Here is a 71,296-nt window from a genome sequence, read left to right on the forward strand (position 1 = left end):
CAACAAAGAGAGCCCTAAGATCTAATCTACATGGGAAGTAGAAAAAGACAAGATCACCTGAGTAAATTGGGAGCATGGGGACCATGGGAGAGGGTAGAAGGGGAAGGGAGGGAAAGGGTGGGGAACGGAGACAAATATTTAGCTCAATAAACCATAAAAAAATAAAGAAAAAGAAAAATGTGCTTGTGTGGCTGCCAGATTGTTCCCCTGTGAACGGATAAAACTCAGAGCTCTGAATTTCTCTGGAGTGTAAATGAGTATCCAAAAATACCAGCGTTCCCCTGGCTTTTGATCTCACCGGAGTCCCCATTAGCTGGCAGCTACAGGCAGAGTCAGAGAACTAAAGGGCATTCAGAACGAAGCAGCTACCGCGTGCAATGGTCGCAGCTCCGAAAGGTTAGCGGTTCGTTTCCTTCCTGGGAAATCATATGGATGCTCTGAGTGGGACATAAAAATTAAGTAGCAACGTTTAATTAAGGCTTTGTAGTGAAAGGAGTTTTGTGCAAAAGGCGCACGCCTTTAATCCCAGCACTCGGGAGGCAGAGGTAGGCGGATCTCTGTGAGTTAGAGACCAGCCTGGTCTATAGAGCTAGTTCCAGGACAGGCTCCAAAGCCACAGAGAAACCCTATCTCGAAAAACAAAAACAAAAAAAAAAAAAAAAAAAAAAAACAAAAAAAAAACAAACAAACAAAAAAAAAAATAACTAGCTTCTAAACTGCCCTTTCAGCCTAAGTTCGTCATCCGGGGAAACTGAACAATGGTTAATTTTAGCAGCTTTGCTCTCCCGTGACGCACAGGACTCAGTTCCTTCTTGCAAACGAACGCTTTACACGAGCTGTAGGAATTTGCTGACGTTGCCAGTACTTCTCACCTCGGGGAGATAATGGCTTTTGCTATTTTTCTCGTGGCTGTGACAAAATATTTGAAAGAAACAACTTACAGAAATTTCTGCGCTCACCGGTTAGGGATTTCGGCCATTGCGGAGAGGAACACGTGCTGGCAAAGAGCAGCTCCAGCTCTCATGACAGGAGCCTGAGGCAGCTGCTCCGTCAGAACGCCAAGGGATGAAGGCTGGTCCTCAGAGCGTTTCTCCTTTTTCCCTTCTTAATTAGTCCATCCCATGGAGTGGTGTCACCTACATTGGGGTGCATCTCTTCCCAGTTAAGACTTTCCCATCGACAAACTCAGAAGAGTGTCTCCTAGGTGATTCTAAACTCAAGCAGACTGACAATGTAGATCAACCATCTGTTCTACACACCTCTCTTAATTTTATAGCTGATAAAGTTTAAGAGGGTTATCTGGATTTAATGACGCACCCTACCTATCCATATAGTGAAGTCTTAGCCCCAATTCGTACAATGTGATTATTTGGAAGGAGTCGTAGATGTTGAGACAAGATCGTAATAGACTACAATGAGCTTCTACCCCGAGGTAACTACAAGGGGAACTCTCGGTGGTTCTGAGGGCAGAGACTGGAGTGTTGCATCAGAGTTAAGGAACACTAATGTAAAACGAAATTGGTGTGGAACAGATTGTCCCCTGTAGCCTTCCTTAGCAACCATCTCTAAGGATCCGTTAATTCTAGACCTCCAGATTCTATAATTACAATATAATAAATTTATGTTGTTTGAATTTCTTAATCTGTGGTGCATTGTCATGCCAACCCTAGTCAAGTATTATGGGGTGCATGCTTGTGTCGCTCTGAAATCAATCTGTTGATATTCCAACAAGGTGATGGTACTTGGAGGTAGGGCCTTCGAGCGGAATTAGATTTAGACCCTATGTGGGGTGACTCTTCTTTTAAGGTGCATCATCCCTCTACCAGTGAGGGTATAGCAAGAAATCCATTATGGCAAGCAAGGGAAAGAGCCCCTACCATGGCCGAATCACGTTGGCATCCTGCTCTTTAACTTCCCAGCTTCCAAAGCTGTGAGTGATGCATGTTGCTGTTCAGGTTGCCCAGGATACGGTTTGTTGTCATAGCAACGTGAGGGAAGAAAACAGTTAGGAGACTGTGTACCTCTAAGGGAATTCAATGACGAACAACGGGCACAAAGAGCTCTCTTCTGGTTGCTGAAGTTAAATTTACCAAAAAAAAATGTATTTCAAATATTCAAGATAATTTTGATTACGTCTAATTTGCAAGCATTCTAAAGCTGATCATAAAATGTTTTTGCGGGCAGATGAATAGATTAAGAACGACTGCGGTAGTTTGAATGACAAATGTCCCCATAGGCTCTGGCTTTTGAATACTTGATCCCCAGTCAGTGATATTTAGGAAAGTTTAGGCAACAAAACCTTGCTGGGGGAAGTATGCCCCGGAGGTGGGCCTTGAGAGTACATAGCCTCACCGTGATGGAGTCTTGTCCCCCTGGAACCGTAAGCCAAAACAAGCTCTTTCTTCCAGAAGATGCTTTGAGTCGTGATGTTTTATCAGAACAACAGAAAGCAATTAGTACAACTGCTAAATATGCACTGTCTGCCCAGCGAGCTGGATCACCAGGTCAAGCTGCTCGCCACTAAGACGGATGATCTGATTCAGTCCCTGGGACCTGCTGTCCTCTGGCCTCCACATATGTGCATGCCCTCTCCCACACACAAAATAAAAAATAACATCAAGCCCAAGAATGTCTCAGTTTTGCTGGGCATGGTTGCTCGGGCTTATAATCCCAGCACTCAGGGTTCTACAGGTTTATATAGTTGTGTTGAGGCTAATAAGGGCTACTTGGTAAAACCTTATCTCAAACAGGGGAAGGGTCTGGAATGTGTTAGCATCATGACTGATGCACTTAGATCTATTTTAACTATTTGCCATATTTAAAAGATAATAATCAAATAAATACACAGATTTCTGTATAACTTGGCAGATACGATTTTCATTTCAGCAACTATTCTTAATTTTCTCTGGCAAACAAAAGCAATACAATCTTTTAATTGTAAATATGAGCTTGTAGAGCAAGCAATAATTGGACTTCACTGCTAGCAGTGCTCCTGGCAGAGCCGAGTCTCTCATGTTTTATCAGTAACAAGTCACAGAAGTCTCCAGTGCCCTTAATCAAAGCACATAACTTCAGTACAAATTCTAAGCTTGTTTGTCATAAAATAATATTGTTTCAATATTTTTAAAATATTTTAGTATCTGTGTGTATGTGTGTGTGTGTGTGTGTGTGTAGATCTATTCATCTGTCTCCAAGACAAGTTGTGGGCCCAAGGATTGAATTCAGGTCATCTAGCCTGGCTCCTCTACCTGTTTAACCATTTCTCTAGGCCTAGCAAAATGTTTTAAAACGAATGTCCTTGGAATTTACTACCACTGAATGTTAACTCTGCTTTGTATGTGACTATACTAAAGTACACTTAAATATGTTAGTTCAGTGGTATTTTTTTTCTTAAGTAGATAATTAAAGACAAAATATGAACTCAGTAGAAATTTTGTTTCCTTGGGCGTGTAAACAAACTAATTAAGATCTGTCTCCGAATTTTCTATCTAGTATTTGGCAAATTATATTAATTGTAATTATTAACATGTTTTACAAAGTATAGATTAGTACTGATTATGGCGATTCAGTAGACTCTTGATGCTGAGACTGAAGCCTGTAATCTTGTGTTAGGTTGGAACTCTGTCTTTCCCTACCAATTTCATTGGAACATGTTCTCCCCCTTTCAAGAAAGATGTATTTTAAAAATCGTATGTAAGTGCGTACATCTGTGTAGGAGTGGGTGCATGTGTAGAGTCGAGAAGAGAGCATCTGATCCCCCGGAGCCGGAGTTGCAGGGGTTTGGAAGCCACCTGACTTGGGTGCTAGGACCAGACTCTGAAGAGGAAAATGAGCATCTTCTTAACCACTGAGTCATCTCTCCAGCTCTCTTCTGCTCTGATGAATCTTAAATACAACTTTCCACAGTCCTTACTTTTCTGTAAATGTTCCCAGAGCCTCTGTGGTGGTTTGAATAGGAATGGCTGCCATAAAGTAATATTTGAATTTTTATGGAGGGCATGGGAGGTGTGGCCTTGTTGGAGTAGGTCTGTCCTTGATGGAGAAAGTGTGTCACTAGGGGGTGGGCTTTGGGGTTTCAAATGCCCAAGCCAGGACAGTCTCTCTTCTCTTCTCTTCTCTTCTCTTCTCTTCTCTTCTCTTCTCTTCTCTTCTCTTCTCCTCTCCTCTCCTCTTCTCTCTCTCTCTCTCTCTCTCTCTCTCTCTCTCTCTCTCTCCCCCTGCTACCTTTGGATCTGGATATAGAATTCTCAGCTATTTCTCTGGCACCATGTCTGCCTGCATGCTACCAGGCTTCCCACCATTAAGTTAAGGCACTAAATCTCTGAACTGTAAATCAGCCCCAATTAAATGTTTTCCTTTAATGAGAATTGTCATGGTCATGGAGTCTCTTCACAACAATAAAACCCTACCTAAGACTTTTACTGTATAAAGTCTTCATTAAAAACTCATTAATTTCTCATAGGGTTGTTGGCACAGTTCAATGGGATGGTTAAAGTTACTTCAAAGAATAGGTTATCTCTTGTGCATATACAACTTACTTGGCCTCTCTGTAGGGCTCTTCCTGAACCACAATGCTGGTCTCTGTGGTGAATGACTCTTTGGGTAGACCACCCTGAAACTGCTTGCTGTGAAATAATTGCTAAATGACTTCATTTCACTAATGGTGGGTCGTACCTGGAAGCCTGGACATAGAGGCAGTAGTGGGAGGATTGTTGTAGGTGTGTACATAGCGAATCTCAAAACCGTAAAAGAAACACAAACAACAAAGGCCATGGTATTACAACTAGTAGGCCCTCAGACCTTAGCACAACTAGATACTGTGATGAACAGACCTTGGAACCCACCACATAGGCAGGAACCCTGCTAAAATGAGAGCAAAGACCTAGTCCATCAAAGTCCATAGCTCTAGGAAAGTTCCAAGACGTACTAACCTGACCCTTTGGCTCTGTAGTTACATTTCTGGCTAACTGTTCCTGTAAACTGAAGTATGTCAACCCAAGACACAGTTTCTGTGCTTAAGAGCTCACCCTGAGAAAGGCTTGGGACTGCACATGGGTCCTAACACCCAGTGTAGTTGTCAACTAGTAAAGTCATTTTATTGACTTGGTCCTGAGTCTGAGTGGTCTTCCTTGGTGGGTACTTCACAACAATATTCAATGTCTGGATGGATGAGCATTATAAATGTTTCCTCGGCATGAGTCTTTCTCATGTTTGTAGCACTGTTTGGGAACTCTAGAGCCTAGTTAACCATGCCAGTGTCAAAAGGCTGTACCCAGAGATGCAGGCAACCTGTCTGTCCTGCTCCTCTCCTCTGGGTACTGTGGTTTCACTACTCTTTCATTGACTGCCTTAAACAGTTGTTTGTTGACTGTGCTGGAAATCAAACTGAAGACTTTGTAGGTGCTTTATCTGTGGCTTGTGCACCTAACCACAGATAATTTTTATTGGTATCTCCGTGGCTGAATGTTGTGAGGGAACTGCCGGCTGTGTTCCTGCTGCCCCAGCTCCTGGTCGCCTGGCTAGCTTATGCCCCGAAATAACAACACACAAATTGTATTCTTTTAAACACTGCTTGGCCCATTATATCTAGCCTCTTCTCTGCTAACTCTCACACCTGGACTAGCCCATTTCTAATAATGTGTGTAGCACCCCAAGGTGCGCTTACCGGGAAGATTCTAGCCTACGTCCATCCTGGGTCAGAGCTTCATCGCGTGTGCCCGGGAGAGGGGAGCATGGCCTCTGCCCCAGAGAGGAGAGCTAGGCGTCTGAGCTCACTTTCTCTTCCTTCCAGCATTCTGTTCTGTTTACTCCATCCACCTATGTTTTAATCTATCAGGGCCAAGCAGTTTCTTTATTACTTAACCAATGAAATCAACAGATTGATATATGACACTCCCACATCATTTCCCCTTTTTCTGTTTAAACAAAAAAGAAGGCTTTAACTTTAACATAGCAAAATTACATATAACAAAACAGTTATCAAGTAAAAATTACAATATTTACATCTATTTTATCTTATCATAACTAAGGAAAACTATAACTATTCTTTAACTCCATCAAAGACTCCAGAAAGATACAATATTACCTAAGCAAACAAGAAATAAGCAACTTCCAAACTCTAGAAATGACAGAGACATCTTGCTGCCTGGACAGTCACCCAAAATTTCTCTGTACCATTGTGGCATCCATCTTCGGCCTACAGGCCCATGGTATCCAGCAGACATTTCCATGAAGCAGGAAAATTCAAAGGCAGTTCAGTTACTATCTGCTGTGTCCTGCAGAATGTCTCGCAGACTCTTTCATGAATCAGGAACCCTGAAAGATTATCTCACCTTTAGGCAAGTTCAGTAGTCCTCTCTCTGTGGGTTCTCTGTGTCCACTTTATGCAACAGTCCAGGCAAGAGCAGTTTCTTGCCCAAATGGCTAACCAACTCCATAAGGATCCTCTTCGATGCCCATCTTTTTCTTAAAGTAGATTAGTGCTGCCAGGAGCAGAGTGTCTCATTGTCATGAAAAGTCCTAAGTTATTAAAACATTTAAAATGCCATATTCTATAATCTTTAAAAGATATGAAGAATGCCTATCTAAAATATATCTATGTACATCTAGAAAATCTTAAGTAACATGACTACAAACTTGACTATTATTGATAATTATCCATTAACAACCTATATACATCCCATTTTTAAATGAACTGCACAATCACAATACCTTAATCAAGGTCAGAAATACCTTTTATTAATTGTCCAAAACAAAACAAAAACATTGCCACAAGTATAAGAGGTTACTCAACAATCAAGAATGGATTGCTCTTTGGTTTGTTTTGTTGGTTTTTTGAGACAGAGCATATATATATATATATATATAATATATATATATATATTATATATTATATATTATATATATATATATAATTAATTTAGAAATGAGTGTATGATGTGCAGTAACTATTGCTCAGATTGTGAAGCTATACAAGGACCTGGGGACTGAACAGAAGGTTTCCAGTGCTAGAAATCTAAGGTTTACTCGTGTTAATGATTGACTTTTATTGTTACCCAGTAAATTGAAGTTTCCTTTGGTAGGTCCTTAGTTTAATTAATAAAAGGTATTAAAACAGATTCAGAAGGTAACTTGAGGACAATGTTATTAGCGTTCGAGAGAAATACAGCTGGGCAGGCAACTTATCAGTCTCAGTAACTGCTGAGAGGAGGGAGATGGAAAGAAAGAGAGGAAACCTTAGGGGGGCGCTTGGTAGTTCCTGGCTGCTCAGCCCCGAAATAATCACACAGAAACTATATTACAATATTTACATCTATTTTATCTTATCATAACTAAGGAAAACTATAACTATAACTATTCTTTAACTCCATCAAAGACTCCAGAAAGATACAATATTACCTAAGCAAACAAGAAATAAGCAACTTCCAAACTCTAGAAATGACTATATTATTTTTATAGTTATGCCAATCACTTAAGCGTATTGGTCGCTAGCTCTTACATCTTTGGTTAACCCATTTCTATTAACCTGTATATCATCACGTGGCTATGGCTAACTAGCAAGTTTCAGGCGCATCTCTCTCAGATGGCAGGCTACATGGCTTCTCGTTGACTCCAGCTTCTTTCTCCCAGCAGTCAGTTTAGTTTTCCCCACCTTGCTCTATTCTGCCCTGTCTATAGCTCAAAGCATCTTCTTTATTAACCAATGGTATTCACAGCATACATAGGGAAATCCCACATCAGAAACTATGCCTTTGAGTTAGCATTCAAGAAAGCAAGCATGTTCAGCAATGGAGGTCAGCCATTCCACTGTATAATGAGAAAGGGGGGGCGGGTGTGTTTGGAGAAAGAGAGAGCCCAGCCAGTGTGATAAGGAAAGTGTGCTTAGGTATTTGACCATTATCTGAAAGAAAAAGAGATGGAAAGAAGGAAAAAGCAACTTTAAACTTTGTGAGTTAATCAAGCAGGCTTCTCACTGCTGGACTGTGGAATCTACGAGGAGCTTCACTGGGGGACGGGCTTCTGAAAGGATAAACACGTTATCTAATTAAAGAGATAATTATTCTTCTCATCTCCTTAGTATGTCTTCTGGTGAATTTTATTTGCTGTGGGATGTTCTATTGGCTAGGTGATTGACAGACCAAGATGGATTAACTCTCATTTTGTACTTTTTAAGAGTTAATTCTTTTATGTTTACTAGTGTTATGTCTTCATGTTTGTATGTGCATCCTGCGTGTGCTTGGAACTGAATCTGGACCATTTGCAACAGCAACAAGAGCTCTTACCTGCTGAGCCACCTTTCTAGCCCCTGGGTTAACTCTGAAGGGAAGAGACAACAAAGATCAGAATGCCATTTCTGTACCAAGAGCGAGATGTATTTCATCCGTTTAATCAGGAGACCCAAGGAAGGGCAGTTGTGATACTTGGCTTTCTAGCGTTAAATGGAATGTGAGGTCTACATCTGAGCTTGAAGAAATGTGCTATCCTCAATGTCCTCCAAGGCTACCTTACAAACATTCTCTCCTCCAGAGCTGAGACTGCAAAATCATTTAGGTGATGTGCTAAAATCGGATCATAGCAGGGCTTAGGATTTCCATCACTGTTGACACTCAGCCTTAAAAAGGACAATCACAAGGACCCAGATAGAAAGAATTAGATCAAAGAAAGGCACATTCTACAGAGGCTAGCCCCAGAAAGAGATCAGGAGGGCGTGGCCTGTCCCCTCCTCCATCACTGTCTGGTCTTGCAAAGAAGCTATTTCCTACTGGGTGGGCTCCCAAGGCTTTTCAAGGGCAACCAGTCAAAACTAAAGCTAAAGAATTTAGGATTAGTCTTTAATCAGTAAATTAGCAACTCAAAGGTCAAAGATAGTAGTCTTCTCAGAAGGCTCCTCTGGTCTCCAGCTGTAGTAGCTCAGGTTTCACTTTCTGGTTCTTTCTTTCCCACCTTTCAGCCCTGGTAACTCTACCTACCTCTGGACCCCTACAGATTTAAGAACGCGTTGTTTCTTTGTCTTGGGGATCATTCTGGGATTGCCTTTTCCCATTTTCTCTGCCAGTTCACCCACCCTGCCTTCTGGTACTCCCTATAAACAAACATTTATTTAATTTTTAGTTTGTTTGGCTCTGTGACAAGTCCTGGATCTCAAACAGAAAATAAAATAAGTATGATCCTTAGACCCATGCATACCCGTAACGTGGCTGAATTTCCTGTCCTCACCAGTCTGTCTGGTTCTTCTCTTTCACTTTCTTTTTACCTGTTTGATCTCTGCTAAGTGGGAATAATATTGAATTAAATTTCTAAAAAGATCTCTCTCACACATATGTATGAATGCTAAGTTTAACTCAAACCATTCTCCTCACATTTCAATGATTTTTTTTTCTTTGGAATTCTAACCAAGACAATAACCCAGCTAACTAGTAGGTGAATGTGCAGATCGTCAAAGCTTCCAGTATTGAGATAATCAGCCGTCCTCATCACCTCCACGAAACCCAGTATGGACAAGTTCAACAGAACCACCGTCTACGGGCTGCCCATGCGTGCTTCGGCATTGCCAGGGCATAAAGTTCATTCAGATTTCATCGTGAAGTGACCTATGGCAGTACATTCTTAGGTCTGGGAAGAGCCAGCTTCACGTGTTGACGTATGTGCTTGGGGTCTTACCACTAGAACACTGGCATGATGCTTCAAATGAAAAATCTCCACAGCCACCGGCTCTGATGTGTTTCTTTTTCTCCTTGGCTTTTGCTATTGACTTAGAACATTTCTTTTTTCTCCTTTCCCAGATTCTTAAAGGACGGTTGCCCATCTTCAATCTCTGACTCATGTAACAATATTCAAGAGTTAAAAATATTACTTTCATGAGTGACACCTAACAAATGCCCGGAACCAGTAGCAAATCTGGGGCAAGATGCCCAACATATTACCTGACACAGACAAAACCCATCTAATATAGCAGCAAGACAGTATTAGTGTGTAAGCACAACCATGAAAGAGTTAATTTACCATGGACAGAAAACTAACATGAGCCAAACAAAGTATGCTAGGGGGGGAATTAGCACCGGCTGGGTGTTATCTTTGGAGCGTGGTTGATATTACACATTGTGTGTTGTTGTGGAAACAGATTTTAAAATAAAATCTTCTCTGCAATCTCCGCAAAGGTAACAGGCAAAGGGAGGAAACTGCTGAGAAAGAATTGTCCAGAATGTAGCACAGGCCGTCCACTAAGAGAACACAAAGACAAAACCAAACTCTACTACTATATAGCCTCTCCGTGTTAACGTTGTTGTTATGATAAATACTTGAATATATGATATATTTTTATATAGATAGCTAATATAAATACTATTTTTTTCCTAGGGGATAAAGAAACTTTTTTCTCTGAGTAGGGCATCAAGCTGGCAAAATATCAATCTACTTTTCAAAAAATTATATGCATTTCCAACAGAAGAGAAAGTATTACCCATTACAAATTTAAAGTAAATGCTATTTACTTACAAATGGAGAGGAAGGAAATCACTTTCTGATTGTAGCAGAGAGTTTTTAATTGAATTTGTTCACATACAAGGCACACAGTTTGCTTTTAGAGACCAAGAAAATAATTTAAGTGAAACTTCAATCAACCAATACTTCCGAGCTGATTTACTCTTTAAACAATTAATTGATTGATTGATTTTATTTATTCAATTGACTGCTTATTTACTTACTTGTTTATTTTGGTTTTTCAAGACAGTGTTTCCCTGTGTAACAGCTCTGGCTATCCAGGAACTCACAGAGATCCGCCTGCCTCTGCCTTCTGAGCGCAGGGATTAAAGTGCACCACCACTGCCTAGCTTGCTATGCAATTTATTAAGATGTCTTTGATGACACCTAGAACACTTGACTCAAGGGCCTTAGGAAGAGACTTGGCTCTCTGCTTCTGACAAACACGAAAGCAAACCATTCACAGTCCCAGCATGAGTAACATGGGAATTCACAGGGCCCTGGCTCTAGCTGAGTTTCATAATTCCTTCAGGCTGTTAGCAGTTGGTGACTGTTGGGGAAAGGCCAGCCAGTTTTCTTCAGGGGCGTGGCCCCTGAGAGGCTGCTCATGCTCAAGAGCATGGCCCCACAGGCGTGGGCATACAGGCAGCACCAATTAGACTCAGTGAGTTATGATTTATTTTTGAGGACATGAAATTGAGTGTGATAGTGCATGCCTTTAATCCCAGCACCCAGGGCGCTGGGGTAGATAGGGTTCTGTGAGTTTAAGGCCTGGTGGTCTACATAGTGAGATCCAGGAGAGCCACAGTTCCACCATGAAATCTGGGGCAAACAAAAAAGGATATGAAGTTATGAAGTTGGGAGAAGAACACAGTAAATGGGAAAGAGGCCTGGAAGGAGCTGAAGTGGACAGTGGGGGTGGTTATGATCAAATATGTTATATATACATGTGAAGTCCTCAAAGAATAAGTATATGTAAAAAGAATTTAAACACAAAGACCACTACCTAAAGAAAGGGCACACATGCAACAATCTGGGACAGACAGTTATCTGTTTCTAGGGCTCTCCTCCCAGTGGCGTCCCGGTGGCATACACATAATTCTCCTAGAAATGACGTGTGGCAGCTCCTGCAAAATGCTACAACCCATAAATGTTCATCCCGGCTGTGAGAGCCAGCACTTTGCCGGAGGTCACGCATGGATCCTGGCAGCAGTAGTATGGTAACGGCAGCTGTTTAGATTCCTACCCATCCCCTTCAGCTCTCCCCAGAGCGGTAGGCATCCTCCAGAAATACAGCGTGGCCCAAGACTTCAGGTATGCAAAGCACTTCACACTTGTCTGTGTAGAGGACTCCAAAGGAGCTGGCCCACTGCCCCCGCCTCAAGACTGGCCTTCCTCTGGAATGTGTGGAGTGCAAGAGACTCAGGCCTGCTGAGACAGTGAAAGGGAGCTGGCCTGAGAATTCAGCCGCTCTGCTGGGCAGCCAGTGATAAAGATACTGAGCCCCCAGCCTCAGTTTCACCATCTTTAAAGCAGAGTTAGTAACATAAGAAACCACACCATTCCCATCAAGGAAGACTACAAAACGAGTCGTCAGTAGTCAGGGTGGGACACGCCTGTAACTCTAGCACCTGGGAAGACGAGACCAGAAGATGATCTTCATTCCATGGCCGGTCTGGGCTATTCATCAAGGCCCTGTCAAAAATGAAACACACACCCAAAACTGCTTTGGCTATAGCTCAGTGGTAGACCCCAGCATAATAAAACAGAACAAATGAAGGAAGGAAAGGAAAGGAATGCCTATAGATAACCTTTATAGTTTACTCAGATGGTTATGGTAAGCTGAAGCCGAGTGTTGTAACCACATCTGCCAATTTCAATATTGTATTTATTTGTTCATTCAGTAAACATCCATTAGCTACTTAAACCTTGATGGGGACTGGAAGGGAACAAAATGTTTAAGTGTGCAAATATAGTTTCATCCTGTGGAATTTTCTATATACTAGTAAATGGTGCAAGCCCCTGGAAGTAGGTGTGTCAGGGTGAAGAGAGATTGGTAGGTGTAGTGAGGAGGTGGGTGTGACCAGGTCATTACCCATTTTTCCAGCCAACTTGGTGTTCTTTATTTGTATGTTTTTGTTTTGTGGTGGTGGTGTTTGCTTTATCGATGCCAGGTCTCACTTTGTAACCCAGTCTTGCCTCTCACTTCCCTGTATGGGCCAGGCTGGTTTGAACTGCCCCAAGTCCTGCTAGTCCAGCTTCCTGAGGACCAGGACTACGTTTGTGCTCCCCACACTGTGTTGATCTATTTGACACATTCTAGCCAATGATCAGACGCTGCATAGATCTATTTTCTTTCCAGCGTTTAGGGTCGAACCCAGAGCCTTATAGACGTGACATAAGGACTAACCACTGAGCATACTCCAGCCCTCACAGACAGTTCTGAGCGGAGGGTTGAGAGCATGTTCCCCAGGTACACTCCACCTCCTGGTGAAATAGAAACTACTTGGGTTGCTGGCTAGCACACAGCGGACAGCTGCCCAGACTCAATGCTCCGCATGCTCTAATAAACATTCGCACTATTTCAATTATGCAACCTCAGAATCAAATTTCCTACTGAAGTATGGTTTGCCTTGTCTGCCCAGTGCGCTGCCTGCACAGACCTAAACTTTGGCAAGGATCAGATGAGAAGATATCAGGATCAAAGAGCAGCAGAAGGTCAATAGGAAGAGAATTTGAAATTTGGAAAGAGTTAGATCACAGTAAGGAACATTTAGGATGGCAAATGCTGTTGAGGATAGAACGGCAATCAGGTTGCATTTATACTTTAAAGTGGCTAGTTCTGATCCTGGACAGGGAATAGAGAGGAGGGATTAAAATCTTGCCTAAGGGTCGTAGCTACAGAGGCTGGAGGTAGAGGGCCGCTGGCAGAGTATTATAAGATAGGTCTCTTACAAGGTCTTGGAGGAATTCTACAAGTGTGTTTCCGTCGTCCAATGTTTTTGTGAAAATCTGCAAATATCAGGGTGTGTCTCTGTGTGTGTGTGTGTGTGGTGTATAAGCATGTGTGGAAGCCACAATCAGGAAGTCGAGTTCTGCTCTGTCACCCCCTGTGTCTCCTGGTTCTCACAGTCCTTTCTCCTTCCCTTCCATCTGTGCTGGCTGTTGATTGGACGATTGGGTGAGGTCTTGGAGCTCTTTAGAACACGCGATGCTGAGAAAGCAAGATATCACTTAGTGAGCTCAATACCACGGTCTCACTGAGCTGGGAGGAAGCTTCAGTCATCAAACGCCAACCTCTCCCAACTGTTTTAGCCATCCTGGTTGAGGCTTCGTGAGAATGTGAGGAAGCTGTCTTGTACGGAGAGCCACGAGAGTCAGTCTTCACGCCTCCAATCCTAGCCTCTTTGCCAGTGCTACAGTTTTAACTGTGTGGGGCTGGCTCACTAGGTAGCAATGAAGGACTGGAATAGAGTCATCGTGGAATTAATGATAGTGGCCACAAACCAGCGAGAGGTGGGTTCTTATGAGACGGTACCATAGTTGCAATGAGAGGCTGAAAAGGAAAGATCACAAGTTCAAGGTCAGGCTAGTCTATGTAACACAACCTTGTCTCAAAAAAGAGAGGGAATAGAAAATAATGAAAAGGTGGGAGTTTAAGTCGCTCTGTAGGTAAGGATTTTTGCCTGGCATGTCTATGGCCCATGTTCCAGCCTGAGCATCTGCAGTCATAAATAGTTGTGCAGTTCAGTAGGTGAGGTGAGTACTTACCCAGCACACACAGACTCTGGGTTTGATCCCTAGTACTTACTAAATAAATAACACGTCATTTTCTTTTTCTTTCTTTCTTTTTTTTTTGAAAAAAAATTTGGTCTGTCTATCCTGGAATGTGGGCATTGGGAGAGGTGGCGGGCTGTTGTAGTTTAGCGTTGCTTGAGAATGCAAGAGTTTATTGATGGGCAGGGGAGGCTGAAAGAGAAAGTCCTGCTGGTTAAGGGGGAAAAGAAAGCGAGGCGAAGAGAGCCGGAATTGGTGGAGCTCGCTTTTAAAGAAGCCTTGGCTCACAGCCTTACAGCAGCAACGCATGACGCAGGGACGTTCGGCCAGAGGCTGGCTAGACCTTTGTCTGATTACGGACAAGCGCGTGTACGGCCGTGGGATCCTGGCTCTGGCTAGGCATTTGCTTAAACACTGACAGGTGCATCTCGCGAGGAGACGGGGGCCGGCCAGTACAATGCCTGAATGCTTACACGGGGTCCACTAGAGACACAGTTCCACACTCCACAGCTGATGCCAGAGACCCCCACTCAGACCTCACCGCAGAGGAATTTCAGGATGAGGCGGTGTGAAGCAAAGCTTAGGCTTATGAAAGTGGATTTTAGCATCGACTTAAACACGAGGGTTAATAGAAAGAGAAGCGTTCAGGGAAAGATTAAGACACACCCGAGAACACGGATGTGGGCTCCCCGGTGTCATTGATTTTACTACAGCCTTGGTTAGGACTATGGGAGGCGCTGAAGTTACTGTCGTTAAAGTGTTGCTAAGAAGTTCACAGGTGATCACAAGCCAGCTCCTGAGGTGGACCAAGTAGGGTTACAGTTGGTGAGGTAATTCCTAGGTCACAAGACTTGCAGGGAAAGTTAGGCTGCTTTCATTGTAAACAAAAGCTGATAGTCTTGTTGAAGTGATCTGGAAAAAGGTGGAAGGGCACAGTGAACGTTACACATACTCAGCCTTAAGTGTGGATCATTTCCAATTTGACGTTTTTATTTGAAAGTGTCTTTATATGAAACGGATATGGTTTCTATGCAGGCAGTCCTTGCTGCAAACACTAGTTGTGCTAAAATTCTTGATCCTTGGTTGCCAAAAGGCTTCACCCAGACTTTGGAGTAAAGGGTTCCTTTTCTTTCCCTGTCCTTAGCATTTTCTGTATTTTTCCATCTTGACTCACGATGGCTCCTCTGTCAAGTAGATCACAGCGAAATCTTTACCAATCATATTTTCCATCTGGGGGCAATCCAAGCAATGGCAAATCTCCGGCTAGAAATGGAAAGCCTTCAGAGTCCTTTCTCTCCCTCTGCATTGAATACTGCATTGCAGCTCCCCCAGCCTGTAAGTGGATACTGGGCTCTGGCTCTCTCAGAGCTCACTCTGCAGGTTGTTCCCCAAACAAAGGACTGAACTGCCGGAAGTCGCCTGGTCCCTTGTTTGTTTTCCCTTTTTGCAGAGAGGTCCTGAGAATACATGGAAGACCAGAATATTGTGATGGCTTCCTCCAGGTGAGGTTGAACCCTCCAGACCAGCCTGGAGGTCACTGGAATAGTGCCCTCCTAGGAAGCAAGACAGTCACGTCTGGCTGAAAATTGAGAGCCATAATATAGTGGTTGCTGCCTGAAGCTGTGAAATTTGGAGATCATTGTAATGGATAAGTGATGGAGACTTCCCAAATGTATATGACATCGTCTATAGAGATGCGGCTCCAAATTGTAAGGGCAGAAAGACGCTAACCTAAGTTATTGATAAGAACTAAAGGGATTGGATGTATTTCAGTGGCAGAGGACATATGCAGACTCCTAGGTTTAACCACTAATACCGTAATAATAATAACAATATTAATAATTGTTAGCCACACGTGGTAGCATGTATTTGCAGTCCCAGTACGTGTGTGTGTGTGTGTGTGTGTGTGTGTGTGTGTGTGTGTACGGTGGGGGGCTGAGGCAAAAGTCCATCAAATTAGCATGTGGGTTCCAGGAAGGAATAGCAGCTCAGGCCAGGAGCCTAGCTGTTGCAACATGCAGTCCAACATGCAATGCAGGGTTGCAACAGCCAGTCAGAAAGGAAACGTTTTGATTTAAAAAACAGAAACCAACAGCAACAACGAAACACCCTGTATCACATTCTTCAGGGCTTTTGAAAATTTATAGTTTTCAATCACTCACTTGCAAAAATTTCTTGTTTGTTGTTTTTTTTTTTTTTCCATTTAAGTATTCACAGCTGTGCCTGGTCTTGTTTGGTACATCATAAAGAGTTTCTAAAAAATCCCAGTATTTCCAGTCAAAGACGAGGTTGTGAGCTTCCAATAGAGAGGACAATAAATTGACAAAACAGAGTCTCAGCCATCACAATACCTTTGAGTTGATAAACAAGAAGGCTGCCAGTTCCTAAGAGATAATTTCCAACCTAGAAGCTGGGTATACTGCAGAATTCACAGGGAAACGAGGAGGAGGCTAAACATAGTTAAAACTTCTGCCGTGCACTGGGTTTGGAGACAGTAATAAACAATGCGTTCTAGTACATTTGAGGTTTTGTAAACAGGATGTGATTGAAGGCTGATATACTTTTATTTCCAAACATGATGTCTCTTTGCCCTAGATTGTTAGACTTTGCAGGAATATCAAAAAGGCAAAACTGGCACTTTTAGCAATTACAGTCAGTATCAAACGCCGTAAGAAGTGGAATGACAATGACATCTTTTTTTTTCTTTTTCTTTTTTTTTATTGAGAAAAGGAAAAAAAAAAGTTTCCCCCTCCTCCTAGCCTCCCATTTCCCTCCCCCTCCTCCCACCCTGACAATGCCATCTTACCCACTACATTTCCTGATAAAACAAAGGTGTTGTTGTTGTTGCTGCTGCTGCTGTTTGAGACAGGCTTTCTCTATGTAGCGTTGGAGCCTGTCCTGTAGACCAGGCTGGCCTCGAACTCACAGAGATACACCTGCCTCTGCCTCCAGAGGGCTGGGATTAAAGGTGTGCACCACCACCAATGCCTATTGGGACACAGGTGGCTTTATCCCTACTTTCTTATAATAGCACTTTTACGTGATCTAAAACCAGTTTTTTTGGTACCTTAGGTTGTAGATGCCCCCTGTTGGTCCCCTCCACACACATCCATCCAGCTTTTCCGAATAAACTGCAAGGTGACAGGCTAGGTACGTCCTCATCGCCCAAGAGTGCCCTCTGGCCCTTCCTTAGACATCATTTTCACACCCCCGCCCCCAGTATGCACCACACTCCAGATTCAATGGTTATCAGCTCCTTACAGTTGTGTATAGTTTTACTATACTGATATAGATACTGACATTAACATCTAATGTGTCTAGCTTTACATGCGCAAGATCATACAATCAATACATGTTTTTGTATCTCAGGATCCTTTTACTCAACACCATGCCTTGTAAGAAAGCTGTTGAGGTCGCTGTGCTTCCTCATCCAAGTCCTGTGTAGGTTTTCTTTGGGTGGATGTTCCAGGATTTGGCTAGTGAGTTCTGCTGTTGATGGATATTTGAGCTGTTTCTAGCTTGGAAGATTACCAGCATTCCCGGAGCTGAATCAGACTGCACCGGTCTGGCTTTTAGAATGTTTCATTTGTTCAGAGATAACAGGCAGAAAGATACATTTTTAAAATTTCTTTTAAAAATGTGTCTTTCTTAAATTTTGAAAAAAATTCTTTAAGAAATTTGAAGTGTCTGTCTAATCATTTTTAACAAGTGCCAGGCTTACTTAAACAGGACCGCACATGGATCAACTTGATTGCGTTTCCCCTCATTTTCCTTTTAAAGGCAGTGAGAGTCTCATGTAGCCCAGGCTGGCCTGGGATGCACCGAGGAGTCAGGAATGATGTCTTAGCATTTCCATGGCTGTGATGAACACCATGACCAAAAAGTAAGATGGGGAGGAAAGGGTTCTTTTGGCCCACACGTCCATTTCGATGTTCATCACTGAAGCAAATCAGGACAGGAACTCCAACAGGCAGGAACCTGGAAGTGGGGGCTGATGCATGGGCCGTGGAGGGGTCTTGCTTACTGGCTTGCTCCCCATACCATGCTCTGCCTGCTTTCTTAAGAACTCAGAACCATTCCTCCAGGCACAGAACAGCTCACAAGAAGCTGGACTCTCCGCCATCAATAAGAGACCTTTAGTTTGTGTGTCAGGCTGACACAAGGCTAGTCAGCACAAATGCCTTTGAGGTTTTACACCCTTCTGCTTCGGCCTCCAGAAGGCTGGAATTACAGGCTTGCACTATGACACTTGGTTTATGTGGCGCTGAAGACTGAACTTAGGACCTTGGACATGCTAAACATACATTCTATCACAGAGCCACATACCCAATTCCAAATACTGTTTTATTTCTCTCTGATATATGTGAATGATGCCTGTGATTAAAGAATCTAGGTATTTTCTGAAATTTCTATTGGATAAAGGAATTTAATAAATATTATCCTACACATGGTACATGCCTGTAATCCTAGTACTCAGGAGACAGAATACAAGAAGATTTCTAAGAGTTTGAAGCTTGCCTGGTCTATAGAGTGAGTTCCAGGCAAGTTTTGGGGATGGAGCCAGTGGTAGAACATTTGCCTAGCATACATGAGGCCAAAGATTCAATTCCTAGAAACATAATAAGTTAGGAAAACAATCAATAAATGGAAACAAACTTAGGTCTCAGAATTCGAATGGGGTAGGTTTGTAGGAAATACTGAGAATATTTCCAGTTCACTCTAGCTAGTAACCTCATGAGTGCACTGTTGGCATGAACAGAAAAGAACTTCTCTTTGGGAAGGGACAATGCAGAGACGAGATAAAAGGAATACAAGGATTTACCCGTTTGATCTTCAAGTTACTCCCCTCATCAAAGGCTTCAGATCAGTGACCTGGCTGCCTTTGTCTGTTCATCAAGCTCCACTTGCCCACTGATCCCTCAAATTGCAAGTAATGCTTCAGCAGTTAGGATGCCACTAAAACTTCCCACCTCCAAATTCAGAAGTGAGATGTTCATGCTGACACCACACAGCAAGATGGATACATACATAATGGGTTTAGTTCCACTGGCAAAAAGAGAGCCATTTACATATGACAAATTGTGCAAGAAGAAAGAAAAAAACCTTGACATTTAATTTGTGCTTGGAAGAAAAACATTTTTAAAAACAAAGTTCTGGATCGAAGCATTCTGGCATGAATAGTGAACCATCTTGTGTAGCAGCAGGAGACAGAACACTGTTGTAGGGATGGGAATAGTCCACATTTAATTGCTGAAACTGGCACACATCAGAAAGAATAGGCTGCTGGACTGGAGAGAGAGCTCAGTGGGCAAGAGTACTCTCTGCTCTGTAGAAGACCAGAGTAAGATTCCCAGTACCCATGAGGCTGGAGAGATGGCTCAGCAGTAAGAACATGTGTTGCTCTTGCAGAGGACCTGGGTTTGAGTCCCCGCACCCACATGGTGCTCAAAACCATCTGCAGCTCCATTTCTAAGGGATCCCATGCATGGATGAGTTATATGCATTCCTACACATACAATGAAATAAAACACACTTAAATAATAGATAAGATTCCAAGTACCCACATCTGGTGGCTCATAATCTCCTGTTACACCAGCTATGGAGAATACAATGCTTTCTCCTAGATTTTTCAGTCATCGTACACAGGCACAACTATAAATAAAAATAAGACAAATCTTTAAAAAAAGAGATAGGATACCCAAAATTAGACAAGATGTGGGAGGAGGCGGCTGCTGCTGGTTAGGTTTGTGTTTCAGTGTTGGGCAAGAAAGTCCGCACTGGTGTTTCATTCAGTATGAAAGCAGTTGGGTGGTGGCACACACCTTTAATCCCAGCACTTGGGAGGCAGAGACAGACAGGTCTTTGTGAGTTCAAGGCCAGCCTGTTCTACAGGGAGAGTTCCAGAACAGTTGGGGATACCCCCCAAAAAAACAGCAATAAAATGAATGAATGAATGAATGAATAAAAGAGAGAGAGGGAGAAAGGAAGAAAGAGAAAAAGAAAGAAAGCTTGCAAAGTTTCATATTCTCTTTTGTTTGCTTAATAGGCTATCAGAGGAATAATGGCCTCTGAATTGTAATGAAGTTGTTATTAGAAATAATTTAACTATATCAATTGTACTTAAAACATTGAAAATGTAAAGATTGGTAATTGACTTATTAATAATATTTTATGGATTATGGAACTAGCACACTGGGATTAGGCTTAGCACAATAGACTTTAGGTGAAACAATCTGGAGTTACTAATGCATTGACACCTTGTGTGACTACAAACTGTGTGTGAATAATTTTATGCTTACCTAATTTTGCGTTGAGACTGAGAAGCCTAGAAAGCATTGCTGTGTCATGGGTACCACTGCAGGAGGGGTCTATGGGTACTGTTTCCTTAGCATTTATTTATTAACTAAAGTGTGTGTGTGTATGTGTGTGTGTGTGTGCGCATGTGCATGTGTGTGCGTGTGTACTTGGGTACGCACGTGGAAGTCAGGGGTCTCCCTCCATAGCGTGGGTCCTGGGGGACTGCACTCAGCTCATCACTGGAGGCAGGCACCTTTACCCACGGAGACATCTCACGGGCTCTTCCTAGGACAAACCGAGCATAACTAGATCCTGGGGCTGAATTCTTTAAAACAAACTGTGTAAAAGCTGGAGAGATGGTTCAGCCATGAAAGGCAAGGCAACCAGCCAAATGAAATGTTTACCTTAAGCTCAAATAATGATTATTAAAATATTTTGTGATCATGTCGGGCTAAATCTAAATGATGAAGAGCTTTAAGTAAGGACTATTGACATCTGAATTACCCAAGATCACGGGTTCCTTCCCTCATAGAAGCACGGTGACAAAAAGGAATGAAAGTCTGAAATGTGACCACGTTTGCAGTGTATGCACATGATAACACGACCTTATTTTTCTAGAAAATGAACTCCTTAGACCCATGGGGGTAGCCGAAGGAGATGGACCAATGCTCTCACTTGAAAGCAGCTATAGACAGCACTGTGCTGCCCCTTCAGCCAATGGCTTACTCACTCCAGAGAGGTTCATGGGATTGTGGAGACTCCTGAGTTTGGCCAAAGACATTCTCTTGGCCTTAGTAGTCATTCATTCTCTGTGCCAGTCACACGACACCATAGACTGGGTGGGTTTTAGCAGACGAGTTTACTTTGATAATTTCATGTATGTACATAAAGTATATAAGGCATTCTGGTCATCCCCTTCCCTGTACTGTCCCCCTCCCCGCCCGCCGTTCCCACTTCTCCTGCTGAGCCCCTCATTTCCTTAAATAAGTCCCCTCCTACATTCATGTCTTCTGTTGCTGATGTTATGACCTCTGAGTTCATTTTATTTATTATTAGTTACTATTATTATTATTTATTTTGTTTCAGTTGACTTTAATTTAGAGTTGCTTACACAAGCCTGAGTAGTGTGTGCATGTGTTTACTGGATCAAGGCATTTGCCTTTGAATATTATGATTTTCCCTCCCCCAGCAACTGCCAATAGCTCCTTAGGGAGCCCTCCCACCCGTGGAGGAATGTTGAAGAGGCCCCAGCTTGAGCAGGTCACAGCCGCTGTTGCGAGTGAGTGCTACAGCCGTGTTATATCCAGTTATATCCGTGTTTGCAGCACCACCCGCCATCCTCTGGCTCTTACATTCTTTCTGCCCCCTCTTCTGTGACATTCTCTGAGACTCGAAGTGGGTGACATGTTTTCCTTTAGGGCTGAGAACTCAACCGTCACTTCTTCTCACACCGTTGACCAGTTATCAATCTCTGCAGTAACTGTCAAGCGTGGCAGAAAGCAGCTTCTCTGACCAACCTTAGAGCTGCGTGCTCTATGGGTATGAACTGAGAAGGCACTGGATCTCGTGTCCACTTCACGAAGCTACAGCTGCAGGGCATCTCCCCTTTAGGGCCTATGATCTCCACAGCCTCAGGTATATAACATATTCCCTCCTATGGAGAGCGGCCCCAAATCCAAACAGAAAGCTGTTGTACACGGACCATCTTGAATGGCATATTGGTCACATAGCTCACAGGGTTCACAGTTGTGTAAGATCGCTGATGTCTTTTCTTCCCCAGGAACCAGCATAGCACTTTCTGGCTCCATGGAAGCTACCCAGCAGAAAGATTCCTGGTCCATTGAACTTGAGTTCTCTATGTCCTGCAACCAAAGGATCTCACTATTTTAATAATACCATCAAAGTACAAGCACGGGGGCTCCGCCACAACGATGCTATCTAATCCGAATCATATCCCAAAGGTGACGTCACATTATGTTTCTGTCTTCTTCATACCCCCAACAGAGAATCGGTTTAAATGCATGACATCTTGGGGAGACACGAAAGAGTATTCAAATTGCAGCTGCCTCTGCAGATCTTCAAACTGTGTCACACTCGGACGTCTTTCTTTCTCTCTGGCCTTTCTGCCCCTCCCCCTTCTCCTCTTCTCCCTGCTCTTGCACAGTCTCACTTGCCTGGGTGGTCGACTGGAATCTCCAGACTCCTCTCGCTTCCTGGGTACCACACTGAGGTTTTCTCCTCCCATGAACATCCTGCACATTTAAATCACTTGGTCCTGGCATTTAGACTCTTAGGAGGTCTGGAAAGAGTCGCAAGACTTTGTCTTTGCCATGGCTTAGAATTACATCACAAACAGCTGGGTATTGTGGCCCATGTCTGCATTTGCAACACCTGGAAGCTGAGGCAGGCTGATCCAGCATGGAGTTAGCTTGGGCAAAATGTGTATTGTGTGTTTATACACAGAGAGATAAACATACATACACATCTCTCTCCCTTTGTCTCTCTCTCTCCTCTCTATATATTCTGTTAGAAAAACAAAGAAAAATAATAACAGTAATGACAAAAACTAGACAGGAAGGAAGAACAAAGAGGAGGTAAATGACAAAGAAGAAAGTGAGGAAGGAAATGGGGCAGGAAGGAGGCCGAGGAGAGCAGAGAGAGCGTAGAAGTGAGTTTAGCAATCTCAATTGTTTGTCCTCTTTTCATGCTGTTAACAAAACGGTTATCTTCTAAAAATATTTCCTACCAGTTCTGATTCTGTAGGAGACTAAGCCGAGCCATGCTACAGAATATCTGGGATCAGATCTATGGGACAGGGGCTCTGCCACCGCAGGTTTTCACTGCTCTACTGAGAGTGGCATTCACTTCTTCATGAAAGGCTTGTGTGCTTCCCACCGAAACACATTTTCAAAGCCTGCCTTCAGTTTCGCTTAACAACCCACTGACATAAAACATGCCAGTTTTAAACAGTAGCCAAACAATGACTTAAAACATGTTTTCTTTTTTGTGTATGTGTACTTTTGTGTGAGCGTGCATGCACGGTGGTGTGCTGGAGCATGTGTGTGTGTCAGGTGCTCACGCACAGGTGTGCACGCATGTGGAGGCCAGAGGACAACCTCAGGGATACTCCTCGGTCACCATCCATCTCCTTAGCCTTAGCGACTCCATTTGCTATGCAGGCAGACTGGCTGACTCGTGAGCCCCAGGAATCTGTCTGCCTGTCTCTACCTGCCAAGTGCCAAGGTGAATTTCCTTTTAGTACACTTTTGTTTGATCTGTGCTATTTTTAGCTCTGTGAATGTGTGTATGTATAAGCATGTGCACTTGAACGCAGGTGTCCACTGAAGCCAGAGGCAATGGATCCCTGGAGCTGGAGTTACAGGTGGTTATGAGTGCTGGGAACCTGATCCTGTCCTCTGCAAGAGACGTATGCACTCTTCACTGCTGAGTTAACCTCTTCTTTCTTTTTGGAGATCGATTCTGTTAATTAGGATAGTCTCCAAATCATAATGCGCCTGACTTTGCTTTCCCAGAGCTGAGATTACAGGTATGTACTACCAAGACTGGCTTCTAAATACAATGTTCTGGATCATACAAATCTTTCCAAATTTTTAAATTATGTGTGAAATATGAAGAGAAGATTGAGACTGAAGTAGATATTTACTTCTAGAAAATTGTTTACCCTTTATTTTGATGGGTGTCTCAGATTTTCTTGATACTTCTTTGTAAACTCCTGAATTCTATCTATCTATCTATCTATCTATCTATCTATCTATCTACAGGGTCTCCCTAAACAGCTTTGACTGCCCTGGAACTCACAGAGATCTGCTTGCCTCTGCCTCAGAAGTCCTGAAATTTAAGACACACGCCACCATGCAGATGCACACCACCACACAAGGCTTAAACTTCCAAATATTAAAAAAAGAAAGTGGAATTAAGAGTATAGTTTGGAGTATAGTATGGGTCACTTCCCATACTAATTAAAAAAAAACATTTCTGCGAGTATATACAAGATTGAGAAGGATTACAGAAGACAAGGAACCCATGAGGTTTGTATGTGAGGCCGAAGGACGTGTGAAGACACTAGAAAAGGGAGCAGAGGGAAGCTATTTTCATTAACTTGTTTAAATCAATGTTTTTTTTTGACCCATACATTCATGTAATGGTGTGAAGCTTTAGGCTCAAAATATACAGTAAATTTGAAAATCTTTCATTTTTATATTTATTTGAGGATTTTATGTTTGAGTGTTTTGTCTGCATGTGTGTGTGTGTACCACGAGCACACCTGATGCCCACTGATGTCAAAAGAGGGCATTGGATTCCCTGGGACTGGAGTTACAGATGGGAGTGATATTTGGGGGCTGGGGTCCCTGCAAGAGCAGTAGGTGCTGCTCTTAACCGCTGAGCCAACTCTTAAGGCCCCTGAAAGTCTCTTTATGAAATCTTCTATTGGTAGAAAGCACTATGAAATAGCCAAGCCTTTACTACCAGCTAAGTTAACAGCAAGAACACAGCAGCGGTGCTTAAAATACATTAGCTGTGAACCGAGAGCATCTGACGTGACATTTTATTCTGTGCAATGGTCTGTCAAAAAGTGCTTGCTATACTTCTAATATTCTAGTTAGAGACAAGGAACCAGAATTCAAGATGCTGCAAATAACGTGAAAATAAACGATCTGCATCTGTTATTGAAAGCCTTCCGCAGCTCTTATTTATGCAAAACGCATTTTAAAATTCAGGACGCTACCGCACGAATAGCGAATGATTCTTGATCGCTTTTGCACATATGTATTCATATGGCTTATTATGGTTTCTCAGATCCCTAGAAGAATAAGTCCTCTTGACCTGAAATCTGTCACAGTGCTAGGCCACATTTCTTACCTACGTTGAGAGAAACAGGTTTTTGTTTTTTCCTTTTAGACTTCCACTTATTTTTTTTCCTCTCATTGCTTCACCCTCGTTCTCTGTAAATCTTTCATTCTTGCCGTCTTTTTTCATTCAAACGATGCCAGGTGCTTCTTTTTTTTTTTTTTTTTAAATTATCTCATTCAAAATGGTGCCACGTCACCCATCGGGCGAGCGTGGAGAGAGGTGCTGTCATTTCTCCTGCCAGCGTGGAGCCCCGCCCTCTGCTGCTCACCTGTCCCGGGGTGGAAATGACACAGAGGCCGCTGTCACGAGCCCGGGGCCCGGTTCCCTGCGGGACGGTCCAGACCCCCTCCCCCTCCGCAGAGCTGCCCCGCCCCTCCCGGATCCGGGTCGGCCGAGCGCATTGATTTGCATATTTCTACCTTTGTTCCCGGGCTCTGGCCAATCAGAGTGTGGGACGAGGCGGGGCGGAGGGGCGGGGCGTACGCTCGGCGGAGCTGCGGCGGCCGCAGGTTGCAGAGTGGGTGGGAGCCGCTGCGGGCGCGGCACCGCAGCCCCAATCCTGAACCCCGAACCCAGCACCCAGCACCCAGCCCCGGCCGCAGGCCCCGGAGGCTAGGATCCAGCGGGTACCTTCCCGGCCCAGCCGAGGACGTTTCGACCCCCAAGGCGCCCACCAACCCACGCGCCACGATGGTGTGCGGGGGCTTCTCGTGCTCCAAGAACTGCCTGTGCGCGCTCAACCTGCTGTACACCGTGAGTAGCCCCGCGCCCGGGTGGCACCTGCGGGGGCCGCCAGCCTCCTCCCAGCCAGGCTGGCCAACTGCACCCCATCCCTCGCCCCTTGCAGGCTTCCCACGCCCACAGGCTCGCCCGCGCCCCTCCCTCCCCCGCCCAGGACCCCGATCCTTGCTTGTCGCAGTCTCCCCCGGTCCTTCATTGTGGCGCTCGCCCCTCGCCCGGCTCTCTGCAGCCCTTCCCGCACACGCATCTTTCCCCAGGATTCCATCCCCATCCCTCCAACCGCACGCTCCCGGCTGGCTATGCCATCTGGAAGCGTGAGCGGAGGCTGGAGAACAGCCCAAGCTCGGAGGACAGTTTGGGGGGTGGGATAACGTGGCCTGGGGTGGAGCAGGCGGCCTGTGGATGGCGCGCTTCTGGCCCAGCTCTGAGCGCTGTGGTTTGAATGGAACCCCAAGGGGGTTCACAGGATATCCGTGGCTTCCGAAGTTTGTTTCGTGCTTACATAAAGTCTCTTTGTTGATGTTCCTGCCAGTGAGGTTCCAGCTTGATGCTTTTCTCGTGCCTTCTTCCCTTCTCCCTCTTTATCAATATTCAAACTACATTTCAGGCGAAGTCCTTCAGTACACACACACACACACACACGCACGCACGCACGCACACACGCACGCACACTCACACTCCACCACCTAAGTCGTTTGTTCGTTTTTTCTCCCTGATTATCAGCGCATACCTCCCAGTTTTCATGTTGAAAGCTCGTTTTGATTTTTGAGGCGTAATTCTGGCCGAACAGGAGGAAGACGAGGTGACGTTTATTGAAACCCGTCTACACCCCAGCCTTCTCCATGTACATTCTGTTATTTTTCTGTGTCTACATTTTCTAACGGTAAAGACCAAAATATGTTTTCATAGCTGGTAGTTGGTGGGTCTGGAGTGGAACTGAGCTGTGGAACCTCGATTTTTCCCATAAGCTGTCTCCACTGCGTGGACGAAACTTCCTCTCGGCCATCTCACGCCGCCTCAGACTTGCTGCTCCCTTCTATAAATACACCTGGTGCTTGTAGCACCCACCCTGAAAACAAACCCGGCTCCCCTGTGTTAGCTGAGCCAGGCCATCTGGGGCAGCTTAGGTTACATCCATGGGCAAGAGAGGCTGACTGCTTGGGGTTAAAAGCAGACACAACCGTTCATTTTTCCCTTTCTTCTTTTGGTGTGTGTCTGAACATGATGTCAGGGCTTTGAAGGTAGGCCAGAAATAGACATCAATGGCGTAAGCTTTTCTGGCTAGCTCTGAGGCATTTAGACAACACGTTCACAAATGGTGGACTCGGCAGAGGGTCTAGAACACGGGGTGATACAGCTCCTTGTAATTGGAGCTTCATGTCAAGGCGCGTATCGATATCCACAAGTCTCACGTGAGGCATGCTTACCATGTTGCTTAGTAAGTAAATTCCCATCCGTTCTTCCAGTGTTTTCTCTGCTTAGCATGAACGATATGCTTAGAACGTCACATTCTATTTTGTGCCCCATTCCCCTCCTGCTTTGGTGATTCAGTCATGTGTTTACCTGATTCTCCATCTTCCTGTGCCTGCGTACACACAGTGCAATGGCCGCTTCTGTGCCGCCTTGGCTGCCTGTGTGCATCAGTGCGCAGTAGATACATTTTTAAAAGCAGGAAGGGTTTTTCAATGCCAAGTGCCGTTGCTTTCAAGATGCATTGTTTTTAGCTGTCATGTCGTGAACGCCAGGAGAAAGAAAAGCTGACCAGAAAGGGATATGTTACGATTATTTAATATATGTCTTAAACTATTGACCTCCAAAATGTGTTTTATTGATTTTTAACAGGTGTGCAGTAAAATTTAATTAATTGGAATTCATAGGACTATAAATGTGGTTAGCGTTTTAAAATCCTAACTATTTTAAACAAAGGGACTGTTCTTAAAATAAGTTATTATCTGCCTGTCTCGTAGACATTGCAAATAGGTTATAATACAGTAAGTTCAAGGGGAGGTGAATGAGCGGGACAGCGGGGCCACATCTTAAACAGTAGAAAAACCTCCTGCAGCTATCGGTTAAGTTCTGCGTCCTCAGCGGCTCCCTCCTCACTTTAAGAAGTTTTAAAAAAATGTGGTAGCCGGCGGAGTTGAGCTTGGTCCCTGGGAGGTGTTTTTTTAGGGCAGGAATAAAAAGATCCTTTGTAGGTTCGCCTCCGGCCCTGCTAACTGCCTCTATGGTCTGCTCAATGCTGCGGGATTAAATATGAGGTCATTTCTCAAAGTGTTCGAACCAGGCCTGCCGGTGGGAGTGGCAGGTGGAAGGTTCCTGGCTGTGTTAGACGTCACTGCTGTTCTGAAGCATTTCCTGAGGAACCTGGGGTCTAGCAAAGCCGTGTGGATCCTCAAGGGATCCAGCTAGCCAGACCTCGGGCAGTATGGCCACTTCAGAAAGAGAAAGGAGGTCCCTAAACAACTTGGAAGGAACATCGCCTCATTTGCCTCGGGAATTCAGTGACCCTCTGGAGGCTAATGGTGGGTTTTTGTGCTTTTCTGCCATATTTTTTTAAACTAGGGGGGTTCCTCAGTGCTGGAACAACCAAGGGTTAATGTGGTGTAGGTAAACAATCTGTAGTGTTGATGAAAAGGGGAAGCCTGAGCAGTGTTGTAAGGCAAGGGCCCCTTGCAGCAGGACTTCCTGTATGTAAAGATGACGAGCTTCTGTATCCACAGTGTTGTTGTGTGTTGTCATTAGCCCGGAAATGCGGTGGCCAACAAAATAGGGTTCTCCAGTAAGGATGCTTTAGTGAAGACTGTGTTTCACTTTCTGCAGACGGTTGAGGACGGTATTCTGCCAGTCTCGCACTCCACTAAAACCCCTGGCAATTGGATCTAGAAGCCCTGTGTGAAAACGTACTTGCCCTGTATGAAGGCTCGATTTGGGCATATCACATGGTGTGAGAGAGCTGAGGCACCTTAAACTTTAGGACTGAGTGAAGTCTCGCTGAGCTCGAAATCAAGAGGGGGTGTTTGAACTGAGGAAACGAAGGAGTAGCTTGCGAGTCTCTTTTTCTCGGGACATACATATAAATTAAAATTAGTTTCGGAAATTAATTGCTTTATTTATTTGTTTTGAGACAGGGTACTGACCAGTCTGGTCTTGATCTATGTAGCTCTGGCTGCCCTTAAACTTGGAGTCTTCCTGCCTCAGCTTCTTTTCCCTTTCAAATTATTTAGCCGTTTATGAAATAGTTAATCAAATACATAATTCCAAAAGTTCAAGGGTGGCAGGGTAAGTTTTGCTTTCAGTTATGAAACAGTTATGAATCGCTTATTTCATCTCATTCAAATGACTGTCTCCAGGTTCCCTTGCAAGACCAGGAGAGGTTTCAGATATTTATGCATCTGATGCCGGCCGTTCAGAATTCCCACTGAAAAGCGCAATTTCAGACTCCCTAGAATCTAAAGTTCCTGATGCTTCATTTTGGCAATGAATCTCACTTGAACCTCACCGAAACCCTCACTCCAATGCTTGTGTTCAAAACCACTGACTCAGGTTCTGGAGTGCCAGGGTAGAAATCTATGGCCACGCTCTAAAATAGGATGCACTTTTACATTCATGTGTTTATTTATTTACCTTTATGTGTCTGAGTGTTTATGGGCACGTATGTCTGTGTACCATGTATGTGCACAGTGCCTGAAGAGGCCTGGGGTCCCCTGGAACCACAGTTGCACATGGTTGGAACCACCATGTTGGGTGCTGGGAATTGAACCTGGATCCTCTGCAAGAGGAGCCAGTGCCTTCAAACACTAAGCCATCATCTCTCTAGCCTCTGAGTATGTTATAGCTGAAAATATTTTTGATAAGTGTTGAAAAACAGTTTCTAAAACTACACATTGTTATTTGTGGGAAATTGTAAGAAATGTGAAGTGAATGTATTAAAATACGTAATATATTGGAATTTCCCCCCCACGGTACTGGCAACTAATTCCAGGGCTTAAAACATTAAGTAATTGGATAGATGATTTTGTGAAATAGAATCAAACAGAAAAATATGACAAAAAGTGTTTTTATTATACTATGGCCTTTCAGAGATGCCCTGCTGTGCTGACAAGATGCCTCAACAGATAAAGGAAGGCATCTGATGGCCAGAGCTTGATCCCCTGAACCCACGTGGTGGAAGGAGAGAAGGAACTCATACAGTCTGTAGGAATGGTGTAGTATTGTTAATAATCATATTGTGATTTAAATTATAGGTGGCATGGTTTGATATATAATATAAATGGTTTAATATATATGGGTTTTAACTTCAGAAAGTAGCATAAAGTTAAAATCAGAAAGAAATTTTGTAAGTTGTATGTGTGTGTGTGTGCGCGCGCGTGTGCATGTGTGTTCTTCTAAAATCTTCCCAGGTTTTTCTCTTTCACTGTTTCTTAATTTGAGAGTCTCGACTGCTTAGCTCAGGGTGGCCTTGCAACTGGCCGCCATCCCCCTGCCTCAGCCTCCCGTGGGATTGCCGCCGTTCCTTGCCATGCCCAGCTGAGTTCTTTTACTTACTTTCCTTGGTAAGTAGCCCACTTCACAGTTTTCCCTTCTACATTTTTGCTTGTTTTGAGAAGAGTTCCCCTGACATATCAAACAGTATGCTGATTGTCGTAGCGTGTCTAACATGAGTGCTGGCTTAGCAGAGCCCGAAGACCTGAGTGTGGTCCCTGGGACACTCGCCAAGGAGCGAGAGAACCGATTCCTGCACGTTGTCCTCCTCTGACCTCCTCTGACCGCCATGTGTGCTCCGCGGCACGTGTGCACTATGTCCACCCCACACAATGGATGGGTGAATGAATAGATGTAATTAAGAAATAAAATTGAGATCTATTTTATAATAGAATGGAAAAAGTTCACAAACTGGTAGGAGAAAAGTGTTACCTGGTTTATTCAGGAAGCCAGCTCGTCCAGCGCTACCCTAAACCACACAGCACACAGCTTTTTTTGTTTTATTTTTTGCTGTTTTATCTGTAGCCTGTTCATTTGCAAACTGATGATGATTTCATTCTTCCTTCACGGAACTGTGACGGTAAAATAACGTAGACTGTGTGAAACACTTAGGCGTGGTAAAGAAACAGAAGTAAGTCCTTACAGCTTCAAGAATGAAGGGTGAATTATTCAAAACTTTTGAACTATAGACCTGTGAGCTATAACGAAGGATTTTTCAAGGCACTGGGTTTTGACACATAAGTCAGTGTGCTCCAGGGAAGCAATTCATAGCCTCAAATAAAAACAATGGTCTTTTACTTGTAAGAAGATAACGGCTGGTATGTGTTGGCTATAAACATAGAATTACACTTTGTAGATTATTTTCTTTTTCTTTAAATGTGTTTATGTGCGCCTCATGTATGCAAGGCAAGTATTCTACCAGCTGAGCTCCACCCCCAGCTTTTGGGGTTTATATTTAGCTATATTTAATTAAACATATATTTAAATATTTAATATAAACTTATATTTAATATAAAATATATCTAGATATATTTTACATTTAGTGTAGGTTTTAGTCCTATTCTAGTCATTAGAATTCTGGCAAATTGTAGTTTTTATTTCCAAGTAAAATTATTACTTCAGCTAAGGAGAGTCTTAACTGAAATTGCTTTGAAATGTTTGCATTTAGCATTTTTCAAAATTCCGATCATTTTAAAAATGACTCTAATTTGTTTATTTTGCTTTGCTTATTTATTTAGAGACAAGGTCTCACTGTGCAGTCTTGGCTGGCCTACAACTCATTATGTAGAGCAAGGTGGCTTCCAACTCAGAGTCGACTGCCTCTGACTCCCCAGTGCTGGGATTAAAGGTGTGAGCCACCACCATACCCAGCCTCATTTTTCATTTATGAATCAGGGTCTTGAGCCGTTGAAATTTAATTTTTTCTGCTCCTGCCGTTCATGCTGGTTTATAGGCATGTGCTACCACACTTGGCTCTTCAGATTACTCTGATATTTTGATTTATGATTAGATGTGTGTAATAATACCCTATTATTCAAGCCACTGTAGGCCCACCTGGTCCTCGACACTCACCAATGAGAAGTTCAGAGTGAAGCAGTTACTCTGTCCGTTAAATTGCAAAGACAAGAGTCACGTGTGAGCGAGGAGAGGGCTGCACCTAAGTGCATTGCCTGTACGTGGATTTGGGGCTTTGAAGCCATGGAGCCTGCCACTAAGTTCAGTTTGTTCTTTTGGACTCATTTTCCTTACCCACACAATTCTGTTCTTGAGGTGTTTTAGGTATTCTGTTAGGCTTACACACAAAAGATCTAGGAAGATAGTTCATTTATCCTTAGGTCACAAGGACATTGGACTTCAGGCATAGGCCATTAGTCATTGTAACCGTCCTGTTTGTGAAGTTTCTGAAAAAAGGAGTGCAATTCTTTTGTAGTATTCTGGTTAGTGATGCCAGAATTCCTGGCTGTCAGCCAGCCATAAACAGCAATCAGAATCAGGAGAGGAACAGAGAGGGTTTTTCTTTTCTTATGACCACCTGCTTCCGAACCAGTAGTCTCCTCAGAGTGAAATGGGTTCAGATGTGCACGCAGAAGACCAAGGGTCTCCTCAGTGTGAAACAGGGTTCAGATATGCACGCAGAATCACTGAGGGTCTTCTCAGAGTGAAACAGGTTACAGATGTGCATGCAGAAGCACTGAGGGTCTCCTCAGTGTGAAACAGGGTTCAGATGTGCACGCAGAATCACCGAGGGTCTCCTCAGTGTGAAACAGGTTACAGATGTGCATGCAGAAGCACTGAGGGTCTCCTCAGTGTGAAACAGGTTACAGATGTGTACGCAGAAGACCAAGAGTCTCCTCAGAGTGAAACAGGTTACAGATGTGCACACAGAGGCACCGAGGGTCTCCTCAGTGTGAAACAGGTTACAGATGTGCACGCAGAAGCATCGAGGGTCTCCTCAGTGTGAAACAGGTTACAGATGTGCATGCAGAAGCACGGAGGAAATTCACAAAGCTATTGCTGAAACAAAAACTTGGGATAAACATGTTTTCAGCCAAAGTGAAAGAATAAATTCTGGGCATGCTTTGAGGGTGGGGCCAAGATGATTTCTCATGGATGGACAGTGGGGTACCAGAGAATGAGGCAAGTGACAGATGCCAAGTGTTTGTGGCCGCCCAGACCCTGCCAAGATGGCATTGGGTTGGCAGGACCAGAGAAGGTTCAGTATTAGGTGTGAGGTCAGAGATTCTCAGGCAGTTGTTAGCGAGCTTTTGATACTCAGCACCGGACTCAGCAGAGAGGGCTACCAGGAGGTACCCCTTAAGGTACCATGAGCATCAGAGTGGCCTTAGCAGAGCCGCCATGGGATGAAGGCAGTCAAGTGGATGGACTCTGGGAAGGAGCGGGGAGGAAGAGCTGGAGGAGACTGTGATGGAGTTGGTCGCTGGAGAGACTGAGAGGGGCAGGGCCAAGGAGAGGGGCTTGAGCCTGTGTATCAGGTGGTGCTGGTAAAGGAACTAAAACTAAATTAGCTGTCATTTTGTGCCTTCCTGCCAGCCTGCGATGACTTGGTGCTGGGGATTGAGCCCGGGGCTGGCTGTGTCTGAACCGTGGTGCATACTAGACAGCTCCTCTCCCAACTGTGCCCTGCCCTGGGCACTAATTATTGTATTTAACACGAAGAAGTCATCCCCTCCTTTTCTTACAATAACCACAGTAAGCCTGCTTCTCCACCATTTCTTGCTGACCGCACAGTGCAGCTCAGCATTAGTTACAGAGCACAGAGGTCAACAAGGGGCTGTTTTGCCAGTACCCCCACCTCTGTTTTGTAACCGCTGCGGAAGAAAAAAAGGGGATGGAATTTCGTTGGTAGCTAAGGGTGCCATTTCAAAATAATTGGCCTTGGAAAATGATTAAGCCAGGATCCCTTACTTTTGGTTCTTTCATATCCTTTCATTAGAGGAGTCAAGTGCGTTGTGTTTTGTACCTTCGAGCCCTACAGAAGTGTGCAGGGACACTTCAGTTTTGTGTCACGTAAGGAATCACAATCAAGAAAGTGCTGGGATTTTGCTTTTATGCTAAATGCCTGGCTGTTTAGCGATGCCTGGATTACTCATGAGCCCGCACATCTTCAGCCGGATGTTATAGGTTATAAATACGTCCGCTTGCTTGATCTGTGAAATCACAAGTTCATAGCAAAATGCTTGAAGCATTTAGTGGAAGGTGGTTTAAGGCCTATGTATACATCAATCTCTTTGTATGGTGCGGATGGAGTTCGGTCCTATGCTCTCATAATAATATTTTAAGTTTTCTTGCCTGCTACTTCAGTTCACAAGGAACGGTTGCTTTTTGTTTGAGACAAAGTCTCACTGTAGCTCTGGCTGGCTTGAGCAGGTTGGATTAAAGGTCATAGAGATACCTGCTTTTGCCTCCTGAATGCTGGGATTGAAGGTATGTGCCACACCAAGCCACCTGAGGAGCCAGCCACCCTTTGTTCCCTCCTTCCCTCCCTCCCTCCTTTTTTTTCTCCCTTCTTCCCTCCCTCCCTTCTCTCCCTCCCTTTGTATTTTGTGTGTGTATGCGTGTGTGTGTACCTCCTGTGTGCAGGAGTATGTGGAGGGCAGAGGGTCTCAGATCCCATAGAACAGGAGCTGCAGATGGTTGTGAACCACCATGTGGGTGCTGGAAATCAAACCCGGATCCTCTGGAAGAACAACACGTGCTCTTAACCAGTGAGCTATGTCTCCAAATCTACTTTTTATTTTTTTTGATTGTTTTTATTTTCTGTGTCTTGGTGTTTTGCCCCATGTATGGCTGTGTGTCATGGGCATGCCTGGTGTCTGAGGCGGAGGTTGGGAAAGGACATCAGGGTCCCTGGTCCTGGAATTACAGATGGTCCTAACCCTTCAGGTGGGGTTATTGGGAACCAAATCTGGTCCTCTGCAAGAGCAGCAAGTTTCTTTAATCCCTGAGCCATCTCTCCAGCCTCTTGTTTGTTCTGAGACAGAACTTTCGTATGTAATGCTGGATGGCCTGGAATTCAATAGGTAGGCCAGGCTAGCAACAATTACATGGTACTGACCTTGCCTCTGTCTTTGAAATGCTGTGGTTACAGGTACATACATGTCACCATGCTTGGCCATCAGAATATCACTTTTATTTTAGAGCTAACAAGACATTTTGAATAATAGCAACAGCTAATCTATTTCTGATGATCAAAAGAAGTAGCTGACTTAGAAATACTCCTAATCCCATCTTATTCTTGTTCTTGAACAGAGTGGATATTTGATGAAAGAATGTACAAGAATAATCTGGAACATGGTTGGACTGAGTTTCTTTCCCTTCAATAGTGTATAGATTGAAGAATAAACATTTCCCAGTACACTGATGAGGAGCAGTGAGAACCCCATCATCTAGCAGTTTGCTCTGCCACCTCTTCTGCTCTAGGCATTTAGCCAAGTGCTGGGAATATAAAGTGTGTTTGTATATATATATATAATCATATATAAAACATATGCTTTGACTGCAGGCCACCTGAAGTGTTTAGGGCACCTTTAAGGACGCCAGAGCTGGCTGGGGCTGGAGAGGGGAAGGTAATGACTAACCTCCAGAGGTAGTCACACCTATTGCATCTCAGGATTTAGAGAGCATAGGAGTACAGACTTAGTATTAAATCAAGATAGGCACAATGCCAGCATGGGAATGACCTATTCTGCCTGCCTTCAAAAAGCAATTAAACATCAGTTAGTGTCTGTGGTGGTTTGAATGAGAATGGCCTCCATAGACTCATCTATTTGAATGCTTTGTCCCCAGTTGGTGGAACTGTTTGGGAGGGACTTGGAGGTGTGGCCTTGTTGGAGAAGGCATGCCATTGGGGTGAGCATTGAGGGTCCAAAAGCTCTGGCTGTTCCCAGTTAGCGTTTCTCTCTCTCTCTCTCTCTCTCTCTCTCTCTCTCTCTCTCTCTCTGTCTCCTTCCTACTTTATGATAAGGATATTAGCTCTCAGCTGCTGCCCTAGTGCCATGCCTGCCTGTCTGCTGTCATGTTCACCGTCATGATGTTCACTAACCCTCTGACACGTAAGCCCTCGATAGACTCTTTCTTCTAAAGGCTGCCTTGGTCCCAGTGTCTCCTCATAACAAGAGAAAAGTAGCTGTGATGGCGTCTGAGTCCATTTTCTGTGGCTGTAATAGAATATAACGGATTAGGCAATCAAAAGGAAAAAAGGGCTCCTCACAGTTTCTATAGGGTTACCTACAGCGCCTAATCCATCATTGAAGCCTCACCTTCAGGACCACGCCTATCCTGAATCGCTTTCCGAAAGCCCCTTTTCCAGTGAAGATCGGACACGTTGATGCTGTTCTCTGGGCTTTGCTGTCTTGAGCTTCCACTGACAACGTGTCCCTTAGGGTGCGGTGGTGGCACCTGGGGATCCTCCTCTGGGGATTTGTCAGGGGAAGCTGTGCTAGATTTAGACCCTTTCCCATCACAGCCCTTTTAACTCCCTTTAAAGCACTTTTTGTATGTCAAATTTTCTTTGTTTTAAAGGAAAAACAGGAAAGGTTGGTGCTTCCTGCCCATAAAAACAGCACCATCAAGGAGTTAACGGGGCCGTAATCTGTTTTTATCAGCATTTCGTCTCCCAGAGGAAGGAAGCTATTTGTCATGGCTCTAAATTTACTTTCTGCTACAATTGCTTTCATAAGAAAACTGTTATTATTCTTGAACAAGAGTCTTTGTAGTTGCTTTGTCTCCCAAGGTACGGTGACAGGCTTGGATTTTTTAATTATGCAGCTACCGTTAATTTCATTTGAAGCTGTAATTTTTAGATTACTAACTTGGACTCATAACCACATTCCCCTGAAACTGTAAGCCAATGGTAACGTTTAATTATCACGGCTGATAGAGATAAGTCGTTTTATTATAATATGGGAAAGGCTCCTTTTTCATAAAAGTTAAACAGTGAAAATTTATCTTAGAAGTCCATTAAATATCTTTAAATGTTGTTTTTATCCTGAGAAATTAATTGTGACTGTTAGGTGGGTTTTAGTTTTGATATGTCAGAAACACCACTCACAAGCCAATACGTCCTTTTCAGATTGTTTATATTCTAGGTCTTTCATTTGTGTGGGGGTTTTATTTTGCTACCCTATTTTATTTTTATTTTTTTAAGAAAACTTTTTTTTTTTTTGCTTTTTCAGACAGGATTTCTTTATGTAACAGTTCTATGTAGCTATGTAGACCAGACTGGAACTCGCTCTGTAGACCAGGGCTGGCCTCAACCTCACAAAGGTCCACCTGCCTCTGTCTCCCAAGAGCTGGGATTAAAGGCATATGCCACCACTACCTGGCTCTTTTACTACTATTTTTAAAGATTTATTTTTAATTGTATGGATGTGACAGTGTCTGAGTGTGAATTTGAACAAATTCATGTAGAGCCCACGGAGGTCAGAAGAAGACATTGGATCCTCTAGGGTGTGAGCTCCCTAACGGCGCTGTAAACTGAACGTGGGTCCTCTGAAAGAGCAGTGTTGACTCTTTAACTTCTGAGCCATCTCTTCAGCTTCTTCTTCTTCTTCTTCTTCTTCTTCTTCTTCTTCTTCTTCCTCTTCCTCTTCCTCTTCTTCTTCATTTATTCTTATTTTATGTGTCTGAGTGTTTTGTCTGCAGTATGTGTATGGCTCCACCTGTGACCTCCAGAAGAGGGTGTTGAGTCCTTGGAACTGAAGTTATGACGTGACTGTTGTGAACTGTCATGTGGGAACCAAACCTGAGCCCTCTGCAAGAACAACAGTGCTCTTCCTTACCTGCTGAGCCATTTCTCCAGCACCTATTCTTGTGTTTTAATCAGAGAAGGTGATTAGTTCAAATAAGTTCATGGTCATGCTGTCTCATATGAAGAGTCGGTTTGGCATTCGAGGAATGAATCTACATTCTTTTTAATAATCCCTTACAAACGATGATTTTTGTCTGTGTGTTTGTGCTTGAGTGTGCAGGAGAGGGGACTAGGGTGTGTCTGGTTCACATTTCAGACTGTTCAGGGATGATGGACCTGGAGACCTCATTTGTTGACAACCTAACTTAGAACCTGCGTGTACAGGGCAAACACTGTCACTGGGCGGTCAGTAAGTTATTGCCGGTGGCCTTCTGGAATATGTCTCTTTTGTTCGTTTCCTTTTCCTCAGTGGCAGTGACGTGTGGAAGGAATCTGGATGGCACTGGACAACTCCTAGGTGGGGATCAGCAGCTGTATGGATGAGGCAGGATGCTCTGATTGATAGGAAAAAGCAAAGCGGAAGGATTTTGGTTGTGTACATATAAGAAAGTGCTATTAATGTTTCATAGTTTATTAACTAGGCACTTCATATACACAGACAATAATAGCATGATGGAGTCCTTGAACTTAATAGCTGGACTTTAGAGATGCCCAGTGTTCTGCCATGACATCTTCACTAAGAAGTGATGTTAGTGGAACCGACAGTCACTCTGCACCCCTTTTACCTACCCCGTTTCTGTAAGCACCATCTTCAAGTCCACACCTGGCATGACATTCCCGTTTATGACTTAGACGACAGCTCTGAAGCCGCAGGAAATTGTGTTGCTAGTTTGTGTTTGGAAATTGACATATTTCAGCAAGATTTCTATAATACTTGATTTATCTTTGGTTTTTGAAGTTTATTGATTGCATTGGAAGAGATTCAGATCACTTGTATTCTATTGTGTGATTACACAGGGTTTTGGATGCCCAGTCGTAGGTGTGGGGTTGAGTCCATTGGCTTCCTGGTTTACACAAGGGCCTAGCAGTGTCCTGTGAGGGCCTAGTGGGCAGAATGAGTCTCGAGGATTAACCTGAACGCAGAATTGCTAGGCTGGTGAAAGATCCAGGGCTCCTGCCAAATTCCAACTCTCCCCTCTGTTGTAATAGGAGCTGCGGGCTGCCTTTTGTCCCGCCCGGCTCCGGCACAGCTAGCTTTACACCAGAAATAACAACATACAAACTGTATTCTTTTAAGCACTGCTTGGCCCATTAACTCTAGCCCTTACAGGCTAATTCTCATATTCCGATCAACCCATCTCTAATAATCTGTGTAGCATCAGTCTTACCGGGAAAGATTCAGCATGTCTGACCTGGCAGCTTGCTTCATGGCATCTGCCCCGGAGAGGGGAGCATGGCCTCTGAGCTCACTTCCTCTTCCTCCCAGCATTCTGTTCTGTTTACTCCACCCACCTATGTTCTAACCAATAAAATGGGCCAAGGCAGTTTTTTTATTTTTTAACCAATGACCTTCCTCCATCAACCCTCCTGCCTGGAGGTCAATTTTGGAATTTAGTATGTGTGAGATTGTGTTTGTTCTAATATTTATGATTTTGTTTGTTGATTGGCTTTCCATCAGCCTCTTGAAAGCTCTATTACTGTGTCTTCCTCATAGACTCATAGATTTCTTTTTTCGTAGGTCTTTTGAGAATTTTGACTGATAAAAAGCTTCTCTTTTTAAGATCCGGGCTGTTTGGGGGTTGGGATCTGCCCCTGTCTCTCATGAGTCACTTTGGTTTGCTTCTCTGAGGTTTTCTTCGCCCCTCAGTCATTCCAGCTGGTGATTAGCTTCCATCTGAACCATTTGGCAGGCGGGTTCCTGCACGCATGGGGTAGGGTGGATTTCAAGGCCTAGAGGATGGGCTGTTTCGTTTCACGACTTTTGAAGATATCCAGAGTTTTTGCAGTCTCCCTTATAGTACTTTACCTTGAGAAAATAGCATTCTGCATCGCAGCTGTGCATGGGAACTGGTTCCACTTCCCAGTTCGGCTTGGCCTGAACCCAGAATCTCCTTTAGACTCTGCCCTTCTTGGACCCCACGCCCCAGTGGGCTGCTCTCCACCAGCTGGGCCAGGGCAGCGAAGACTTTCAGTTCTCCTTGCTTTGAGGGTCTATGGGGTTTCGTGTAGTTTCTCTGTGTATGTTATTAAAAGCCCTTTTCATTTGTTTGACATATAGCTCGGCAGGAAGGATTGCTGTTTTATTTTAATTAATCAGTCAGTTAACTTGCATGTCTTTGTAATGAGTGGATGGGTGTGGCCCAGAGCCACTGTGCTGAGGGGACTTGTTTTCTCCCTCACCGTGACTCCCAGGGGAGGCTAGGGAGTAAGCTCAGGCTTGAGCAAGTAAGGGCTTAGGACTGCTGAGCAAGCCCACACCTACTGTCCCCTCTAAAAGAGGTTTTAAAATTTTTATTTATTTATTTGTTTGTTTTTCGAGACAGGGATTCGCTGTAGCTATCAAGCCTGTCCTGGAACTAGCTCTTGTAGACCAGGCTGGCTCGAACTCACAGGGATTCGCCTGCGTCTGTCTCCTGAGTGCTGGGATTAAAGGCGTGTGCCACCCCCGCCCAGTAAAAATTTTTTTTTATTTACATCGCACGTGTTTTGCCTGTGTGTGTACCACAGATATGCACTAGGTGGGCCTAGAAGGCACCCGAGGGCATTGGGGCTCCTGGCACTGGAGCTCAGGTTGTGATCTGTCTTGTGGGTGCTGTGAGTGGAACCAGGGTCCTCTGAAGAGCCGCCAGTCCTCTGAGTGGCTGAGCCATCCCACCATCCCCATCCCCTCCAACCCCCCAAGAGGTAGGGTCTTATAAATGAGGTCTGAGTGTTAGCTTGACACTTGTTATGTAGTCTGATTGGTCTTGAACTCTTGGAACGCCTCCTACCTCAGTTTCCCTAGTTCTGGGATTGCAACTGTGGCCATCATGCCCCATAGGAAGGATTCATGATATTTCAGAACTGCCCATGGTAAGCCGAGTAAGGCTTGTCCTCAAAGGCCCTGTGTAATCCTGGATTCAGATGTGTCTGTAATACGCTTCTCAGGCTTTTCCCATTGTCCTGATCAGGCAAACTTTCAAAACCACTGCAGGCTTCCTGTTGTTAACAAACTACTGCACCTGTAGCGGCCTGCAACAACAGGATGTATTCTCCGCACCAGACATCAGAAGTCGCTGCAGATCGCAGAATCTGCTTCCTAAAGTCTAGTCCTTGCTTACCTTAGCCTAGAACACTTCTGCCTTCAACGCTAGCAGCATGCCACTACAAGCCTCCCAGACTGCACTCTGCTTCCCTCAGCAAAGTCCTCTCTGACGTGAACCCTCCTCCCGCCTTCTCCAAGGACTCTGGAACTATTTATTTAAGTCTTATTTAGATAATCCAGACTAACCCTATCTTGAGATGTCAACTGAATCCTGTCTTCGAAGTCCTCTTGGCCAATCTCCTCGTGCTGTGGACATTGGCCTTTGGACTGGGCATCGTGGTGTATTCCTGGAGTCACAGAGGATTGCTTGAGTCTGGGAGGGACGTGGGAGCCAGCTGGGACATCAAAGGAACACCTCATCTCATAAAGAGGAATGTGCTTTAATGTACTTTTTTTGTCTGCATTCTTTGGCTTATTATGTTCACCTAGGTGTGCGTGTTTTTTAATTTATAGTATGACACACTTTATAAAAACCTCTAACAGCAATTATTTGTCCTCTTGTGAACTTTCATTCATTTTCCTACTGACTTCTAGAGCAAAAGTCAGTGAATGACAGCCTGCAAACCCCCTTAATTCAGACACACATGGCATTTTTATTGTAATGATATTTTATCTATAAATATCATTACAATACAATTATATTTATTCATTTTAACAGTTTGTTTCATATGTGTCTCTCTCTGTGTGTATAGCATGATTAATAAGAACCCAGAGACAGATATTAGGATTCAACCTGAAGGTCAGAAAAGCAACCCAGCCAGCCACTGTCATTACCTCTATCTCAGTCCAAAATGGCGATCCTGCCTCCATGAATATCAGAATGAGGCTGTGCCTGAGAGCTGTCTCCTCCCGTTTTACATTCTTCTCTAGGGCTGGGATTAAGGGTGTGCACCACTACCCCCGGTTATATGGCAAACTGGGATTAAAGGTGTCTGTTACCACTGCCTGGTTTGTAAGACTGACCAGTGGGGCTGTTTTACTCTCTGATCTTCAGGCAAGCTTTATTTATTAAAATACAAATGAAACATCACCACATTTGTGTGTGTGTGTGTGTGTGTGTGTGTGTGTGTGTGTGTGTGCGCACGTGCCCCCCAACACGTACCTGCAGTTCAGAGACCAGTTTCCAGGACGCAGGAGTTCTCTCTCCCCACTGTGGGAGCCTGGCAATGACCTCAGGTTGTCCGGCGTGGCAGCAGTCACCCTGACGGGCCGAATTCACATTTTTAAATAATCTGGAAAAAAAAATAATCAAAGGGAGAAAAATACTTTGATACATGAAAATTCATGGACAGTCTGAGAAGAAAGTGTTGATGGTTGAGCTGGCACAAACATGTCATCTCAGTACGTGGGAAGCCAAGGCAAGAGAACCCTGATTTGGAGGCTAGCCTGAGGTACCTGACCTTATGTCTGCCATTCTAAAATCCTTCCAACAAAAATAAAGCCAAACCTAAACAGACAGCAACAAAACTCCTAAACAAAACAAAACAAAACAAAACCTCAGAACCCCAGCTAAATGAAACTAAAAGATGGGGGTGCTGTCAACACGGCCCTGCTCTTCTGTTTGTACTGTGTGCCTCCGTGATTGTACCATATTGGAACTGAATGATCACGGCAGGGCTGTGATTTGCACAACCAGGCTATGGAACAGAAAATTTCCAACTTCTGTTCTGTCGTATGCCCCATCTTTAAGTCTTTCACTTATTTTTCAGTTTAATGCTTAAGAATATTTGACTTTTAGTATTCTTAATTTTTAAAAATCCCATTAACATAGTAGTGATTTGGCATGATCTTGGAAGGATCATGTACATTTATGTATGTCACCCAGGGTGCGTGTGGAGCTCAGAGGGCAGCTTCTGGATTGTCCTAGCCTTCCTCCTGGCTGAGGTCAAGTCTCCATGCTGTGTGGCCCGAGTGCTTCCGGCTGACTCTCTTGTCTCCCGTCAGAGCAGTGCTCACAGCAGATGCCGTTACATTTGTCATTTAACCCTGGTTCCAGGAGCAGACTTGGGTGTCAAGCTCATGTGGCAAGTGCTTTTACCTGCTGAACCACGTTCCTCGCCCAGAAGTTTTTTTGTTTTTAATGTTGAATGAAGCACAGATTGGTCTTCTTGTCCCTTGAGTTACTGAATTAGTAAACCAGACTCCCTCTCCATAACTTGGTGTTAGCAGAGGGGTTGGGGATGGTGAGGAGTCTGTATTACCATGGACACAGGCTGTGGTGCCCAACTGTTGGTCAAACGCTAGTCTAGGCACTGCCATAAGAATACCTTGTAACTATGACCAGAATTTACAGTCCGTTGATTAAATGAATCAGACCACCCTCCAGAGTGTGGGTGTGAATCAGACCGCCCTCCAGAGTGTGGGTGTGACTCAGACCGCCCTCCAGAGTGTGGGTGTGAATCAGACCACCCTCCAGAGTGTGGGTGTGAATCAGACCACCCTCCAGAGTGTGGGTGTGAATCAGACGGCCCTCCAGAGTGTGGGTGTGAATCAGACCGCCCTCCAGAGTGTGGGTGTGAATCAGACCGCCCTCCAGAGTGTGGGTGTGAATCAGACCGCCCTCCAGAGTGTGGGTGTGAATCAGACCGCCCTCCAGAGTGTGGGTGTGAATCAGACCGCCCTCCAGAGTGTGGGTGTGATGTCCTTACATCAACTGGCATTTCCCAAGGAATAAAGGTGCCCTGTCCAGATTTCTGGCTGGTCAGTCACAGATGTGTGGGCCAGATGTTTCAAACCTCTTCTGTCTGAGCCTCCCTTTCTTCTGATACATAGAAACCGATGTGTAGATTAGAGAGCTACTCCGATGTGGTGCTTGTGGAATGCTTGCTGTCTGTGCCCCATCCTGAGATACAGCGATGATGCTAAGCCAGGAAGAAGTGAGGCCCTTCCTCACACCTTCCTGACGCGCCCGCTTTTACCGGCTGTGAAAGGAAGTGTGCTTGATTTGGGCGTTACAAAGTCAGAAAGAAGATCCCTCGTGAAGGGGCAGAGGGTCTTTTCTCAGCTCTCCATCGTTTAAAATTGTGAGGTGACTGTGAGAAGCTACACAACAGAACTGCCAAGGAGTAGCAGCTGAGGGAGGGAGGTAGGACTTGAGGGAATGTTTGCTTTGTTCCCTGTGTACTAGCCACAGTGCTGGAGGCCGTGAGTTCCCCACCACCGGACACTGGTTCTGTGGTCCCACAGGTGATTTCTTTTGTTCTTACATTTTGGCTCTTTAACCAAGATTCTAGAAAGAAAATGTTTTGGATAAAAATACAAATAGATGAACACTATCAGTTTTGTTTGTATCTCTACATATGTAAATATCTTTTTTTAAACCAGCTCATATAAAGCATCTTTAGTATTGTTTAACCCATAAACAATGATACATATTAGCAGAAAAATTCAAGCGATAATTTGTGCATTGATAAACAGAGTTTACCAAGTCTTTTAGTAATAGGATGCTAGAAAAATCTAGTTTTGAATTTTGATTTTTCCCAAGTGGGCATTGCACTGCCACATTAGCCCAGGAGACGAGTGACCGCACGTGTACAAAGGTTCTCTACCCCACTCTACAAACCCCCTCCACCCTTCTCTGAAACCCGCTCAAGCTAGGTGTGCCTCCTGTGGGTTAATTATAATCCCTGTGTAGTTTACCATTTATTTGTTTTTGTTTTTCAGTGATTGTAGCTGTGAGTTTTGTAACCCCTATTACCCACGGGTGCGCCCGCTCTTCTGATTGTGTTCCACAATCCTGTAAATAAAATGACTGAGTATGTCATGCTTTCTTCTTGCCCAGATGGCATTTCCTTTTAAATAGCCAAGCTCTCTGCCCGGTTTTCATCTGGATGGCTTCAATGGCCTCTTGTGCCTCTGTATTTTAACATGCTTGATGTTGACTGCAATGAACTTCCAGAGTAGTTCTGCAAACAGTTTTCACATGTTCTCCAGGGCAGGCCTGTAAGTTCCAAGGGAGGTGGGAGCATAGAGTCCTTCCTTGTGAATGCCTCTTGCTCCTGGAGAGACCGGTGTGGGAACAGATGGTAGAGCGAGGAAGGAAACAATAGCTTCCTATTCCAGGAACATAGCTTGCTGGGAAGGGAGGACTGGCTGAGCCGTTTGGGGAGGAGTGGGAGGACAGAGGGGGGAGGCTGCAGGCCCACTGGGTTGTGAAGGAAAAGAAAAATAATTTTCATAAGAACAGCTCAGAATCACGGGCTGCCTAGTGTTACACGTGCTGGTACTGTGCAAGCTTCCGGTTGCTCACACGCAAGCCTTGTATTCACGTGACCTCTGAGACACCATCGTTGCCTTCTGGGTTAGTGTTAGTCTTTTTTAAAAAGCATAATTGAGGGTTAGATTAAATTAATTAATACAACAGTATCCATGGAGGCTTGTGTGTTTCCGTCAGCTTTCTGTATCTATGGGTTTCACATTCATGGATTCAGTCACCTGGATCAAAAATTGCTTCATGAGCACAGATTTTCTTGTTGCTATTCTTCTGACAGTTTGGTAATGTCGCTTAGCCTTGACACTGCTTTAGCTAGTCTGAGTCACCCAGAGGTGGTTTGATGCTTACAGGAGGATGTTACAAGTTATACACTGTGACGACTGTTTCTATGAAGCTTGAATTTGCTGTATGTGGTGACGGGTTCTGGAACCAGCGCCCTGGGGATCCTGAGGGACGCCTGCCCTGCTATGAACGTGACTAAGATGTAGACGCCTGGACAGCACTGGCGCTGTATAACTGAACGGTGCTATGTAACTGAACCTCCATCTCTCCTCAGCTGGTCAGCCTGCTGCTCATCGGGATTGCCGCTTGGGGCATTGGCTTCGGGCTAATCTCCAGTCTCCGAGTAGTGGGCGTGGTCATCGCCGTGGGCATCTTCCTGTTCCTGATTGCGTTGGTGGGGCTGATTGGTGCCGTGAAACATCATCAGGTGTTGCTGTTTTTTGTATCCTTTTTAAAAACGAGGATTTTTACCTCTATCAGGTGACGTTCTCACTCATTATTGGTTATATTTCAATGGTTGCTACTAATTTAATATCATTCATTGCTACAAAGCCACCCTTAGGAGGACAATGTACGAATATGTGTAAAGAGAAAGCCTTATGTTTACTTATGCCCCACCCTTCCCCATCACGTCATTTTGAGTTCTGTAGATGGAGCTGCAGGGCTGCTTTTCGTTCCGCCCAGCTCCTGCACAGCTAGCTTTACACCCGAAATAACAACACGGAAACTGTATTCTTTTAAACACTGCCTGGCCCATTAGCTCTAGCCTCTTTTTTTTTTTAATATTTATTTATTTTGTATACAATATTCTGTCTGTGTGTATGACTGCAGGCTAGAAGAGGGCACCAGACCCCGTTACAGATGGTTGTGAGCCACCATGTGGTTGCTGGGAATTGAACTCAGGACCTTTGGAAGAGCAGGCAATGTTCTTAACCTCTGAGCCATCTCTCCAGCTCCTAGCTCTAGCCTCTTAATGACTAATTGTCACATCTTGATTAACCCATTTCTGATAATCTGTGTAGCACCACGAGGTGGTGACTTACCGAGAAGATTCAGCATGTCTGACCTGGCGGCTGGCTCCATTGCATCTGACCCAGAGAGGAGAGGCATGGCAATTGCCTCACTTCCCTCTTCCTCCCAGCATTCTGTTCTGTTTACTCCACCTACCTAATTGTCTGTCCTATCAAAGGACCAAGGCAGTTTCTTTTTTAACCAATGAAAATAACAATAGACAGAAGACCCTCCCACATCAGAGTTCTACTAGCTGGGCATAATTCTGATTTTCCTGCAAATGTACAGAGTTGAACTGAACTCATTTCGTTACTTCTAGGCCTTCCTAACACGTTAATTTTTGGTTGAGAATTTTACAATATTTTATTCTCTAGATTTAGTTGTCTATATCTGTTTTTTTTTATTTTAGAGATTTCAGTATTTGTATTTCATTTTGAATGTGAGTTTTTCAAAATCTAATTCTCTTTCTTTTTGAGACAGGCTCTCTGTAGACTGGACTGACCTCTGGCTTGGACAGTCCTCCTGTCTCTGCTCCTTAGGCCGTGGGATTACAAGTGTATCCCACCATGCCTGCTGTATGTAATTATTCATATCTGTCTAATGAATTGGTAGTTATAGTGTATTAGGAAAATGATACAATGTATCACTTTGAACTTAGGTAACACCGTTCTAGTTTCTAGGTGAATTGCTTAGAGTGGACTGTCAACAAGCCTGCTGTATGATCTTACGCAGCATTTGCAGTGTCCTTAGCAGCAGGTAAAGGCACTTGCTGCCAAATCTGAGGACCAGACTTCAATCCCCGGGACCCGCGCGGTGATCAGAGAGAACTGACTCCTGCAAGTTTTCCTCTGCTGAACAGTGTAGCGCAGGCAGATATACCGTGTGTATGCCCCTGCCACACTCACACACCTGATGAAGAGATAAGGGTAATAACAAAAGATAAATTAAAATAAAATAGTCCTTAACTTATAACTCACAGTATATGATCATTCTCCTGCTCGTATTTATTGTTCAGTTCTCCGTGTCTTGTGCTTGCTTAGCGCTGAATCAGGACCAACAGGTAAGTAAAGATTTTTTTTTTTTCTTTTTCTTGTTGAGACAGGGTCTCACTGTGTAGCTTTGACTGTCCTAGAACTGTATGTAGACCAGGCTGGCCTCAAACTCACAGAGACCTGCCTACCTCTGCCTCCTGAGTGCTGGTATCGAAGGTTTGCGTCATTGCTCCCAACGGAGTAAAGTTTTCATTTTCTTTTACTTTATTATGCAACATAGCACAAATATGAAAAAGATGGGAGGAAATGATTGGAGAACAAACATTTCTTTGTAGCACGATTAATAAAATCCCAGAGACAGAAATTGAAGCAAGTACTGTTCTAAATTGCTTGTAAAAGCCCAGGACCTTTTCATTCATAGAAGTATTGCCTTAAGTGTTTTGCAGAACTAGGGATGCAATTTTGAAAAGGTGTGCTAGTTTTGTAGAAACTGTTCCTTGCCCGCTCCACTTCCACCCGCAGGCTCTCGGTGTCTGTGTTCTGTGCCCGGATAATGTGTTCTCACGCATCTGTGAACTGTTTCTAGGGCCAACTGCTGGAGGTCGGATGGAACAATACGGCAAGTGCTCGAAATGACCTGCAGAGGAACTTGAACTGCTGTGGCTTCCGAAGCTACAACCCGAATGTCACCTGCCCAGCTGTAAGTCAGTTGTTTGTTTTCCTTGAAAGAAGAAGAGGCCTTCCGATGCTGAATTATATTTCAGGACTGTTTGGCTAATGCCTCTGCTCCACTCTTCATGGTACCACTGTCACATTTACCCATTGCGTGTGCGGTGACACCCGCCACATTTATTTTCTTGCCTGTAATTCTTCCTCATTCAGTTCCTTCCTATAACAAGTTGTGAGGGAGACATGATCAGTCTCAGAGATTTTTGGTTTTGCAGTTTATAAGAGAAGGGTCTGTATTAAATCACTCTCTTAACTAGCCCAACACCTCCAAGGTGGAAGACCCATAGAACCACGCTCCCCACTTTCCCTTCCTCCGCCTCACAATTTCTCACCCTTTCTGTTTGGATTTGAGCTACTTACTGATGGACCAACGGGATCCATCCTTCTGTTTCCTACCAGACGGGTCCACCTAACTCAACCCCAGTCCTGTAGGATAGGCTCAGGGCTTGGCTCGTCTAGAACATTCATATTTTGGGGCAACTCCTCTTACAAACTGTCTAAGGCCTAAGCCGTATGTCTCTCTTCATGGAGGCCTTTGTGAGACTGTTTCTCTGTATGGGTCTGTATCCATTGCTATGAAACATGTGATCACAAAACTTATGGCCTAAGACAGCTGTCTGTTTATCCTCTCCCCTTTCCATGGGAGTCCAGGTGTGGTTAGCCGAGTCCCCTGCTCAGAGGTCTTAGTTTGTTCTCCAGACGCTGTGATAAAAACCTGCCAAAAGCAGCTCAAGGGAGAACGGGATTAATCTCGTTTGTAGTTCCAGGTTCCGTTCTGTCATTGTGGGAACGTCACACAGCAGGAGCTCGGGGAGCTTGGTCCCATGGCAACCACTGTTAGGTGGGGAGAACAAGGAACGCATGCGCGCTCCTGCTCCGTTCACATTCTCCCCTCCCCTGTCTAGGGAGAATGGTTGCATCCCTGATGAAGGTGGTTCCTGCCACATTTTAACATGTTCATGTTCATAGCTTATTCAAGACAACCCCTCGCAGGTGATTCTAGTTGTCATGCTGACTGTTAACACCGGACTCTCACGGTGCTGAAGTGTGGTGTCGGTGGAGACTGGAATTCACGCGAGACTCGGTGTCCTCGCCTTGCTCAGGGGACGTCTGTAGGCTCATTGTTCTCGCAGGATTGTCCTGTTTGCTGGTGGCTGTCGACCGGGGTCTTAGTCACCACGGTGAAGTGGGCACTATGACCAAGAGAGCCGTACTAGAGAAAGTGTTTAGTTGGGGGCTTGCCTACAGTTTCAGAGGCTTATTCCATTATCACCGTGGAGGGGGATAATGTGGCCTACAGGCATGGTGCTGGAAAAGGAGGTGAGAATGAAATCTGATCTGTAGGTGTGTGTGTGCGTGTGTGTGTGTGTGTGTGTGTGTGTGTGTGTGTGTACATATATACAGAGAGAGATAACTGGGCTTAGCATGGTTCCAAACCCACCCCTAATGACACACTTCCTCCTAATCCCATATCCTTTCAAACAATTCCATTCCCTGGTGACCAAGCATTCCGATGTATGAGCCTATGGGGGACATACTTATTTCAGCCACCACAGCTGGGTATCAGACCATGCATGTGAGTCAGTGTGAGGACCTCTGGGTTGGTGGAATGGAGTCTTATACAGTGCAGTCTAGACGTCTACCCATCCCACTTATAGTTCCCAGAATGGGGCGGAGCCTACAGAGCACACTAGACATCCACCCATCCTATTTATAGTTCACAGAAGGGGGTGGAGCCTACAGAGCATGTGCAGGAAATGGCCATCTTGGAAATCTATACACACTTTAAAATCCATCCTCAGACTGGATGTAGCGCCCTAGCCCTGAAGCTTGTTCGTGAGCAGTGTTAGTTCTTACGTGTTTTATTTCCTATACACGCACTATGAAGTAACAGGTCCTGTCTTTTCTTTCGGCAGAGCTGTGCTAAAATGACCCACAAGTGCTTACCGTGCGCCCCCATCATCGAAGCGTATGCTGGAGAGGTTTTGAGATTCGTTGGCGGCATTGGCCTCTTCTTCAGCTTCACAGAGGTTGGTCCTCCCCCTTGGTCATAGGGAGTTCTGGTTTGTATTTAGGACACAGCATTGCACGTCAGCATAACATCTGACACTAGAAAGCTCCCTTTCCCTGAGGTCACTCAGTGTGGACGGAACACCCCCAGCTTGGAATCAGACATCTGGCAAACCCAGCGTGGACGCTGTGATGGGTGCCATTCCTGACCTGCTTACCCCTGTAAACAGTTAAAAAATGAAGAAATTAGGCCGAGTGGCTCTGGGCTTTCTTCTCTTTCTAGACTTCCACGATAAATTATGGTTTAATTTCGTCATAAGCAGAACATTAGTGTTATTTAATACATGTTAATATATAATATTATAATCCACACATATGCATATATGCATGTAACGATTTGCTTTTAATTATTGCCTCTGTTGCTGGGTGGTGGTGGTACATGCCTTTAACCCCAGCACTTGAGAGACAGAGACAGGCAGATCTCTGAGTTCAAGGTCAACCTGGCGCACAGAGTGAGTTCCAAAACAGCCAGGGCTGTACAGGAAAACCCTGTTTCTGAAAAAAACAAAACAAAACTGGAAGAAATCTGGAAATGGGAGTTGTGAGACGATCTTTCCCAGAGAAGAGCTCACTGGTGGGTTATCTAGTGCCAAATGGTCAGCCCTGAAAACATACATAGAATAACATACATGGACTGAGAAGGTTATGTTTAGGAATGCGCATGCATGCACACGCGCACGTGCGCGCACACACATGCGCGCAAGAACAACTAATGAAAGAAGAGGCATGAATCTGAAGGAAAACAGACAGGGAAGGATATATGGGAAGGTTTGGAGAGAAGAAAGGAAGGGAGAAATGTCATTGTATTATAGTCTCAAAAGTAAAAATGTATAAAAATTGTGTTACTTTCAACTGAAAAATTGCCTCTGAAACTGAAAGGATAAAAGGTGGCAGAAAGTGGTCCCTTTGGTGGGCCCTGCCAATGTGCGCCGCTGAGAAATTACACCCAGAAACAGATCTAACGCAAGAGGTTTATTGGGCGAGGAGGAGAGGAGAGAGAGCGAAAGGCCATCTCAGAGTCTAATCTCTGTCCTCTTGTCTGATCTCTGCTCCCTCACCTTGCCCATGTCGGCTCCCTCTTATCAGGGCTACAGTGACTGTACCCTCGAGCCCACCTGGAAGATCCCTCATAGTGTAATGACACCGTCAAAGGCCCCTTTACCTCAGAACGTGTTCTGGGCAGCACGCAGTCCACCATCGATCTCGTATTTCAGTGTGATTAGGGCCTGCCCTTTAATTTGTCTGAAGTCTCTCCTCTGAGCAAAAAGCAAGCAAAAGTGATTCAGAAGTTTCAGTTATTCTGTTGATTAACTCAATCTATAGAGCACTTAGTTTTTCTTCTTTTAATTCCAGATCCTGGGTGTTTGGCTGACCTACAGGTACAGAAACCAGAAAGACCCTCGCGCCAACCCCAGTGCTTTCCTTTGAAGAGAAAACAAGGAAGAGTTTCCCCGTGTTGATCTTGCTCCCTTTCTCTAATCTTAAGTTAAGCTTCTTTGTTCTGAAAGAACAAACAGTATCTGAAAACTACATTATCAACAGTGGAATTAAATATTTTCACTCTTAACGTTTCTCTAAACGTGTTTTGTTGACATTGCTGAAAAAGCAGCTGAAATTCATTGTGTCCCCGACCCTCAGTGGTCCCTGTAATCTGCTGTTCTTGGTGTCTGGCACTGTTCACTGTGGCCTTTCCTGCTGTAAAACTGTATATGGCACCCCTGGGGAAGTGGTCCTGCACCCCGACATCTCGGTCTCCCCGGGATAACTGCAGGGAGTGCCACGCTGTGCAGGTAGCTCCCGCCGAAGACAGTTGAAGCTGATGAAGCGGGCGAGGCAGAGGATCTGTTGTGTTCAGTTCCGTAGGCGACATCTAAGTTCCCTGTACCTTTTGTCTTTTCAGGAAAGCTGCACTGTAGAGACAAATGTTAGCATAGAAGTGATCATTTAGTTCTCGTAGGCCATCACGATTACATCTGTGTAGTCTAGAAGTAGCTGTGTCTTTAGGAAACTCAAGTTTAGTTTTTGACTTTTATACTCAAGGGCAAAGGAGGTGACACCGTTTGGGAAATGCTCTGGTGTGTGACTGTCAGCCTTCGAAATGGGATGAGCTTGAGGAAGATAGTGTATATATGCATAATCTGACATCCTTTTGTTTTAAATAATTTGAAGTTTAAAACACTGTATTTGTAAGCAACTTGCAATCGCTACGTTGGCCCATGTAACAAAAAGATATTTGGTTATCTTAAATAACCTTGTCTTGATATTTCTTGGTATTGTGACAGTGAGTTGTCAAATGCAAACATATTTAAATGTGCTACCTCCCATAAGTTGAGAGAAAAATGGTGTTTGTGGCTTGTATGTTACATTAAAAATTAAAAGCTGGAACCCTTTCTTGGTGTTTGGGTTTTGAATCAAAAGAAGGTACTGGGAGCACTGATAACCAAGGTAAGTCAGTGTCCTCTGTCTGCTCTCTGATGGCTTCTACCATACCCCAAAATAGTGTTTAGCCAAGGTCAGTCAGTGTCCTCCATCTGCTCTCTGATGGCCAAAATAGTGTTTGATGGAGCCTTGGGAACCCCCAGTAACGATGTCTGTTGACGGATATCCTCAAATCCTTTCTTAGGGTTAAAAAATGAATATTGTACGTGTGCTTGTGTGTGTGTGTGTGTGTGTGTTTAGGTCAGAGGACAGTTGGTAAGAATTGGTTCTCTCCTACCTATGGGTCTAGGGATCATACTTGGTCATCAGTCTAGGTGGCAAGCACTGTTACTGCTGAACAACCTCCTGGTCCCTGAATGCTTTACCGAACTGTTTAATTGATTAATATTATCTGCATGATGAGAAAGGTGCTTTTACTTATTTGAAACCAACGAGCGGCCTCCTCCAACAGACGTCACTGGTATTTATTGGCAAGAGTACACATATTATGTTCCATTAGTGACAGTTAATTCCTGTCTTGGTTTGAAGTAGCATGTGATACGTTGTTGGTGATTTCTCTCCCTCCCTCCCTCCCTCCCTCCCTCTCTCTCTCTCTCTCTCTCTCTTCTCTCTCTCTCTCTCTCTGGATAAGTTTCAGACCAAGAAGGCTCTCAAGGGCTGACATGCAGATTAATGCACCTTGGAGCACTTTGTCGCTCTGCCTCTTCTGTGATTCTCTGGTTCCAGTAAGTCCGGTACAGAAGTAGACCGCGTTGTCTCTAGGGTGTCATTGCTGAGCACTGTGGCCGCCTGGGCTGAGCTGCTTGTGCCGTAAGATGGGGATGTGATCATGAAATGAGCGTGTTGAATTGTTTTCGTCTCATTGCTGAGCACTGTGGCCGCCTGGGCTGGGCTGCTTGTGCCCTAAGATGAGGGATGTGATCATGAAATGAGCGTGTTGAATTGTTTTCGTTTTCAATCATCCTGTGTTTTTTCTGTTTCCTCAGCTGCAGTTCAAAACATCTGACAAGGTTCCTGACCCTAGGATACTTGTCTTGGTGTAAACGGTTGCAGATGGAAAGGCTGTTGCACAGAGAGCCGTACAGCTTGCCTACGCCTTGGTTTGTGCTCTAATTGCAACTCCAGTAGCTTCAGGGGGGATCTGATACCTTGGACCCTTTAGGCACCTGCATACATGCATATACCACAACACACACACACAGTACACAAAATGAGAAAAATAATTTTTTAAAAAGATTTCTCTCTCTTTCTTTCTTTCTTTCTTTCTTTCTTTCTTTCTTTCTTTCTTATGTATACAGTATTCTCAGTATTCTGTCTGCATGTATGCCTGCAGGCCAGAAGAGGGCACCAGATCTCATTACAGATGGTTGTGAGCCACCATGTGGTTGCTGGGGATTGAACTCAGGACCTTTGGAAGAGCAGGCAATGCTCTTAACCTCTGAGCCATCTCTCCAGCCCCTAAATTTTGTTTTCTAAATCAGGGTCTGGCCCTGGTGAGTATTTCTGTTTATTATGGATTTTGTCTTTTGACACAGGGTCTTTCTATATATCTCAGACAGTTTTTGAATTGTCTCTGTAGCCCAGGCTAGCCTCAGGCCTAAGGTGATTCTCCTAACGCATGTACTACCACACCCCAGGTGAATCTTTAGGGTTTTGAAATCGCTGGATTATGTAAATGAACAGTAAGTAATAAATGACTAGCCAGTCAGCATCAGCATGTGCTTTTTTTTTTTTTTTTTTTTTTTTTTTGGTTTTTCGAGACAGGGTTTCTCTGTGGTTTTGGAGCCTGTCCTGGAACTAGCGCTTGTAGACCAGACTGGTCTCGAACTCACAGAGATCCGCCTACCTCTGCCTCCCAAATGCTGGGATTAAAGGCGTGCGCCACCACCGCCCGGCCAGCATGTGCATTTTTAAGAGCCAGAATATTCTCTGTCAAATGAATCTGACTTTTTCTTTGTTTGGGATCTGAAGGCGGTGATTATCCACCCCCTTCTATGACACGTTGGGATCCCTGTTAGTTTCTCATTGAAGACACGCATCTGCCATTTCATGGTGTCTCAGCATCTACTGGGAAACCCTCTGAACAGGTCCATTCCATCCCAGACCAAGAACGGCTGAACTGTGAGCCTGCAGAGCCCAGGCAAGGCTCCTGATTGCCGGAGGGGTGCTCCCCTGTGCACCTGCAGCCACAGAGTGTGATGCCCAGAGAGCAATGCAGATCTCAAGTCACAGCAAACAACTGTGCGGCCAGCTCTCCGTTCCCTCCCCTCCAAACCTTTTATCTCCGGGCAATGGTGGTGCACGCCTTTAATCCCAGCACTCGGGAGGCAGAGGCAGGCGGATCTCTGTGAGTTCGAGACCAGCCTGGTCTACAGAGCTGGTTCCAGGACAGGCTCCAAAGCCACAGAGAAACCCTGTCTCGAAAAACCAAAAAAAAACAAAACAAAAACAACAAACAAACAAAAAAACAAAACAAACCTTTTATCTCCTTGCAGAGGAGCTTACTGCGTATGTAGTTCTCTGACTTCCCTGTGTACTTGTCCCCTTAGAGAAATGGCTGACTTTCCTGTGTACATGTCCCCTTAGAGGAATGCCTGACTTCCTTGTGTACATGTCCCCTTAGAGGAATGTCTGATTTCCCTGTGTACATGTTCCCTTCAGAAGAATGTTCCTTAGATCATTTTTTAATCAACCTTGGTGTGAAAGGTGTAATTTTAGCTCAGGAAATTACTGCTAGTGCAGAGGGGAAATGGTTCACTGTAATCTCTCCCATCTGAGCTCACCATAGGTGAAGTTTATCTCTGATACTCTGCTCTGGGGACAGCATAGTGTTTGCTGTGAAAACCAATTCTGCATGCTCAACCTTGAAAATACAGCACCAAAGGGAACCTTCCAGAGAGGGAGAGGAAGCCAGGCATTCAGTTCTTGGTTTCTCTGACCCAAGCCCTCCTTCTTCAATATCCCTAAATATTTGTTTAAACCCTGCTTCGGTTAATTCATCACTTTGTAAATACATTAAATATGTGAAGCTATTTGGCATTTTAGCTGAGAAAATCCTGAGACCGGAGCACATTAGACACACTGTAGCTGTATAGACTCGACTGCTTATGTAGGGATGGTTTTATTGGGGGTGATATCAACATTAAAGAGCAACTTTACGAGGCTTCTAGCTAGTGAGGGAGTTTATGCAGGCAGTGTTTGATGGGAAGAGATGGGAGAGGATGAGGCTAGTGCTATTTTGATTTTCCTTTTAACTTTTGAAGTTAGTTTTTAATTACGTGTATATGTGTTTGTGTGTGGGCTATGTACATGTCAGTACAGATCCCATGCAAGCCAGGAGAGGGTATTGGATCCCCTGGATCTGGAGTCACAGACAGTTCTGAACTGCCTGATGTGGGTGCTGGAAACTGAACTTGGATCCTCTTGAAGAGCAGCAGGTGCTCTCGGCCACCATGGCATTTCTCCAGCCCCATCCTGCAGTTTTTCTGGAATGTCCTGTCATACCTGGACACAGTAGTCCTTGAGACTCCCCGGCTTTGAATCCAGCTTCGGTCACTACTTTCCTTAGGGACAACTATCATGGAGATTTATTCTCGAATGAGTCCTTGAGGGAGTCGCCACAGGTAAAGTGTGTGTCACAGGATGGACTTTGCCATCTGTGGAGGGCAAAACTGCAGCCTTTGCTTGCTTTCAGAATCTCGTTCTTTTCGAAGAGATGAGGTCATAACTTGGCAAGGGGCCATCTACTAAGCCAACGTGATCACAGCTTCTTCAACTGAATGAGGAGAGCTCTGGTCTTACTCAGAACCTTTTCTGTCCTTCCTGTTCTGTCTCCAGTTCTTAGGAGTGATGATAAAAAGACCCCAGCAGCTACATAAAATCACTGACGGCGAGGGGAAAACAAAAACCCAAATCACAGCAGATTAAATGATCGTTTGAGCGGATTGCTTCTGCAGCAGGTGACAGTGGCTTATCCCAGTGTGTTTACTTAATGGCTGATCTATGCTAGCAACATTTGTTTTTAAGCCGGAACTTTCTATGTAGTCCTGGCTACCTTGCAATTCACTATATAGAGCAGGCTGACACCCCCTGCTTCCGAAGATTTGCTTGCTTCTGCTCCCCATGGGCTGAATTAAAGGTTCGCCCTCAGTCAGTTAAAGGCAGTTTTCTTTCTGCCTCTCTCACCTGTGGGGTCTAAGATAAAACACATACATATATAAATTCATCATTTTAATCGTTATAAACATACAGTTACATGGCATTAAGTACATTTTTATTTCACAACTCTCACTATCTGGATTATTTACTTTTTAAAAATTATTTATATTTTCTATATGAGTACTCTGCATATATACCTGCAGGCCAGAAGATGACATCAGATCCTATTACAGATGGTTGTGAGCCACCACGTGGTTGCTGCTAACTGAACCCCGGTCCTCTGGAAGAACAGCCATCTCTTAACCACCGAGCCATCTCTCCAGCCCCTTATTTACTTTCTTATTTCTGTGAAGAGATGCCGTGGCCAAGGTGGCATACAAAAGAAAGCATTTATTATGGCTTTGCTTACAGTTTCAGAGGATGGTTCCATGTCTGTCATGGTGGAGGGCAAGGCACCAGACAGACAGACACGGTCCAGCAACGCAGAACTCACATCTTCTCCACAAGCCTGAGACAGAAAGGGACTGGACCTGGCCTGGGCTTCTGAAACCTCAAATCACCCGCAATGACACTCCTCCCCCCACAACGCCACACGGCCTAATGTTAGAGACCGGACATTCACACTAGCTGATGAGGCCATTCTAATTTGTCTTGCAAACCGGAATGCCACATCCACTAGGCAGTAAAAGTACCCCTTTGTTCCCCCTTCCCTGGCCCTTAATGACCAGATTTGCTCTTCTGCACAGTAACACAGGCCAGGATTTCTGCCCTGCTCACCCAGCAGTACCCATGGCACCTCTGAGCTGCAGCTTGTCTCCCCCTCTGTCCACTGACAGACGCGTGGGTTGCTTCCACCTTTACCTGCTGGGAATAGCGCTGAGCATGGGCACACACACATGCCCTGCTTTCAGTTTTGAGTACACACACATGCATTGCCGACCTGGGTTCTCACTTCACGCTTACAGTTTGAGGCACCACTGGCCTGTTTTTCATACCATTTTATGTTACCATGGTTACTGACATTTTTCTTCAGCCTTTAGACATAAAATTCTCTGTACTCCGCTCCAGTCTTGTGATTATGTGTCAAATCAATACTTTAGGTACATTTTGACCTTAACTTTAAGCACAAATAGAAGATTATGAATGTTGGGAGTTGGATCTGGTGGGAAGAGTGGCCTTGCTCATGAGCAAGTTCTACAACACATGCCCTCGGAGTGGAATCCCCAGCTCTTTTAGGTTTTGGCTGCACAGATTTCATATTTCCTGTGGTTACAAATGTAAGAAAGGACGCCAGTTCTTTCTGTATGATCTCTTCCAGTTTTCCATGCTCATTATTTTTAAAAGAATTTTAAAGATTTATTTCTTTTACCTTATGTGTGTGTTTTGCCTGTATGTATGTATGTATGTATGTATGTATGTATGTATGGGCACCACGTGCATGCTCAGTGCCCAGAGAGTCCAAAAGAGTGTGTGAGATCTTAGAACTGGAATCATAGGCACTTGTGAGCCACCTTATGGGTGCTGGGAACCGAACCTGGGTCTTCTGCAGTAGCCGTAAGTCCTCTTAACCTCTGAGCCACCTCTCTAGACCCAAACATTTCTTTATTTGTTTGTTGTGTGTGTGTCTGTGTGTGCATGCACACATGTGCATGCCACGGCTCACATGTGGAGGTCAGGGCACAACCTGCAGGAGCTGTTTTTACCTTTCCCCATGTGGATCCGGGGATTGAAGTTAGACCCTTAGTGGCAGGTGCTCTCACCTGCTGAGCCATCTTTGCCTGCCTCTCTGGAGCTTCCTAAATGCAATAATTTCCCCTTTTCAGCACATGTACGCCTCCTGCTTGTGAGAGGTGGAAAAGCACTCTGGGAAAATCAACAAGGCCAATCATTTCTTCGGAAAAGGAACTCTGCAGTGATGTTACCCACCCTGAGCACATCAGGGGTGTGTGTGGGAGGGAGTGGGGGGGTGACGGGCAGGAAGTCCCCATGACTCTGTGAGATTCAGTGTGGCCAGCCAGGTAAGAGTGAAGCCACACAAAGCCGGCTCCCTGCCTGATGCTGCACGTCCTCCCTTCTCCAGACAGTAGTGACCTCTGACCTCAACCTCACCACTGACTCTCATCGCCCTTTGCTTCCTCCTGGTGACAGGCGGAGAGGCTGAGGCAATCAGTCTGAGCCCTCTCAAGACCTGGTTTCTGGCTCCTCCAGATGGCGCCTGCTCAAGGGCACGTCTCGGCTTCTCTAAGGTGTTCTCAGTGTGCACTAGTGACTGTTCTAGTGGGAGAGGCTCCTGGAGACAGCATCTGATGTGCTGGAGGCTTTCTCTGAGATCACCGAGTGGAGAAAAAGCTGCCTATAATCAAGTTACTAAGTGTGTCCTAGGGGTTTCTAGCTAGCATGGGAATGGCTCCTTCTACACGAGATTCCATTTTGTGTGGGAGTGGGGTGCCTTCCTGTGTTATCTTTTACAGGAAAGCACGCGCTGTGTAAGCTTCTGCAGGGTGAGCTCGTGTCTCATCAGGAATACCTTATAATGTGTCAGGATAACAGCAACAATCTTGATGGCTTCTATCTTAGTTGTCTGAATTAGCTTTGTCTTGTTCCTTTATGAGCATTTTGTGTGTATCCAATGTTCCTGTTTAGTGAGTAAAACTGAAACCAAGTAACCTTTCTTTCTTTCCCTTTTTGCCACCCTCCCACCCTCCGACCCTCCCTCCCTTCCTCCCTTCCTTTTTTCATTTGAAAGAAATAGTTTGAATTTTGAGACAACACCCCTCTCTGCAGTTCAAGCCTGCCTCTAGTTCAGTACAATGGTCTCACCTCTAAGAAGAGCTTAGCCATGGACTGTTGTGCCAGGCTGGTCCAGATAGCTTTTCTATGAAAAACTAAAACAACTCTCCGGTTGGAGTACTCACAAGACTTTATTTTTTAGAAAACCATGCTCACTGTAGTAGGTAAGAATATCTTCCCATGTACGGGTGTTTAAAAAATACATCTGTCGTAACATTCAACCGTGATGTCACCAGCAGTTCCCAGTGCTTCTGCCTTCCCATCGCTGGGTGCCCTGCACAGCTGTCTCTACAATTCGGTCTTCAGCAGCTTGAGCGCTTTCTTCATGTTGTCCAGCACTGAGGGATGCAAAATCAGGATAAGCAAGTGACCATTTATAAGGTCACTGCTGTTCAAACGAGTGTGGCCCCCATCAGCTCAAATATTTGAATGCTTGGTCCCCAGTTGGTGAAACTGTTCGGGAAGGACTAGGAGGTGTGGCCTTGTTGGAGGCTTGCCACTGGGGGTGGGCAGGCTGTGAGTTTCAAAAGCCCAGGCAGCATGTGGGTGACGACCAGGGTTCGAATAGGAAGATTCTAGGAGCCCCTGCCAGAGACTAGGACTGGTCCTGGGACGGAATCCAATCTCTTCCCAGAAGAACCAGTCAAGTGTCCCAGTTCGCATCTCCTTGAATTGTCGGTCTCATCTGCCATAAATCAGCCTCTTTCCTTCTCCCTCATCTCTCCCCGCCCCTCACTAGTGACAGCCAACACAGTGAATAAGCCACTCTCCCAATCATTTGCCCAGGATCTCAAGTTGGACCTGAGTTTCACCACCGCAACACGGACTCAATGATTTCCCTTTTCATTATTTGGGGGGATGGGATCGAAGAAACCCTCTTGTGAATTCTCCCGCGTCAGGTCTGTGACAGATGGGTTCGTGTGCGGTTGTGAAGGGAGAAAAGTTGAGGGGCAGACGGCGTTCTGCTACATTCTCCTGGAGGAGCCGGTACCACGACCGAATGATTTATCCTTCGTGGAGATGTTTACAAAGTGGGCAGTGGAGTGGGGCATAGGGTTTGCCGAAGGGGAAAAAGTTTGGGTCGTACTGATTCTCTGGCACCCCTGCGCAGAGGTCTAGCCCACCTCAGTCGGGGCCTCTCCCTGGCACTCCAGCAATAGGGATCTCGGACTTACACAGAGCTGTGTCAGAAGGTTCGTAAGCGTAGAGACGGTTTGAGTATCTTCCAGTGATGTCTGCCCTCACTGTCAGGGATGGGTCTGCGGAGATAAAGAACAAGGATATTTGAAAGTGAGAGCTGGAATAAAGCCTGTGGCTTGCCGGGGAGAGGGTGGTGGTGATGGGAACGCAAAAGGTTAACCTGGATCAGATTGATTCTCTTTTTGTTTGTTTATTTTCATTAATTTCTTTGTTTGCTTGTTTGTTTTGCGCAGAGTCTCACTCTGTAGCCCACCCAGACTGGCAAGAAATCCACTATGTACACCAGGTTGGCCCCTGCCTCAGCCTCCCGAGTGCTGGAATTTTGGGTCTGTGTCACCATGCACAGTTTATACAATGAAACCCAAGGCTTGTGCTCCTGGATAAGCACCCGCCTACTGCGCTGCATCCCCAGTCTTTTTCCTTCTTTAGACAAAAAAAATGAAAGTCCCTAAGTACGGCAGGGTCAGATAACCACATCGCGCCTTCCTCTTTCATTTTCTTTTAATACTTTGTGGTTAATCAGCTGCATTTTAAAATAGAGGCATGAATTTTCCCTTTTATCCTTCTTTAAATATTCCCCCAGGTTTAAATCCATCTATAACACTGAGCATGGTGGTGCATGCCAGTAATCCCAGCATTTGGAGCCCGGAGGTAGGAGGATCAGGGACTCAAGATTATTCTTGGCTATGTAGAGAGTTTGAGGCTAGCCTGGACTACATGAAACTGTCTCAAAAAAAGGCAACAAGGAAACCCCCAAACAAATTCAGCCATTCTGTCGCTCTTTCATGTAAGTTGAAACTATGTAACTAATGAGAAAGGACACTTTAAAGGTGTGGTCCATCCAATCCGGAAGAACGAAAAGGGAGTGTGAAGAGGCAGGTTTTAAAAGGGGTGGCTGGGGTGTAGGGCTGGGCTTGATGGTAGAGCTTTTGCCAGGTGTACACAAGGCCCTGAGCTGGAAGCCTACGACTGAGAAAGAGTGGTGACGAAATGAATGTCCTAAAATAGGGGAGACGGCATGTGAGAGCCAGCTGGATGTTTGCAGTCCGTCTCATCCTGGAGCGGACTGTCTTTATCTCTTCAGAATGCTGGACCAGGACCAACAGATAACGAATTTCCAGAAGCAGAGATTTACTTGTCTGGAGGAAAGAAGTCATTTGTGGAGATAGTGGTTCATTGACATGTCCTGGCGAGAGTGTAGTATTGTGAGACATCCTGCCCAGGACGGCATGCTACTTGCTGGAGGTTGGTGACCTTGCTTCTAGTGAAGTGACTGGTGGGGTTGGGGACATGGATGGGGAGGTCTGATGTGGGGGAGGTAGGATGTGGCTTGCAGTTGCATAACTTTCAGTGTGTCTTATGTCACTGGGACCCCCACTTACCCACAAACAGAATTCTGGGGACATACTGGCCGTCAGGAGAGAGGTGCTTGTCTGTTGTTTCATACTGAGGTAAAAACAAAACAAAACACAGCTGCTTGTTTATTCTTTAGGTATTTTCAAATTTGCCAATGCAAAAATGTGTTGGTTAGATTTTCCTGGAGTTAGAAAGGGCACTGTGAGCAGTGAAACCGTTATTAAGAGAGGGCTGGGGGGAGGTGTCTGGAAAAGGGCTATAGAACAGATAAACAGAAGGGGGGCTTTAGGGATGAGCCAAGGGGCTCGCGAGGGTGGGGGCACAAACACAAACTGCATATGGAAATGTCACAGTGGAATCCATGACTTTTTAAACTATTTTAAAAAGCTAATTGGGAAAGAGAATATGTCTCTCAGTGCACCATGGACCCGAGGCATTGCTGGGGACTCTCTTCTCCAAAGATTCCACAACAAGCTAGAAGAAGCATCTCAGAGTGGAAAGAGTGGCATGTGGTACAGAACCAGAAGCAGGCAGCTAACAGATGTTCTGATCAGAGAACACAGCAGGCTTAGGAGGAAGACACAGAGGACCTGTGACTGGACAGGTAGGAGGCCATTGTTACAGAGGAGGAGCATGGCTAAGACAGAAGGGCTAGTGAGGAGGAAATGAGACGGGAGGAATGGAGCTGACGCCCGGGACACGTGGGTAGATCTAGACAACCAGAGCTCTCTCCCGTGGAGAGAAAGAGGTGACAGGAACCAGTGAGCCAGGTCTGGAGAAGATGGGCAGAACAGAAAAACCAGTTACTAAAAGCCAGCCCAGAAATCCTGACCATTGAGTATATTTTTCAGATAAGATTATTAATTACCACATTAAAACATAAGTGTGTCACACTAAGAAACAGGCTGCAGGTGTGGCTCAGTGGTAGAACATTCCTCAGCACGTGCCAAGTGCTGGCCTCAATTCCAGCAAAGCAAAGGTTTCAAAAAAAGATTATTAACGAAGTACAGAATCCTAGGTTTCTCATCTGGGAGATAGGTACTTGGCAGAGATGCTCGTTAATGCCGCAAGACTGAGATGCACGGGAAAAAGTGAACCAGACATGGGACCCAGAGATGCAGGTGGTGGTGAGGGGACACTTACAACCAGGTTGAGGAGAACAAACTGGTCTGCCAATTTCTGAATTTCCTTATTTTCAGCAAACACTTTCTTTAAAGCTGTAATATAAGAAGAAGAAAAAAGGGTCCTTGAGCATTTATCTCAGTTTTGGTTAGAGCCCTTACTTTCTGTTGTCTTTTAATGTGAATAGTGTTTTTAATACAATACCGACGTTGCCCCTCCAGCAAATGACGTGTGATGTTACTGAATACTATATTGTAGCAGGCAGCATTTTATATACTAGGGAAAATATCTTGAGTGGAAAAGCACACGCAACGTTCAGAGTTCAGACGCTTATGTGGGAATCAGAGCATAAACCAGTACATACCATATATGTAATTTTCATGTATGGATTCATACATAGGGGAAACAAAGTGAAACAAAGGCTTGAAAAGCTGCTCATTTTTCGTGGCAGATCTCTTCCAGAAGGCGATAGATACTGAGGTCACAGAGTGGTTTATTTAGGGCACAGGTTGCCCAGACTAGCAGAGAGAGGTCACTGCCAGCAGAGGGCGCTGTACGAGCAACAGCCTTGGTGAATAGGGATGAATTGCATATCCTGTGGGAATGTGTGATCCCAACAGGACAGGAAAACCATGCCCTGACCAGATGGGGTCCAGCCTCGAAGGCCACAGCCAGGAACCAGCTTTAATTTTGTTTGTGATGAGAAGCCACTGGAACACATGAGGGAAGCGGCTGATTTGTGTTGAACAGCTCCAGGCTGGCCTCTGCAGCTGTAGTCTTGTGGACAAGGTGTGATGTGGGCTTGGACTAAGGTGGTAGCATGGAGGCAGTGCAGAGTGGCTGGAATTGGGCAAGAAGGGCTTCCTAATACCCAGAGACTGGTGGAACGTGACCCAAAGAGTCCCCGTGCTAGAATCATTAGGTGAAGACTGCGATGAGCTTCTTACACCAAATGTGGGGAGCCTGTACAACCAGGCAGGCTGCATGTGTGTGAAGCTGTCTGGAGATTGATTTAATAGGAAATGGGTGTTTGTTGATGTATCGGATGGAAAAAGACGGAAGAAGTTGAGCATGAACCCCAGCAGTTCTTACTCAAAATACGCACTAGTAGTTAGTTCAAAACACGGAAACGTTCACATTTCTCTTTAAATATTTTTTCTTGTTTTAAAGTATTTAAAATCTTCTTCCTTGTTCAGCGGTGCTAGGCTCTAGGAATGTAAAGATGAATGATCGGAACCCTGACCTGACATAAAAGCCCCTAGAGAAAATGTAGAAGAGTAGATTACCTTGACTGTGTGGGCATTCGTCCAGGTGATGAATTATCATCAAGGGTCTGTTGCTGCGAGAGAGACGGAGATGGGATGTTTAACAGGATGTCATGATAGTCATCACTAGATGGCGCTCACGAGAGGCTCGAGGGCACTCCACGCAATCGACCGCCTTACCTTGTCTTGGATTTGTATAGGGCTTCTTCATAAGTCTGAGTCCAGATGAGTTGATCGCCCCAACCTATAATAAGAGGAGTTGGTATCGTTAAATCCATTACAGTTTCAGGCCCAAATCTTCTGAAAGTAACAATAAAGACCTGGATAAAATGTCCTTAATACTAAAGAACAAAGACCCTCGGAGCAAGGAGACCAGATTATTAACTATGCTAAATCTAGAAAGAAAAAAAAACAATCCCCACTTATCTTCAGTGAACACATTTATTACCAGGAGTCAGAGAGTCTTTAGGACTTAAACTGCAGGTGGAAGGCAACAAAAAATAGACTTGTACCTCTGGAGAGGGTCTGGGGCAGTTTAGGCTTCGAGTCCTTTTTGGCTCCAGCTTTGACGGTGGTGTCTTTGGCCAGAGTATAGGAGAGGGCCACAAGAAGCAGGAATGCTGACACTGAAATTTTCTCCATGGCAAATCTGCACGGGAAAGAAACAGAAAGGAACTGGAATCTGCATAGTGTTTCACAGCAGTGGACAGCGCTGGGAACCAAGCTCAGACTTGAGACCGGAGTGGAAAGCAGGAGCTTCCCGGGGAAACTTACCGTGTGTCTACCCATTTAGTGTCTATCTGCCACCAGTCTCCACCTTCCAGATCAGTGCGTGTACAATACTTGTTGTATCTCATCTTATAACAGGATAATATATAGATTTTTAAGAAAATATATAACTAGTTAGATGTATATACTTTGCAGCTGAGGAAATACATGTTTAAAGTCATACTAAAAAAGCATATTACTGGTAGGTAACTTGGTGGTACCTTTGCTTCCCCCTTCCCTGATTTCTCACTGTGTAGATGAAGTCTCTAAAGTTCAGAGAGATGAGAAGATTTTGGGGATGAGTTCAGAGCAGAGTGCCAGCTCCCATCTCCCCTCCCTGAAACAGGCACCTGAAGCATAGACATCTTTGTCCTTCTGAGGAAATGGGCACATTGTTCTAGAAGAATGGATATGAGTGATGTGGTCCCATTCTTACTTCATTTAGAGCATGCTAGCTTTGCTGCTTCTCAGAAGACTCATTCTCTTTCCCTCCTGGGGATCTGCTCAAATGGTATTTGTTATGAACGAACTAAAACTCATACAGTGAACATTCTCGGCTGTTGTCTGAGCCTATGTGGCAGGGGAGGGCATACACGCCAGTGCACGGATGTGCTCTGGGATGTGCACGACACAGAGAATAAAACCCAGGCTTTCTTAAATTCCCCTTTCTCTCCTTCCTCAATTTGACGGTTGACTTCTAGGAAAAGCTGCAGGAGATGATCCCAAACAGGGCTTTAAATGAGCAGACACAGTGCAAGAGAGGAGGAAGGAAGGCCATGTAGGTTGTTTTTCCACTCAAAGTACCTCCGGGCCATACCATGGGCTGCAGCAGCAGACTTCAACTCTAGAAAATCCTGATGCTAAAGTTTCCCCAGAAAGCAATGCAGAGCTTCAGAGCCCCCTGCTAGTATCTGAATATTTCTTGATGAAGTCCAATAGACACAACAAACAAAGCAGGGTAGACGGTCATGGTTTAACTGCTAAGAGGGAAGATCCTCATCACTCGTGAACTGGAACAGAAACTCTTGCTAGACACCTGATGATTAAAAAGACGTCCCTGTTACCAACCCAAGTGATGCCTTAAATTAAACTGGCCAGTGGTTATCTGAGCCATAGTGTACAGACACACAGCAGCTCAGAAAAGATACAAGCTAAAGCAGGGATACCAGGTCATAAACTTCTACATTCCTCAGGATGCAGGAGTGCTAATAGCAACTTTTGTCTCCCGCAATTCTGCAATAGCAGCTCAAGCATACTAGAAGCTAGCGGTGCCCGGCAGCTCTCTTAGTATTGTGTCTTCTGTTCAATATTTAAAAATGGATGAGGTGCCTCATGTGAGGATTATTGCATTTCTGGAATACAAGCTGATTCAGAAGTATAGATAAACTTCTTTGACGTTATCAACAAATATCGAATATATATTGTTTGTATAAGCATTTGCATGTATCGAAAATATAAAGTAAATCGGCGGCTAAGGGCTGCATTTAATCCATTGCCAATTCTTGCTGTGCAAATGTCTCATAGAACTCCCTGCAATAGCCGTGCAGATCACGGGCTGGCACTAGGGATGTCACGTGTGTTTTATGACAGGATGCTTCAAGGAAGGCTAACATAACTGCTGTACAAACATCCCACTCTGAGATGGCTTTCTGGGATCCACTCTACTGAGCTCTCATGATGAAAACGGTCTGTTCTGCAAAGATTCTACTCTACAAACATCTGCATAAGCCCCTCAGAGCCTACAGAGCTCGATGCCTGAAGTCTTTGCTAAGTTTTGATAATTCGCGGCCTTCTCCACCCTGGACTACTGATTCTCTGGAACTGGTGTCTTTCACCGTAGCTCTGTCCCTATCTTGTGTTAGTGAATGTCCTTGCTGGAGGTTCCTGTGACTCTGTCTCTGTTACTTCAGAAAGTGCCCAGCTCTCCCCTCTGACAGTCTTAAAAACTGCAAAAGTAAAGAAAAACCGTTTCCTGCTTTGCAATAATATATTCCCAGGAGGGGAATCTGAGCTGAGTCTTCAGAGTGGAGGAGCCCGTGGCCTTTGTGCTACGTAGTGGGAGAGGAGCAGGGATTGGCACAGGATGTCATGCACCCTAACACAGGTTTGAAAACTCTTCAGTTCACCCACCCACAAACCTCCAGTTTCCTGACAGGCAAGGTGCCACCCTGAGCCTAGACAGGAATGCGATACTCTGCTACTTTTGGTCAAAGAAAGGCCTCAGCTAGCCTCCGTGGCTTGGGTGATACTCCTTCCACAGCCTGCTTCCTGCCCTGGGAACCTTGCTCGGATCTTGTCGGTTGACTGCCTGCATCTGTGCACAGCAATCAGGCCGTAGCTTACTCTAGCAGGTGCGCCGCCAAAGCCATTGTCAGTTGTCTTACCTGGGCTCCCCACCCTCCTGCGATGTGTGAGCTGCCCGGGTTGTCGTCCAAGCTTCTGAGTGTGCCAGCGGAGCCCTGAGCCTCTATTTATGGGCAGAGCACGCCCCAATCCCACCCACTAATCCTGTTTCTACAAGCTGCTAACACAGAAGCAAACTTTCCTTCTCCTAAGCAATTGTCTTTTCTGAGCTGAAAAGTTCCTTTTTTAAAAAGTGTTCATAGCACAAGCTTTTTTCTTTCTCTTCTTTTTCTTTTTTGTAAGCATACTGTTAGTGAAAGTATTATTATCAGTAGTTTTGGAGAAGCTGGGCAGTGTGCCAAGTCCAGGTAAGCGCTAAATGAAGACATCTGATTTGTCTGAAGGTTGATTTGTCTGTATGTGATTGGATGAAAGTTGGGGTTTATAGATATTCATTTCCTCCTTCTTGGGCAGACGGCATTTATTGAGCTTGAAAATGATGATTCACAATTCCAATCCTGCTTATAGTCAAAGAGCTGGCCGTACTCGGTTTCCACACAGACTGTTTTCCACAGTGTACCTGCCTCTTTCAAGGCATGCTTTAACTACAGGTGAAAGAAACACAGATCCTCTACCCATGGACTAGTTCAGACTTTAAGAAGTTATTGAAGAGAAAAGGATAGGTTAACACTGTGAGCTAATTGACCTGCTGATGAGTGAGTGTGTGTGTGTGTGTGTGTGTGTGTGTGTGCAACAAGTTTCCTCCAAGGAGTTTAAAGATACTCCAGAGATATTTTTTTATTTAGTGGTAAACTTTTCTGTTAGGCAGAGAAACAGGAAACCACTTACCTCATTTTTTCATACAAATGTCCAGAGTTCACCCCCTCTTCGAATATCTAATTACCGAGAAATTAAAAACTGGAATTCAAGTCTTCTCTTAGAAAAATTCAGTTCTGAGCTTTGTTCACAAATCCACATGCAATTCTTTAAAACCTCCGAACAGACAGATCTTCAGCGGGAAAGAGCCCGAGGGGTGAATTGTCTGCAGAGTAACTGTTGAAATGAATTAACTTTCCCATGCCTAAAAATATTTCAGCAGAGGCATGGATTCTGAGAGGCTAGCCACTCTCAAAATAATTGTCTTTGCCTCTGATTTTTACAAAAGTCTACATAGACCATTTTTTAAAGTTTGATTTAAAAAACTGATTTGCGCTAAAGCCTTGAGACTAGAATTGCTCTCACGCAGGCTCTTACTATTTAGCCCTTAGTTCAATTCAAACCTCCATGTTACAGATTTTACAATGAAGACACCAAGCAAGCAAGCAAACAAGGGCTTTCTGGAGGCCCTGTCACCAGTTGTGGGCACAGCTCAGAGCAAAGCCAGGGCTTGTTGATTCCATCATCCTGGAAATTGGAAGGTGGATGGGATTGAGCGGCGAGTTCCAGTCAGCATCCTGCTTCCGCTCGCTGGTTGTTGATGATAGAGATGGCATTGAACGCCTCTGGAATTACAGTCTGTGTGTCTGCAGTGGGGGGAGCACACCCATCTGAGTGACATACACAAGTGAGTGGAGAGTGGACTAAGGGAGGAGAAGGGACTTGGCTGTTGGACTCCTAGGATTGCCTCCACAGGAACAGTCCAGCCCTGGAGGCTGATGCACCAGAGATTCTCACGGTTCTAGAGACTCCCTGTCACCATTGGTGTGTCAGCAGGGTTAGGGTCTTCTAAGACTTCTGTCCTTATCCTGTAGACGAAATCATCATGCGCCTGTACCCGGTCTTCCCTCTGTCCCCATCTGTGACCTAATTTTCAGTCATATTTGATCTGAACCCTGTCTAATGACCTGTTTCAACTCAGTTGTTAGTACTTTATTTACTTACTGTGGTACTTAGGCTCAAACTGAGAACCTCGCCCAAGCGAGTATTCCCCTGCAGTACCACACCGTGAGAGCTTAGCCTAACTCCTCTCTAAGACCCCTCTATGTACAGTCACCTTCTGAGGTTCTGAGGACTGCAACACATGGATTCTTCTGAGACACATCTCGATCAAATCTCTTGACAGTTAAAGGCGTCTCGGAGTTGATAAAATTCATTGTAATTCTCTAACAGTGGCTAATCTCGTGCTAGTAAAGAACCTGTGTTTGCTGTGGCGGCGATGGTACAGGAAGGGGGAAGTGATTATTATGACATCCTGTATACCCTGTGGCATCCTTGGTGCACCCATCCCGAAGTGCAGCAAATGTCTGTGGTAGCTTTGAGATGGGCAGGGGAGGGTTGTTCTTTTACGCTAAGGCATAGTTGGACGGCCACCCTTTGTCATCCTCTGATGTTGTAAAAGTAAGCTATTGCTTCATACATAGTTTTGATAATAACAAAGTTATATCAGGATTTCTATGAGTAGGACTTGATGATTCCAAATAAGTAGAACTAAGGTTGATGCTTAGGGCTACCGCAATGAGGGTGTTTGTGTTTGAAATGTTTGTGCTGTCAGTTTAAAGACTTTTGTTCTATAAACCACATCTTTCTTTTTTTCAAGAAAGAACTTTATAATTTTTAAACTTTCTTTTCACCTATTCTTTGTGTCTTATCATGTAACCTGATCCCGTTCATTTCCCCATCCTTTCATATCCTTCTGCCCTTGCGACACCACCCCCAAAATAAAATAAAATGAAATTTAAGAGGTAAAAAAAGAGAAAAAGGAAAAAAAAAAAGGAAAAATTGGTCTCATCTGGAAGCTCTAGTGTGAGACAGTGAGTCATGCAGCAAACCGCTTTATCCATATTTCTTTACGTGCAAGATTTCACTGCGAAGAATCTTTGACCTTGTTTGAGGCCTCTGGTTTCTGCTATGCTATCCTACACTATTGATGCTGGGCCCTACTGGGACTCCTCCTGGATATCTTGTTCTACCCTGTGTCAGGGTCCTGCAGCTTTGGTTCCAGGACTGGCCCCTTCACATGCTCCAGCAGATCACAGATGGGGTGACACATCTCATAACCCTGGTTCTTGGCCATGAGGGGCATCTCTCCCCTGTCAACCTGTTGCACCCACACCCCAGTCAGTAGGGTCAACCCTACTGTGCTACCCAGGCAAGGGTCCACTTTCCCGATGCTGCAGTTGGTGAGGGAGAAAGTCAGCTTCCTCACCCACAATTGTATTTCTGAGTAGGTTATTTCTTATTTTGGATAAAATCTGGAAGCACATAACAACCAGTCATTATTGAGTGTCTAGTGTATTGTTTCATTTATTATTTATTGTATGTGTGTGTCAAGGCCTGTGGAGAGGCCTCCTCCCCTTCTACTTTATTTGAGGTAAGGTCTATCTTGTTCACGGCTGAATAAACTAGGGAATCCCCCTGCCTCTACCCCCGTCTGGTTTTAGATGAGCTGGATTA

General features: G+C 44.7%; 2 protein-coding genes across 2 annotated transcripts; one reads left to right on the top strand and one right to left on the bottom strand.

Moving 5' to 3' along the window:
• The first annotated feature begins 25,917 nt into the window (after nt 1-25,917).
• On the top strand, nt 25,918-52,852 carry Tspan13 (tetraspanin 13). Its single transcript, XM_041658756.1, has 6 exons — nt 25,918-26,178; nt 45,935-46,102; nt 47,651-47,731; nt 48,250-48,363; nt 50,309-50,422; nt 51,816-52,852. Exons 1-6 carry the CDS (start codon nt 26,116-26,118, stop codon nt 51,888-51,890), a joined length of 615 nt encoding a protein of 204 aa, XP_041514690.1. The 5' UTR covers nt 25,918-26,115; the 3' UTR covers nt 51,891-52,852.
• Nucleotides 52,853-59,961: 7,109 nt separating this feature from the next.
• Agr2 (anterior gradient 2, protein disulphide isomerase family member) lies at nt 59,962-68,097 on the bottom strand. Its single transcript, XM_041658503.1, has 8 exons — nt 67,945-68,097; nt 65,305-65,441; nt 64,973-65,036; nt 64,814-64,866; nt 63,549-63,622; nt 62,432-62,495; nt 61,025-61,108; nt 59,962-60,187 (listed from the first exon to the last, which is right to left on the bottom strand). The coding sequence occupies exons 2-8, from the start codon at nt 65,432-65,434 to the stop codon at nt 60,138-60,140; spliced, it is 519 nt and encodes a 172-aa protein (XP_041514437.1). The 5' UTR covers nt 65,435-65,441; nt 67,945-68,097; the 3' UTR covers nt 59,962-60,137.
• Nucleotides 68,098-71,296: the final 3,199 nt, after the last annotated feature.

This window comes from Microtus oregoni, unplaced genomic scaffold, assembly GCF_018167655.1.
Source record: "Microtus oregoni isolate MIOR12 unplaced genomic scaffold, Mior012 000009F_ref0000495, whole genome shotgun sequence".
Lineage (NCBI taxonomy): Eukaryota > Metazoa > Chordata > Mammalia > Rodentia > Cricetidae > Microtus > Microtus oregoni.

Excerpts from the sequence above, each read along its gene's own strand:
- Tspan13 (XM_041658756.1), top strand. The coding sequence starts at position 26,116 with ATGGTGTGCGGGGGCTTCTCGTGCTCCAAGAACTGCCTGTGCGCGCTC. Across the intron at positions 26,179-45,934 it reads CGCTCAACCTGCTGTACACC|CTGGTCAGCCTGCTGCTCAT; the intron begins GTGAGTAGCCCC and ends ATCTCTCCTCAG. Across the intron at positions 46,103-47,650 it reads ATCAGGTGTTGCTGTTTTTT|TATATGATCATTCTCCTGCT; the intron begins GTATCCTTTTTA and ends TATAACTCACAG.
- Agr2 (XM_041658503.1), bottom strand. The coding sequence starts at position 65,434 with ATGGAGAAAATTTCAGTGTCAGCATTCCTGCTTCTTGTGGCCCTCTCC. Across the intron at positions 61,109-62,431 it reads CCCCAGAATTCTGTTTGTGG|ACCCATCCCTGACAGTGAGG; the intron begins GTAAGTGGGGGT and ends TTATCTCCGCAG. Across the intron at positions 60,188-61,024 it reads ACCTTCTGACACAGCTCTGT|TGCTGGACAACATGAAGAAA; the intron begins GTAAGTCCGAGA and ends TGCATCCCTCAG.